Here is a 72,089-nt window from a genome sequence, read left to right as displayed (position 1 = left end):
TAAATCATAATATATTTGTTGTATGGGGTGGTGTTTCCTTGCTCACTGCTACACAGTTTCTGTTTTGAGTGTGAAATGAATGGTACGTAGCACTGAAATTAACATAATCTTTCTGTAAAATGTTCATCTCTGAAACCTCTGTCATTCTTTGAAAGTTTACTGTACTAAAACACAAGAAGGTGGATCCTAAACTAAATTTTACAGACTATATCTTTTACTTGTGAAACACCATCAAGAGATGATGCATATAAAGTGTTAGTGAACTGTACTCAGAAATAATATTGTTTCTGGCTACAGCTGCTAAATGTTAACAGTTGCAATGTTGTAAATTCCTTACGCACCATCATGTTACATCCCCCTTTCTTTCAACTTCCGAAAATTTGGTGGAGGATAGTTCAGTGTACTTCACTCTGGTCATGGTGTTGCCTCACTGTGATGTTCTGTGTCTTTGATTCATCCTCAAAGGATGCCCGAAAAAGATTCAAAATGACTGTGTTATATTCATTCTTTCAGTGCCATGTACAATCATTATTTACTGAAGTTGATCAAATTAGAGCCTTCAAGGCCCCTCATCCACTGGACCAAATTTTACATATACAGTAATTCTTATATCATAGTGACTTCAATAATGCCATGTATAATATTATAAATAGTTCTAGTAATGGTAGTAAGAGAAGAGGAAAGATGAATTGAAACATCATTTGGATATGTCTAAGGCCATTTGGAATATTAACGCTAACTAAGAACAAGTATCAGTACTACTAGTGTTAATAGTGAATAATAGCAACAGGGCAAAAAGTCTAGTTCCTGGGCGGTTTTATGCTGAATATCATTGGCTTTCCATTCAGTTTTCACACTCACACAGCTTTGGAAATGCTTTCATGTAGACTATGCCAGCCCATTTGCCTGTTTCAGACGATTGATATATTTAATGATCATTTACATATTATCCAATTTTCTGTTTGTCCACAAGATGAAGTTTAAAAATACTGGAGAGGCAATCACCAAGACCTTATGTAAAATATTCACCCTTGAAAGGTTACCGCAATTAGAGTGTTTAGTTCGAACATTTAATAATGAACCAAACTTATTATGGAAAGTTCATCAGAAATGGTTATCACTTTGTTCTTGTGTGCTTAATGAAACGTGCAGATGAACAGCTAGAGTAATACTGAAATTCTACATGGCCGGCGGCTGCTCTCATCAGTGTCTGCAAAGAACTCTAGGGTTCTTGCTTGATGTTACAGTCAGTGCGAGAATGTTCAGTAGGAATCCGGGCTGGATGGCCATCATAGTGGAGTGGTGTAGTGCATATGATGGTGTTCAGCAGAGAAAGTGACATTTGCTACTACTGCTGCCTTCACCACCACCCTGCCATCAGCATGCATATGTGGCACCCCTCCCCCACCTCCCCCCCATATCTTGCTGTATATTCCACTCCAGTAACTCTATTGCTTCAGGGAAAACCCAAGATCCCAACTACAGCGCGTTCACCATGTGCAGTCCATCTGTGTATTGAGATCCTGGTGGCTGTGAGAAGTGTCACTGTTTTATGTTCACTACTCTGCCTTCTGCAACTCTATGCAACAGACATTGCTCTTCATAGACAATGTACAAATGCTTTTTGGAACTTTGTAAGTCTTATAGACAATGTAGCCAGGTAATACGACTGGACTGTGTCTCCTGGTACTACTTCATTCAGTGACTGTACAGCTAAAATGTAATTACAGTGTACTGGTCACTATATAAATGCATTCAGTGTGTTCTATACTACAAAATATGTCTGCAAAATGAACATCTGCTACCATTGATACTTAAAGTAATCATCTGCATAACCTGTATTTTAATTGTGCAAAATTTTCATACAGATTAAAATACATATTGTGAAACCAGTTGTCAAAACAAGAGAAACAGATGATACAGACAATTTAGCACAGAGCTGTTTTCTTACTATCATCATTTTCAGAGGTGATGTAAACAAAATGGTAACAAATTTGACGAAAAATGTTTTTTTGCCAGACTCATAGATTCCAAAGGTCTTGGAAGAAAGTACAATTTATTCTTTCATGTGCTAGTCCTTGGGAGGAGGTCTTTGGTTTCTGGCCTACTGTTTTCCTCCTATAACAGTTTTATATTACTAAACTTAACAGATGATTACATATTTTTGTATTAGCTTTTGCGAATTACACTACCATTATTTAAACTTTGTTCTTTTCAATGTCTCTTTCTTCACTCATTCTTACAGCCATTTATCCTTCCTATCAAGCCTAACCTTTACCAAAAGCTCTAGGACAGGAAATTATTGTTTTTGAAAGACTAAAGTTTAGAATCAACTACCTCATGTTTCCTTTGGTCCAGTCATTTGGAATTTGTTCCATAGTTGGTTATGTTTATTTTGTTTTTTAGATACTTGGCCGCACGATTAGAGTGGATCATGTTGCAGACTACAAACCACCTAAAGATTCTGAAAAACTTGATACAGAGACAAGGAAACTTTATTCAGAAGGTTGTGCACCAAAACTTACATCGGAATCAGACAAGGAATCTGGGCAGGAAGCTAAAAATCCAAAAAAAGGTGTGTCCCATGATGTCTTAGTACCACAAGATTTTACTGTATGCAATGTGTGTACCACCAGAATACTAGCATAAGAACTTTTACTTTTGCACTTGACTTTATATAAATCAGTTTCTTCATAGTGAATGTCCCACCCCCCTTCCCAATCCCACCTACATTGTTATTTCACATGTGAAGCGCACACACCCCAACTAACTTTTCCTTGTCCTTTGACACCACTCCATTTTTCTTGTTGTCCTACCTTGTGATTCTCCTTTAATGGGATTTCACAGTTCCATTAGAACATATATTGTACACTTGACAGCACAAAAAAGGGAGGAAAATCACAGCCAGAATCAAAGTCCAGTGCAGTAATGACACTAATGATATGCAATTGGTCTTTTCTAGATTATGTTGAGAATGTGAGGAAGATAAATGATTGCTTTAAATATTAGCAAAAATGGTTCTTTCTGTATTCTAGACCTATTCCAAGAAGACACAAAAGATTTTCTACAAATAAAGAACCCTGTTGCTAGCAATGGAAAATCGAGGGCCATCTAGGGGAATCCTTCCCTACTGTCCATTGTCCTAAACCTATCACTTGGTTTAGATTTGCTGATGACATCTTTATAATCTGGACGAGGGTGAGGACACCCTGTCCACATTCCTCCAGAGCCTCAACACCTTCTCCCCCATTTATTTAACCTGATCCTCCTCAGCCCAACAAGCCACCTTCCTCGATGTCAACCTCCACCTCAGCACCTCTGTCCACATCAAACCTACTAACCACCAACACCTCTACTTCAAGAGCTGCTGCCCATTCTACACCAAGAAGTTCCTTCCATACTGCCTAGTTGCCATGGTCATTTCATCTGTAGTGATGAGCAGTCCCTCTCCAAGTATACCAGTAGTGGTTTCACTGACTTCTTCGCAGACTGAAATTTCCTTCCCAACCCTGTCCAGAAACAGATCTCCCATGCCTTCTCTCACCACTCTCACCATCCCCGTAGTCTGACAACAAAGGTGCACTGCTCTTGTGACTCAGTACCACCCAGGACTGACTCAGTACCACCCAGGACTGGAGCAACTCAGTCATTTTCTGCCAGGGTTTCAATATCTAACATCCTGCCCGTCCCACCCATCCCACATTGGTATTCCGCCACCCACCAAACCTGTTGATTATTATTGTGCTGGCCTACCGCACTTCTACTCCCAATGCCTTGCCTCATAGCTCATATCCCTGCGATAGACCCAGATCGAGGCCTGTGCGACGTGTCTTGCCCTCTACCACCTACTCCAATTCTGACACTGGCATCTCCTAACACATCAAAGTCAGGGCCAGCTGTGAAAGCTGGCATGTATTGTATGAACTTAGCTACAACCACTGTGCCACATTCAACATGGGAATGACTACTAACAAGCTGTATGTCCACATGAACAACCACCGACAGACTGTTGCCAGGAGACAGCTGGGCTGCCCAGTTGCTGAACATGCCACCCAACAGGAATTGCTTCACTTTAATGATAGCCTGTGGCTTCTGTTTTCTTCCCACAGGCAGCACTAGCATCTTCCCCCAACCTCACCTCCCACCTCTCCCATCCTCCACTCTATGCCACCTCCTTACCACCCATCACCTGCCCCAGCAGATTGCTGCTCATTTCAGAGAGAGTCACAGCCAGCCTCAGTTTTTGTTGTGTGTATGTGTCCAAGTTCTACTCCTGAGGAAAGACTTTATCTGAAAGTTTGTATATTTGTAGCATTCTTTTCTTTGTGCCTGTCTATGACTCAAAGCTTTCTGTATGTGGTGAGTAGCAAACTATCCTTTTCATATTATTATTATATGTTATGAATACACTAAATAGACCCTTAACAGGGAAATTTCTGCTGTTCATCACTGTAACTGAATGGTCAAGCTGTAGGCTTTCTATGTAAAGGGACAGAAGATTAATTCCATGTTTAGTTGCAAAAGTTTTTTTTTCCTTGCCATAAGAGACAAGTACTGCTTGAAAAGCATCCCTCTATTCAGATGATATGCAAGCAATTTTCCACACACACAGAGCTTGTGACACTTCTGATCTCACTTGTGAATGTGACTATGATAAAACTGGCAGCGACATTTGCTGTTAGCCCATGTGCACGTGATTGCCTGAAATCTGCAAAAAAATTACAATATTAATAAAAAATTAAATCCATCAAAGTCTAGCAGAAGGGTAAATCATATCAAAATCATTCAGGCCACACACCAGGAGCAGCACAAATACTGTGGTTTTATTATGATCATATAACTGAAATCTGCCAAGGAGAGCTACACCTAATGACCTATCAATTTCAGTGTGCTTTAAGAGACTGATGGGACCACTAAAAAGTAACTCTTATAGTTTATTAACCTTAGCTTTCCAAAAAACATATAATTTGTAACTCATGTTGTATATTTTTGTTCAGGCAGTCTCTTCCCGAACCTGCAAACTGCATATAGTTTTATTCTTACCTGTGTTGTTATATTCTCCCATAAATTTTGCAAAATGCTGTAGTGTTTGTTGGGCGTGATATGGATTAATTAATGAATATTTAATAGGTTGTTGTTAACGTCTTACTTGGTATGAATATTGCCTTGATTATGGTGATAAATGGTTTTCTCTTTTCCTTGTATGCTTCCTGTTAGAAGGAAATGTAACATTGCAACTACTGTTTTTCTTCAGTAGTTGATGCCTTTTGTGTATTAAACTGTTTCCAGCAGGAACAGTCTGCTATACATATCAGTTATGATGCAGAGGTGGTTGCAAAATAGAAAATGTGATGTCTCTTCTCGATTGGTCTCCTTATGTGCCATACCTCTACCCCATTGAAAACATAGGATGGAGACAGAGTTGACCATGCTATGAAATTCGATGACAACTTTCACAGTGTTGCCGTAGCGGCCTGGGAGGAAGTGAGAAATTCCTCATTTATCTTTCAGCCTCTATTTCTTGCAGGTTGCAGATGGGCATTGAGGTGGAAGGCCATTGGATGTAGTTTTAAGTGTACAGAAACCATATGCTGTGTCTTTTGAGGGGCAAAAAAACTATTATTTAGAATCATGAACTGTTTATTCTGTTAATTTTCTGTAGATTAAACAAATTGATGCACTAAAACAAAAACAAAAATTAATTGCTGAAAGTCGGTTTGGATTGGAATCTTGCCATTCTGACGTTGTGTTATCATTCTGTCGGCTACACAACTGAATGTTGAAGTCACTATACTAACTGTTGCAGTATTCAGGCATTTCTTATTGTCGCTCCTCGCGTGACTCCAATTGTCGACTTCAAGCACCTTTTCTGCATCTGAAATCCTAGGAATGGCAGGGAGCAGATTTCCTTGTGTGTTCTTAGATTGCGGGTGCCGTGAGCTGAGAGTCAGTAAGTCGTAACAACTCCCTCAGTTACACACACAAGTACATATCACCCTTTACTTTTATGAGCAGTGCTGTACCCATAACTTTTTGTGCTGTCATATGTACGTTGATTATGAATTCAAATCTATAATGAAGTAATGACAATATTACTATATATTATCAAATATGAAAGTGTTAATTTTTCATTTTAAAGAGAGGTCACATCTTACTGAAAATGCCTTTAGAGGCTGTAGAAAACTATACCTGTAGATTAACTGACAATTATTAATTACAGAGAAAAAGGAAAAGATGAAGCAGAAGAAAAAGAAGAAGAAGAAAAAACGAAAGAAGGCTAAAGTGCAGAACAGTAGTTCCAGCTCAGAGGAAGGTTCAACCTCAGCAAGTGACTCTGAAGACGAAACTCGTGCAAGCAGTAAAACAAAGAAGTCTCGGAAAAAGAAGACAGCAAAGTCAGAGAGCAGCAGTGCAAGTGATGGAGAAAATATACCTGCTAAAACCAAACGACAGCAGTTGGAGGAAAAAATTAGGGCTCTCGAACGAGCTCTAAGTACTGTGAAGCGGGCAGCAAAGATGAATGAGGAAGCGGCTGATGCTGGTACAGCTCGGCCAAAGGATGCTCATCCTGGGGAAGTTTCCACAGAACGTGTAGATCGTGGCAGTGTTTCTAAGAAGAAGGACGCTGGGGACAGTGAAGGTGGCAGAAAGAACACTGAAGAGCGAGGAGTTACAAAACACAGTGAGCAGCCTAGAGACAGAGAACGGGACAGGGACAGGGAAAGAGAGAGGGGTAGAGAAAGAGAGCGTGACTGGGAAAGGAGCAAAGAAAGAAGGTACAACAGAGAGGGTGGAACATCTGGCAGCTGGAGCAGGGACCGAGATGGCCGCAGAAACTAAAGGAAGTTCTATTAGTTAGTCTCTTTCTTGCTGCCAGAAAATTGGACACTGAATGGTACAGTTACTGTTAGAGAGGTGGTGTGAAAACTGTGAGACTGCTGTTGTGGTTTATTAGAGCAGTAAGGAAAATTTGATGTAATTGCATATATGTTGTACTTTTTGTTACTGTTCATACTTTTATGCAATATGCACTGATTATAATGTGACTCTGGAGAACAACAGGGTAGCCAACCCATTTAAATTTAATTTGTGTACTCTTTTATCAATCACTGTTACTGAAATATGTAAGTAGTTTACTGCCATCGTACATAATGGCACAACTGATATGTTCATACTAAATTGCATTAAAGATCATTAAGCACAGTACCTGTTAAGACCGCATCACATTAATAGGTGCCTTGAAGATGATAAAATGAAGGTAATTGTTTATCTGAGACAGTTAAGTCAAGATACTGCCCACAAATAGCATTGGGTGTTGTGATGTACTGTTAGTATCTGTTACCAAGTTACTACAATAATAGTGACTCATCTTTTGAAAAATGAGATTGAAGTGTTGAGTTCACAATCTTTGTTGGGTTATTCACATTCTGTACCTTCAATTGAATCCAGCTGCAGACACTGAAACAAGGCTCAGCCCATTAACTTGTCACAAATCAAAATACTCCGTAGCTTTGTGGGAAGTAATTTCCGTCACTGTGACAGTTTTAAGAAAAGTGACATAGTGTAGTGATCCCCAGTTCATTTCCTTTTGATGAAATCTAACATAAAGAGCCTGAAGCAATATTTAAGACTTTTATAATGTCTACCTCAGGTACAAAGTTGCCTGCTTTTACTGATTCATTACATTTAGGAAATTATATTTCCCAAGTGCAAGTGTCAGGGGGTTAGAAACTTTTATTTTATGTCATACTAGTCTCCAGGTGTAGAATAATTGGATAAATACCAAAGTGATTTTAACTAAACCATAAACAGTTTCATAAAAAATATTATATTTTACATATCTCAAATAGATATTTAACAAACCATGTGCCATGTTTATGAAGCCCATAAAATGTGTGTTCATATATGTATCCTGCAAGCCACTGTACAGGGTGCGGTGGAGGATAATATAAAAAGAAAGCTGTCATTAACATGAAAGTCAGTTTGAACACCAGACTGCTTTACTAGACATACTCATATTGGAGGCAGTATATGTTGCGTTTTTCCAAACTTCTGATTGGTTTACTTGGCCAGTTATAGGGGTCCTACAGTTTAACATGAACTGTGAATTGCAGTGCAACTTGACAAACAGTGCCAGGGGTGAAAGAATAAGTCGTCATTCAGCTTGTACAGTTTCCCACCACTAGTGGGTTTGCCTGCAATACAGGCCTCTCCATCATTTCCACCACTTCTGTGCCACTACTCTGGCCCAGTGTTGCTGTCTCTTTCATGTGCTTCTTCCCACTTCTTTTAGCCACCTCTTTGGTCTCCTACCCCCTACCTACATCTTGAACATACCCCTAGACAGCCTCAGCTTCTCTATTTTCTTCAAATGCCCCTAGAATTTTAATCTTTTCCACTAAATATTCCCTAGTATGGATTCCTCATGCGTTTTCTCCATGACCTTTTCATTTCTCATCTTCTGCATACACTACTGGCCATTAAAATTGCTACACCACGAAGATGACGTGCTACAGACACGAAATTTAACTGACAGGAAGAAGATGCTGTGATATGCAAATGAATAGCTTTTCAGGGCATTCACACAAGTTTGGCGCCGGTGGTGAAACCTACAACGTGCTGACATGAGGAAAGTTTTCAACTGATTTCTTATACACAAACAGCAGTTGACCGGCGTTGCCTGGTGAAACGTTGTTGTGAAGCCTGGTGTAAGGAGGTGAAATGGGTACCATCACTTTTCCAACTTTGATAAAGGTCAGATGTAGCCTATTGCGATTGCGGTTTATCGTATCGCGACATTGCTGCTCGCATTGGTTGAGATCCAATGACTGTTAGCAGAATATGGAATTGGTGGGTTCAGGCGGGTAATACGGAACACCATGCTGGATCCCAACAGCCTCGTGTCACTAGCAGTCGAGATGACAGGCATCTTATCCACATGGCTGTAACAGATCGTACAGCCACGTCTCGATCCCTGAGTCAACAGATGGGGACGTTTGCAAGACGACAACCATCTGCACGAACAATTCGACGTCGTTTGCAGCAGCATGGACTATCAGCTAGGAGACTATGGCTGCGGTTACCCTTGACGCTGCATCACAGATAGTAGCGCCTGCAATGGTTTATTCAATGACAAACCTGGGTGCACGAATGGCAAAACGTCATTTTTTCAGATGAATCCAGGATCTGTTTACAGCATCATGATGGTCACGTCCGTTTTTGGCGACATAGCGGTGAACGTACATTGGAAGCGTATATTCATCATCGCCATACTGGCGTATCACCCGGCGTGATGGTATGGGGTGCCATTGGTTACATGTCTCGGTCACCTTATGCTCGCATTGACAGCACTTTGAACAATGAATGTTACATTTTAGATGTGTTATAACCTATGGTTGTACCCTTCATTTGATCCCTGCGAAACCCTACATTTCAGCAGGATAATGCACGACCACATGTTGCAGGTCCTGTACAGGCCTTTCTGGATACAAAAAATGTTCGACTGCTGCCCTAGCCAGCACATTCTCCAGATCTGTCACCAACTGAAAACATCTGGTCAATGGTGGCCAAGCAACTGGCTTGTCACAATACACCAGTCATTACTCTTGATGAACTGTGGTATCGTGTTGAAGCTGCATCGGCAGCTGTACCTGTACACGCCATCCAAGCTCTGTTTGACTCAATGCCCAGTCGTGTCAAGGCCGTTATTACAGCCAGAGGTGGTTGTTCTTGGTCCTGATTTCTCAGGATCTATGCACCCAAATTGCGTGAAAATGTAATCACATGTCAGTTCTAGTATAATATATTTCTGGTACCGCGCGTCGCGGAATTTGAATCCGCGCCAGATGTCATGGACGTCAAAGACCCATAGAGGTCTCTGCACTATCGCGCTGTAAGCTGTGGCGGGGCGTGCCTCCTTACCCGCTTTTAGTGTGAGGGGGCCACAGTGAAACACGTGGTCCCAGTGGCGAATAGCATTGCCCCCAATAACATACTTAAGTGCCTGCCTTGCGCTCAGCCAGCAGTCTAACATCGCGTTGCGTTTCAGGACATATCGTCTCAGACAGCGGATTAACTTCGTGTTTCTATTCCAGTAGACGTGGTTGTCTTGTTTGGTTTGTTACTCTGTTGTCTGTTCTTGTTGTGTCGTAAGGTCCTCCGTTGGTCATGTCCATCCTCTCCCGTTGTGTTGTTCACAGGCCGCTCCGCAGTTCCTGCCGCGTTTCCATCACTACTACCTCGCGACCGTTCTGGTCGCCGTTGCAACAATATTTGTCCAATGAATACCCGTTTATCATCTGCATTTCTTCTTGGTGTAGCAACTTTAATGGCTAGTAGTGTATTTGTTACATGTATCTGGACTTCTCGAAATCTTCATCTGACTTGCTTACACCTTAATTTTTTGCTCTTTCCTCCATGATCTGGGGTTTCTGCATCATACAACAGAATTGGTATACAGGGTGTTTCACATTTCCCACTATGGCCTTCTAAGGGTTGTCAAGGGGACTTTATGTACTAAGTTTTGATAAGGAACCCATGTTCCAGACATGTATCGTAAGGATATAAAATAAGTATGAAGCAAACAGTGGAAACTCCAGGTTGGAATATCAACAATGCAGGAAAAGACAGATTACTACTTACCGTAAAGAAGATATGTCAAGTAGCGGACAGGCAAAATTAAAAGACACTTACACATAAACTTTTCGCCATAGCCTTTATCAGAGAAAGAAAGAGTAACACACGCCTTTCATTCACAGAAGCAGGCACATCTCAAGCACACGATTGCCAACTCTGGCAGCTCAAACCAATATGATGCATTCCAGGTCCGAGGTGCTGGAGATGGCAGTCATGTGTGCATGGTGTGTGTCTCTTTCTTTTTATGATTAAGGCTGTGGCCTAAAGCATATGTGTAAGTGTCTTTTAATTGGCCCTGTCTGCAACTCAGTGTGTCACCTTTAGGGTATGTAGCAATCTGTCCTTTCCTACGTTGTTAAGTAAGTATGAAGATCATATCATTTCCAAATCTGTCAATTCCAAGTTACAAACATAAAGGAGAAGACGGTTCTGTTGTCAGTCCCTATTATAGTTATGACATCTCATAACCTTTTCATCTGACTATAACAATGTCTGCGAGAAATTGGTCCTATCTACAACCTAATAGATGCCTTTAACTGGAAATGTGAATTATCGTTTATTCATCTTGTGATGTACATTTGCAATCCATTTTATCTGTGTACAGGAGACATGTCAAAAATTTATAACATAGTTACAATTATTTTTACATTAATAAATAATAGCACTAAAATGAATAACACAGTAATGATATTTCTTGGGATATGTAACAATGTATCCAGCTCAAATTTCCGTTTCATCCTTAGCTCTTATATAGGGATGGAGGAGTTAATATTTTAAGTTTTCTCAATAATGGAGGACATGGTTCTTTGTGATTTACAGTGCAAATATTTTGAATGACATTTTTTTCTTTATTTTTAGGATCTGCACTACATTTGTCGAGTTACTCCAAAAAACAAATACGAAGCCTAATAATGGATTCGAAGTAACTTGTATATGCTACTTTTCATCTGTCCATGTTAATTTCAGTTGATAATATTTGCATTGCAAATACCAAACTGCTCAGTTTGTTTGCTGGGTAGTCAATGTGCTAGTCATCTTCCTTTTCTGTGGGACTTCATTGTTCTATTTCAATCTTCTTATGCCCCAATAAGCTTGCATTGCTCATTCACTTGTCTCTTGGTTATTTCTTTCATTTTACTTTATTATACTCTTCAGGTACTACAAACTCTCCACTGTTTCTAGCTGCTTCCCATCCAGTGTCATGTTTACTATAGGTCTTTCCCATTTTCAGCCATTGTGACCATGATCTAACACAAGAAGTTACGTGACAGATAAAAATCCTAGGATGCCTGGGGTTCAAAACTGAGAACTTTGGATCCATATGTTGGCACTTTACTGTGGATACACACAGTAGCTTTTAACAGTATTAGTGGAGCGGTTTTCTGCCCTATTCCTTCCATGTATGGAATGATGAATGACTGTATGTCTCAGTGTGTGTCCTAATCCATTTTGTTATATTCTCCTGACTGCTATGTAAGGTGCAACAGAATTGTAGTGTGAGCTTTCATGAAAACTGATTCTCTAAATTGCTGAAAACATTGTTGACCACCCCCCGCCTGCCCCCTGCCCCCTCCCCCCATAGATTCCATCTAAGAGAGCAAATGAGATAGTACAATGGTAAGAAACTGGACTTGCATTCACGAAGATGCTTCAAATCCAAATCCAGCCACCCAGATTTAGGTTTCTCCTTGTTTCCCTATATCACTGTAGCCAGAAATGTTTCTATGAAAAGGACACAAATTCCTTTCCACAGTTCGAGATTTTGCTCTACTTTCAATAACCTCGTCATTGACAGGACACGACGACCTATAATCTTCCTTCTCTAATTTAATTTAATATTTTTTTTAAAAAAAGGCTCTGTATGGGCTGTATTGGCCTGTTATAATCCTGCAGCTCATCTCTAAGTTTGCGTGATGGCATGGCTGCTTGATGAGAATTCCAAATGCTCTATCTCGTTTGTAGGGCTGATCACACTTGCATCAGGTGTATGATTTTCTTTACAAATACACCGCACTTTCCCAGAATCCTGTCAATCTGTCTTCCATACTACAGATTTTATATTTCTCTACCATTTCATATCACTTTGTAACATGCTGTGAAATGGACTGCCTGACAAAAAAGTGAAACACCCAGAAGTCATGGTCGCATGTCCCTGTAACTTTGTAACAAACTGACCATTGGAGGGTTTGTAAATGATTGGAGTTGCAATTCTGGGGACAAGCAGAACGGCCATCAGAGTGCACTAGTGTTGTTCATTTTTAGTGTCAGATGTTGAGTGATCACTCAAGAATGCCACATACTAATGTGACACAGCGGTATCAGCACCTGACAGAATTTGAAACGGGCCTCTTCGTGGATCTTCATTTGGCCATCTGGTCAAATCGTGCCATGTCCAGATTTGCGGGGCATTCTGAGATGACAGTAGGAACGTGATGGAAAGCATACTCATCAAGGTTCAGGTTGAATACATCTGATCACCACAACAGGGGATCTCGCAACACTGCCCCAAGCACATGCTGATTGCATCTGTCCTCTCTCAACTAATTAAATTTCATTTAAAACACTGGAAAGTCCAGGATGGAATGTAAAACTATTATGAAAAGGAAAGTTGGCACTCACCATACAGTGGAGATGCTGAGTTGCAGATAGGCACAACAAGCTTCAACTGCCAGAGACTGCAGTCATGTGTGAGAGTTGCGTTTGTAGGAGTGTGGGGGGTGTGTGTGTGTGTGTGTGTGTGTGTGTGTGTCACCTATTTTCGACAAAGGCCTTGTTGGCTGAAGGCATATTTGTGACAGTATTTTGTTGTGCCTATCTGTCACTCAGCATCTCCGCTAATGATGAGTGGCACCTTTCCCTTTCATAATATTGTTAAATTTCATTTCATTTACTCCTCCCTTAGTAACCAAGTAATACACAAAACCGATCCAAGCAATACAAATATGGCTTTATTCATAAACTTCTAAACAACAATGGAAATAACACTCTCATGAATCCAAACGTAACAAGAACAATACAAGAGAAGGAAAGTTGCTACTCACCATATAGCGGAGATGCTGAGCCGCGATAGGCACAATAAAAAGATTCACACAGTCATAGCTTTAGGCCATTAGGGCCTTTGTAAGCAGTAGACACACACATGTGAGTGCGCGCGCGCGCGCGCCCACACACACACACACACACACACACACACACACACACACACACACACACACACATATACAAGGGCAACTTGCACACACATCTGCTGTCTCAGAGAGCTGAAACTACACTGCGAGCAGCAGCACCAGTGCATGATGGGAGTGGCGACTGGGTGGGGGTAAGGAGGAGGCTGGGGTGGGGAAGGTGGAGGGATAGTTGGTGGGAGTGGCGGACAGTGAAGTGTTGCAGTTTAGATGGAGGGTAGGAGAGAAGGTGCGGGTGGGGGGGTAAGCAGCGGAAAGGAGAGAAATAAAAATAAAAGAAATTAAAAGACTGAGTGTGGCAGTGAAATGATGGCTGTGTAGTGCTGGAATGGGAACAGGGAGGGGGCTGGATGGGTGAGGGCAGTGACTAACGAAGGTTGAGGCCAGGAGGGTTACGGGAACGTAGGATGTATTGCAGGGAAAGTTCACACCTGCGCTATTCAGAAAATCTGGTGTTGGTGGGAAGGATCCATATGGCACAGGCTGTGAAGCAGTCATTGAGATGAAGGGTATCATGTTTGGCAGCGTGCTCAGCTACAGGGTGGCCGTTCATGCGGACAGACAGCTTGTTGGTTGTCATGCCTACATAGAATGCAGCACAGTGGTTGCAGCTTAACTTGTAGATCACACGACTGGTTTCACAGGTAGCCCTGCCTTTGATGTTATAGGTAATGTTTGTAACCGGACTGGAGTAGGTGGTGGTAGGAGGATGTATGGGACAGGTCTTGCATCTAGCACAGGGGTATGAGCCATGAGGTAAGGGATTGGGAGCAGGGGTTGTGTAAGGACGGACGAGTATATTGTGTAGGTTCAGTGGATGGCGGAATACCATGGTACGAGGGGTGGGAAGGATAGTGGGTAGGACATTTCTCATTTCAGGGCACGAGGAGAGGTAGTCGAAACCCTGGCGGAGAATGTAATTAAGTTGCTCCAATCCCGGATGGTACTGAGTTACGATGGGAATGCTCCTCTGTGGCCGGACTGCGGGACTTTGGGAGGTGGTGGGAGACCGGAAAGATAAGGCACGGGAGATTTGTTTTTGTACAAGGATGGTAGGATTATTACGTTCAGTGAAGGCTTCAGTGAGACTCTCGGTATATTTTGAGAGGGACTGCTCGTCACTGCAGATGCGACGACCACAGGTGGCTAGGCTGTACAGGAGGGACTTCTTGGTATGAAATGGGTGGCAGCTGTCGAAGTGGAGGTATTGCTGGTGGTTAGTACGTTTGATATGGATGGAGGGACTGATGTAGCCATCTCTGAGGCGGAGGTCAACATCTAGGAAGGTGGCTTGTTGGGTTGAGTAGGACACGGTGAAGCAAATGAGGGAGAAGTTGTTGAGGTTCTGGAGGAATGTGAACAAGGTGTCCTTACCCTCAATCCAGATAGCAAAGATGTCATCAGTGAATCTGAACCAGGTGAGGGGTTTAGGATTCCAGGTTTTTAGGAAGGATTCCTCTAGATGGCCCATGAAAAGTTTAGCATAGGATGGTGCCATGCAGGTGCCCATAGCCGTACCGCAGATTTGGTGGTAGGTAATGCCTTCAAAGCAGAAGTAATTGTAGGCGAGGATATATTTGGTCATGGAGACTAGGAAGGAGGTTGTTGGTTTGGAATCCATAGGGCGTCTGGAAAGGTTGTGTTCGATAGCAGTAAGGCCATGGTCATTAGGAATGTTAGTGTACAGGGAGGTGACATCAATAGTGACGAGCAGGGCACCGTGTGGTAAAGGGAGAGGAACTGTGGAGAGTCGGTTGAGGAAATGGTTGGTATATTTTATATAGGAGGTTGAAGGTGTTGGTCTATGAGAGCAGAGATTCTCTCAGTGGGGGCACAGTAACCGGCCACAGTGAGGTGTCCTGGGTGGTTGGGTTTATGGACTTTAGGAAGCATGTAGAAGGTGGGAGTGTGGGGAGTGGTAGGGTAAGTAGAGAGAGATGGACTCCGGGGAGAGGTTCTTGGATGGGCCTAAGGATTTGAGAAGTGACTGGAGATCTTTCTGGAATGGGATCACTGTGGCATGGTTTTTAGGTGGAAGTATCTGACAGCTGACGGAGTCCTTCTGCCACGTAATCCTTGCCGTTCAAAACTACAGTGGTGGAGCCTTTGTCTGCAGGTAGGATTATAAGATCGGGATCAGTTATTAGATGGTGGACTGCGGTTCTTTCTGTGGATGTAAGGTTAGTATGCATGTTGAGGGATTTGGGGAATGATGGTGAGGCAAGGTTCGAGGATAAGAAATTCTGGAAAGTTGACAGGGTGGTTTGGAGGCAGTGGGGGTGGATTACGGTTGGATGGAGGAGTGAACTGAGTTAGGCAAGGTTCAATGTTGGTCTTTGATTGAGTCTGATTGGTCGAGTTGGTGGCGAAGAAGTTTTTCCACTGTAGGGACCAAGAGAAGGAGAGAAGGTCTTTAACTAGTCCTGCATGGTTGAATTTGGGAGTGGGGCAAAAGGTAAGGGCTTTGGAAAGGACTGATATTTCTGTGGGACTAAGACTGAGGCTTCTGGAGGAAAAGTTCATGACTGTGTTGCGGGTCTGTTTAGGTTTTGAGTTCCTTGTGGTGGTGGGAGGGAGTTTTGGAGGGTGGGGTAAATGTAGTAGGTCTGCGAGACAAGGTTTGTCAGCTATGAGGGGGCGTGGGGGAGGTTTGGAGGCTGTTGTAGAAGTGGTGGACAGTGGTACTCCGAGGCGGGAGTAAGAAGTGAGCAGGGTGGAGAGCTTTTTGAGGTGACGTGCATGTTGCTCAAATTCCTGCAGGGCAAGAGTTTCAATGTGTGTTATGGGTTCCAGGAATTTGGGATTACATAGCAGGAGAATTTTGCTCATGTAGAGAAGGTACTGCAAGCAGGATTGGGCTTGGTTGATATGGTTTTGCAGGACTATGTTGGCGAATGCTAAGGATTGGCAGAATCTGAACAGGTGGAGGTCATTGTCGAAGGAGGGGTGGCAACCAGAGATGGGTAATTTGATGGTAAGGCCATTAGGGCAGATTTCATGAGCCAAGCAACAATGCAGGAACAGTATGGGGGGCTGGTATCTGGCTAGGGATAAGGAAACCTTTCTGTATTGACACAGATGGAAGGAGCAAGGATCCATGGTGGTGCAAAAATGCGAAAAAATACGTAAGAAAGTAGAATTACGTCCAAAAAATTACGCAAAAATACACCCTAATAAGTGTGAATAGTACAAAATGGATGCACAGGGGGGAAAAAAGATATGAAATCTGAGGAAGACAACGATAGTGGAAGGCGAAAACTCACTAAAATTGGCGAAAAGTCACAAAGGTCAAACGTTTGAACTGCAACACTTCACTGTCCGCCACTCCCACCATACTATCCCTCCTCCTCCCCACCCCAGCCTCCTCCTTACCCCTACCCAGTCGCCACTCCCATCATGCACTGGTGCTGCTGCTTGCAGTGTAGTTTCAGCTCTCTGAGACTGCAGATGTGTGTGTGCAAGTTGCACTTGTGTGTGTGTGTGTGTGTGTGTGTGTGTGTGTGTGTGTGTGTGTATGTTTGTCTACTGCTTACAAAGCCCTAATGGCCGAAAGCTATGATTGTATGAATCTTTTTATTGTGCCTATCGCAGCTTAGCATCTCCGCTGTATGGTGACTAGCAACTTTCCTTCTCTCATATTGTTACATTCCATCCTGGACTTTCCAAACATAACAAGACATAGAACAACTGATGTTAGTGGTACAGCTGGAAGAACCTAGTGATGGCCAGTCAGCGCTGCTCCGCACATATGTATGAGTCGCTGCCAAATGACATGGTGGAGATCGCATTGTGCACGTCTCTCACAGGTGGCCCATGCTGATACAGTTGGCAACTGATTCAAGCGCACACATGCAGCGACACTTCACTCTGCACACTCACATACACTAGTAGCAGGATACAATGAACCTCTGTCTCATGCAGAGTGGGTACCCAGGTGATGGAGGAGATGCCAGTGGCCCAACAAGAATAGATTCATTGGATCTGGAGTGGCAGCAGCCAGTGCTGATAGAGAGGGTGGATTGTTGTGCTGGGTGGGCACTGGAGCAAAGTGCTTAAACGTGTGGAGACGTAGGCACGCCCGAGGGTGATGGGCTCATGCAGCACCCAACGACAGCACCAGAGACGAGGGTGCCATTGCCATCTTTGCGTTGTCATCAGAGGCAGGTCCCACTGCAGATGAGATGGGGCTGGACCCACTGGCAGCATATCGATGCACTAGGACCATCCCGAGGCCATAATGTGAAGTGTCAGGCGCCAAAACTATGTAGCTATTCAACAGGCTGAAAGTAGTTTGGATTTCAACATTTGAAAGCACATTGGCAATCAGGGCTCCAGCAAAAAGGTACATTCTTGTGTAACTAGGCATGCAGTGGGTGGGCCAATGTGGCCGACCCTGGCAGGAGTCTATGGTAGTAGGTTATCTTCCCTAGGAAGGTGTGAAGCTCCTTCATGGACAAGAGGTGAAGCATAGATGAAACAGTAAAGATATGTTTCGGCAGAGGGCGAACCCCATCCTGCGAGGCCTCGAAGCCCAAATAGACAATAACAGGTTGAAAAAAATGAGATTTTGTGAGATTACACTGTTAGCCAGCGGAATGTATGACAGAAAACAAAGTGCGCAAATTTTTCAAGTGATTCGCCATGAAGAAGCGCATGACATCAGTATCATCCAGATAATTAATGCACCTTGGGACAGGCATAGTAAATTGCTTTAAAAATCCTTGGAAAATAGGAGGGGCATCGGCCATGCCAAAGGAAAAGCATAAATATTGATTGAGATCAAAAAGAGTATTCAAAACGAGAACTCGCTGAGACTCTTCATCCACGGAACCTGAAGATATGCTTCAGACAATTTTAAGAAAAGCATTGGTGAACCAATATTTTCATGAACAGTTCCTCCTGGTGTGAGAGAAAATAGGTATCCATGATCGGCTGCGCATTGACAGTCGTACTGAAGTCACCATAGAGGCGAAGTTTCCCCAATGGATTCTGAATTACAACCAGTGGAGTTGACCATTCACTATCCATAACAGGTTGCACCACCCATAGAGATTGAAGTATGTCCAATTCTGTTTTCACTTGATCTTTCAGGGTGACAGCACCAAGATGCACCTGACAAAAACGAAGCCAAGCTGTCGATTTCAAAGAAATATGAGCACAAAAATTTACAGCATGCCATATACCTTCTGAAAAAAAGTTTGAAAATTCCTTGCACAGTGTTTCCAATTGAGAACACAAGGTGAACTGTGTCGGTGATAGAAAATCCAAATGCCTGAAATACGTCCATCCCAAACAGGTTCTTAAAACCACTATCAGCAACTACCAAAAATGTAACGGAGCAAGCCACTGACTTGTAAGAGGCAGATGCCATAAATTGTTCCAACAGCACAATGTTGTTTGTTATAAATAACCAGCTTCTGTGTGACCCGTGTCAACGGCAGTGAGCATAAATTTGCATAGGTTTGAGAATTCAATAACATCACTGAGAATTCAATAACATCACTGCAGCACCTGTGTTGACCTGTAGCCGGGGCACTTGGCAAAAAAACACTTAACTCGATAAACAACTTGGGAGAAGTTCCAAGCATTGGAGTCACACAGTTTACGTCCATATCCTGAGCAACCTTTGGCAAACAACACGTGGAGGTGATGTTGCCTTTCTTCTGGTATGCATTACAAGTAGCCCAGCACTAATGGCACGCCAAATGTTTGTGCTGGACAAAACAGGAAGGACAAGACGGAAACGGAGAATGCTGATGCTGGTGCTGTGGCAGTCGTGGCTCCTGGGGATGGCCTTGGTCTGCTCAGCGCTGGGCCCGCATGTTTAACACCACCAATGCCCCTTGCTCATGCAAGCTATCTGTCATCCTAGTGGGCACATGTGCCCACACTTCAGTTTGGTCACCCGCTGCCTGAAAAACTTCAAAAGATTGTGCTATTTGCAAAACTTTTGTCACCAGCTGGTTTTCACAGAGTAAAGCCTTCTTGTACACTTCCTTGTCCAGAGCTAAGTAGATAACCAGACCACACACCATACAGTTTTTTTTTTATCCGGGCATCAGTAACAAACTGATACTTATGGCTAAGGTCTTGAAGTTCACCTACTCAAGCCCTGCTTGACTGGTTTCGCATTGATAGATTTCAACTCGCGTCACTATGAAATGCATTAATTTGCGATGGTAGCTGGACAATAAACTGCACATGTGGTCAAAAGTAAGACCTGCTGGTTCCTGTGAAGGAGCAAGCTGACAAAGTAATTGATACATTTTAGGTGGAATCCATGCGAGGAAGAAAGCTTTGCACAAATTCGAATCTGTCACACCAAAAGCCAAAACATGCGTCTGAACCTTTTTTCATAAGCTTCCCAATCCTTGACTGAATCATCATACGGAGGAAAAGTGGGTGGATGGACCAGTGGAACGGTACCCTGTCTGTTAATGGAAGCCAACAAAGGGGTAACTGCCGAAGTAAGCTGTTCAATCAGGGCCAGTAGCACAGCGTCCATTATGACTGAGCTGATGAATCTGCACTTCAAGACTCCACACCAAACCACTCCAAACTTGTCGCCAATCATGTAGTAACCAAGTAATACACAAAATTGATCCAACTAAGACAAATATATCTTTATTCCCAAACCTCTGAATAATAACGGAAATAAGCCTCTCGTGAATCCATGTGTACCAAGACTCAGAACAACTTATGTGAACAGAACAAGTGGAAGAACAAAGAGAGCACTATTCTTGTTACATAATATTGGTGGGTTCTTTTTCTTTTCTATGGACAGTTTAAAGAGAGATGCCATTCATTACACTGAATGCAAATACTGTCTAAGTAATTCTCCATTGTCTTCAATCATGCAGTGATGCTATTTGTGCTCACATTGTCAACAACCTAAAAATGTTGCTCGATCCTATTTGATCAATTATTTCTTTATATTGAGATTTTAGTAGTTTTATTATGCTTTCACCTATTTCTGAAGATAGTCTGTATGATTGTATCTCGGAAATCAGTTAATGGTGTGGTACACAGTGAAATGACTTTCAGCAATGTATGAAGAATGACTATCTGTTCAGCTGCATCTACTACTTGCAAGACACTGTGTGTTAAAAAAGTGAGTTGTTTCATGTGAATGTTTTTTTCCTGAACTTCGACTATTCTTTGAGCAAAGCATATTTTCCTCCACGGACAGTATAATTTTGAAGCTTAGCATCAAATGTAATCCAGGATCCTGCGACAGACAGATGCAAGCAGTATTTGTCTATAAATCGGTGCATGCTTTCTTGTAACTTTCCTGTAAAAAACCTGGACCTTTTACCGTCATGTGGGACAATTTTCTATGCAAAAGGTTCTTGATAAATATGAGCTGGAAAGGGATTAATTGCACAGCATATTCAATGTAATATCTAATAGGAATTTCATCAGGACCTAGCGCATCACTCTATATTGCAGTAGTAATTGTTGTAAAGTTTAATGGAAAGGCTTATTGCAGTGTCTTACATCTGTGAGTGTGTGGAAATGAAAGTAGATATAGTACTATCCCCATACAGGGTGGAGCAGAGGAAACACATGTTTTTTGAACCACTAGTACGTGGTGATGAGGGTGTATTGACCTTGAATGAATGTTGGCAGACTGCCCATATAATGCAGTTTCGATGGCTATGGGGTGCAGAGCATCGTGTGTTTGTTGTCGAGCAATACCAGAAACAATGATTCCGTAGTCACGGGGCAACGTCTTTTCCGTCAAAATTTTAGAGTTGGACATCGAGGTGCAGTGCCTGATCGAAATACTGTACTCCAATGGGTTGAAGTGCTTAGAAGTACTGGATCTGTGATGAAAAAGAAACCACCTGGTCTTCCCTGTTCAGTTCATACTCCAGAAAATGCAGACCAAGTGAGAATGGCAGTTCTTGCTAGTCCGAAATGTTCGGCTAGACGACGTGCTGGGTATGTCATGTCGTTCACTCCACCGCATCTTACATGATGATCTTAAGTTTCACCCGTAGATTAGATTAGATTTACTTTCATTCCAATTGATCCGTAGTGGGGAGGTCCTCCAGGATGTGGAACATGTCAGAAAAACAACAATACATGACAAATATTTACAACTAAAACAAATAAGCTAATGTACCATTCCACAGGTCCCAAGTGGAATGATCGTCATTTTTTAATGAACACTAAGAGTCATTTTACAAATACTAATGCACTGATTTTAAAATAAAAAAGTTTTTTATTTATTTATAAGGTAATACAACTACTGTAATACTTATTTACAATGAACACATTACTGCACTGAAATGGAGCAGAAGTTAGATTATACTAACACACACACGCGCGCACACACACACACACACACACACACACACACACACACACAAATTTTCAATGAACACATTACTGCACTGAAATTGTGCAGAAGTTATGTTGTACTTATATACAAATCAGTTGGTTTTACTAAGAAATTCATCAATGGAGTAGAAGGAGTTGGCCACCAATAAATCCTTTAGGCTTCTCTTAAACTGAATTTCATTGGTTGTTAAGCTTTTTATGGCTGCTGGCAAGTTATTGAAAATATGTGTTCCTGAATAATGCATACCCTTTTGTACAAGACTAAGTGACTTTAAATCCTTGTGAAGATTATTCTTATTTCTAGTATTGATTCCACGAATTGAGCTGTTGGTTTGAAAAAGTGATATATTTTTAATGACAAATTTCATTAAGGAATAAATATATTGGGAAGCAGTAGTTAGTATCCCTAGTTCCCTAAACAGGCTTCTGCAGGATGTTCTTGAGTTCACACCACATATAACTCTCACTGCACGTTTTTGTGCCTGGCAAACTTTAGCTTGGCTTGATGAATTACCCCAAAAAATGATCCCACATGACATTATGGAATGAAAGTAAGCATAGCATGCCAGCTTTTTCATTTTTATATCCCCTATGTCTGACAAAATTCGCATTGCAAACAGAGATTTGTTAAGACGCTTCAGCAGTTCTGTGGTGTGCTCCTCCCAGTTGAATTTATTATCAAGCCGCAATCCCAAGAATTTAACACTGTCCACTTCTTCTATCTTCTCGTCATCGTATGTTAGACATATACTCTTGGGACACCCCTTACAAGTTCTGAACTGCATGTAGTGTGTTTTTTCAAAGCTTAGTGACAAAGAATTGGCTAGGAACCAGTGATTAATGTCCACAAATATTTTATTGGCTTATCTTTCTAAGACTACACTTGATTTGCTATTTATTGCAATGTTTGTATCATTGGCAAACAAAACAAACTTGGCATCTGGAAATGTTACTGATGAAAGGTCATTGATATACACAAGAAAAAGTAACGGCCCCAAAATGGAACCTTGTGGGACCCCACATGTAATTAGTTTCCAGTTGGATGATGCCTGATAGCTTGATACATGTCTCTTTCCTAATAATACCCTTTGTTTCCTGCCAGAGATATAAGATTTGAACCATTTTGCAGAATTTCCTGTTATACTATAATATTCTAGTTTACTTAAAAGGATATTGTGATTTACACAGTTAAATGCCTTTGACAGATCACAAAATATACCAGTTGCCTGCAATTTTTTGTCTAATGAATTAAGCACATTTTCACTGTAAGTGTAGATAGCCTTCTCAATATCAGAACCTTTTAGAAATCCAAACTGTGACTTTGACAGTATGTTATTTGAGATAAGATGGTTATAAAGACGACTGTACATTACTTTTTCGAAAATTTTTGAGAATGCTGGCAACAGTGAAATTGGACGGAAATTTGATGCTATTTCTTTATCTCCCTTCTTAAACAGTGGCTTAACTTCAGCATATTTCAGCCATTCAGGAAATATTCCACTAATAAACGACTGGTTACACAGATAGCTTAATATGTTACTTAGCTCAGAATCACATTCTTTAATTAACTTTGTTGATATTTCATCATACCCACTAGATGTTTTTGATTTTAAAGATTTTATGATGGACATTATTTCTGTTGGGGTAGTGAGGGTCAAATTCATATTATGGAAGTTACTTGAAATGTCTGGTCTAAGGTAATCCATAGCAGCATCTACCGAACCTGACAACCCCATCTTTTCAGAAACAGTTATAAAATGTTTGTTAAAAAGTTCTGCAACACTATACACATCTGTCACCAATGTATCATTTACTGTTAATGCTATTTTTTCCTCTTCATGTCTGGTTCTACTGGTCTCCTCCTTCACTATATCCCATATTGTCTTTATTTTGTTATCTGATATGACTATCTTTTCCTTGTAATATATTTGCTTTGACATCCGTATTACAGTCTTTAATATTTTGCAGTATTTCTTATAATGTGCTATAGCATCAACATTGGAAATGTTTCGGATTGACAGATACAGTTTTCTTTTTGTTTTACAAGATACCCCTATTCCTCGAGTAATCCATGGCTTCTTTGTAGACTTTGCTCTAACCTTGGTAAGTTTTGGGGGAAAGCAGTGTTCGAATAAGGTAAGCACTTTATTAGCAAAAATGTTATATTTTTCATTCATGCCATGAGCACTGTAAACATCAGTCCAGTGAATGTCTCTGAGGAGTGTCCTAAAATAATCAATTTTTGGCTTACTGATTACCCTCTTGAGCTCAGATTTAACAGATTTTATATCCTGTTCAGTATTAACATTTAACAGAAGGAACTGCATGTCATGGTCTGAGAGGCCATTGACTATTGGTTTTGTAATATAATTTTGTTCATTGGACTTTTCTATAAAGATATTATCAATGGCTGTTTGTGAGCAAGTGGCTGTCCTAGTGGGGAACTTTACAGTGGGAATTGAGTTGAATGATAGTGTTACTACCTGAAATAAGTTCTTATTGGGAGAGTCTTTAAGGAAATCTACATTGAAATCACCAGCAACCACTATTTCTTTGTTTTTGATTGTTAAATGGGCCAGTACAGCTTCAAGGTTGACAAACAGATTAAAGTTACCTGCAGGTGCTCGATATACACTTAATATTATGAAAGATTTTTTGTGAAATTCTAATTCTGTTGCACATGCTTCCATATGCTGTTCTAGGCAAAATTTATGAATGTCTATGTTCTTAAATTTATGACAGTTCCTGATGAATGTGGCAACTCCTCCTTTCTCCATTTCTGATCTACAAAAGTGAGATGCTAACCTAAACCCTGTTAACACAAGATAATGATCGTCCAGCTCCTAGGTGAAAGGGATTTTGTGCAGCGCAGAGAGTTTTGTCGCGTAATGGACGATATTTTTATGGAAGATGCAGATGCCATTGTCTTAATGAGTGATGAAGCACATTTTCATGTAGACGGTTACATCAGTGTTCAAAGTGGTCGGTATTGGATGCCAGAGAACCAACACAAATTACACCAAAGACCTCTCCACAGTTTAAAAGTAACAGTGTGGTGCATTTCAAAGATGGGGATTGTTGGACCTTTTTTTTTTTTTAAGAGGAAGGAACTGCATTTACTGTGACATCAGCATGCTACGTTAAAATGTTAAACAACTTTCTTCATCCAGAACTTAAAAGGCATCAATGGAACTTGAGAGAAATATGGTTTCAGCAGGACAGTGTCACAGCTCACACAGTGAGAGCATCCATGGAAGTGGTTCGACAAATGTCCCGAGGACATGTTATTTCGAGATACAGTGATGTTTACTGGCCCCCTCGCTCACCTGATTTGTCGATATGCGACTTCTTTTTGTGGGGATATTTAAAATCAAAAGTCTACATGAACAAGCCTCTCACAATCGATGACCTGAAGAACTCCATTCGTCAGGAAAATGAGCTGTGCCGAATGAAATGTTGGAGAGAGCCATTCGTAGCTTTCGGGAGAGGATCCAAATTTGTATCCAGCAAGCAGGACGTCAACTCCAAGACATTATTTTTCAAACCTAATTAAAGTATATATATTTCAAAACTGCATTAAAAAATCCATCACATAATGCTTCTTTTTATTATTTTCATCAAACCATGTCCCGATCATTTGATAGTGAAAAATATGCATTTCCTCTGCTCCACCCTGTATATGAATTTTTTTAAATGCAGAATTAATTTGTTTTACCTTTTTGTATGTTGTCTTAAGTTTCAACACCAATGAGACTGAAATAAATGGTTGTAACCTCACCATAAGTTGCATTGAGAAGTCCCTGTTTTTTATTTCTTGATGGTGACTAGTTTCAGACACCCGTGTCCATTATCAAACCATCTGTGCTGTAAATGTGACAAATACAGGCAATAGCCCATGTACAGAATCTGCCCCTGCAGTAATCAAAGCAGTATATGGCAGACTTAACAACAACACATAACATAGGAGTTCTTTAATGTCTGTTCTATGTGGTGTAATTTGCTGCTGTTAAGTCGACCATGTATCAATTTGATTGCTGCAGGTGCAGTTTCTGTACATGGGCTGTATTTGTCACACTTACAGCATGGATGGTTTGAAAATGGACATAGGTGTCCAAAACCAGGTACCATCAAGAAATAAAGAATAGATACTTCTCAATGCAACTTATGACGACAACCATTTACGGTGTTTCAATTAAAAGTTGCGGACCTATTTTTCACCTGCAGCATGCTCCAAGTTCTTACCAATGAGATTCCTGAGCAACTGGATCTAAGATTTAGACCAATTCTTTGGTTTCACATATAACAGGAACTTCCTAGGGATTTCTGATACATCTTTCACCATCATCTGCCTGCATATATTACTGTAGGCTTCCATATAGATCATCTTATGGATGCACAAGCTTCTCATTCTGTTTCCCTACATTCTTCTTTGTAGTGAAGCTGTAGCAATCTCTGTTTGCAAAAATCTGTGATTGGCACCATTAAACCATCATTCGTCTTTGCTATCTTTTATTATATGACATAATATTACTTATTTACCTAGAGTAGCATTCCTTAATCTTTTCAATGAATGGGACCTTTTTTAACGGTCACTTTTCTTGTGTTTCTATAATATGTTTGTACTCTAACATTCTGTAAGTGTTTTATTTGCAACAAAATAGTCAATTATTTCAAATAACATTTATTTGGTTTGAAAAGTAATTTCAAGCCAGAAGCTCTTAACATAACTAAGATTTAAAATAATACAATCAAACAGGACTTAAATTTTAATGAGATAGGTGCTAATGTTTGTTATTTTTGTAAATATGCTTTATGGATGAAAGACGAATTTTCTTGTGTGCTTCAGTACCAAGTCTGCTGTGGTATTGATTTATTTTTTTGAACCCTTAAGCTGAGAAACATGATTTGCAAATGGTAAAGTATCAACACCTAATTTGTGACAATTCTGGATATTCATCTTTTAAACTGCATCAGAATTCTCCTGACAACAGTAATTTAAATTTTTCTGCCAACAATGAACGTGATGTTAGTTTAATAAAAGTTTGGTATCCTCCTGAGGTGATTGAGGGTTGCGCTTTGACAATAAATTATTTTTGATCCAGAATTCATTTTGGTTTAACCTGCTGTTCATTTGGAAAATACTTATTAAAACCTTCATTCAGACTTTTCAAGTACTCAATAACTTCCTCTCCTGTGTCAACCCCTTCCTCTTTTAAAACACTATGTATTGTTGGAAAGCAATAAAACTTGTTGACATGCATACAAATTCTTTTTCTGGAAAACATTATTTCCTCTCATGAGCAGTAAGTACATTTACTTGCTTGGCTTGAAGGGTTAAATTAAATTCATTGACCTTTGTGTAAATGTTGCATACATAGGCAGTTTGAAGCAAGGAGCACAATGTTGCTCGTCGTATAGATGCTAGATGACAGAGTAATAAATACTGTTGTGGATGTTGGACAATGACTCTGATTGCACAGTGTGTAACCATTCCCTTATTGTTAAGTTTTCCGTCTGCAGGGTTCCAGTCTGGTCTCTGATAAATACAGGCTTATTCACTCTCAGTGCCGCTTTTGTGCCTCATCGACAATGTCAGTGTGGAGACAGAGATTAGTGTCACATTTGTACCAACTATCCAAATTAGTAAGCAGAAATGAGGGTTAGTTGTTAATCATTTTTTTCTAATTTTGTAGGGGTGTTAACTTGAGTGATCTTCACAGAACCCTAGTGTTCTGCATAACACAGTTTAAGGAATGCTGATGTACAGTATGAGTTAAGGTGTGCATGATTTGCAACAACTCTTCTGTTTCTTGAAACTGCACTAACGTAGGATGTTAGTGACTACAAGTATCTCCTCAATTCCACCAAACATAAATACTTTCCTAGCTTTCTTGAAGATGAGCATCATTCCTGCAATAGTGTCACGATTGCTGAATGATTGTTCGAATGAGTGGAAGGTCGATATTGTTTTGTTTTGGTTGAGCCTTTCTTTGTGTGACTTTCTTTTTCGGGTATATTGACACAACCTGTTTAAACGATCATTTGCAGACTCACAAGCTGTAGATTACAAGCATGTGAGGTGTAGGTTTGTCTATAGGCTTCAGCTGGCGAACTGCAATTCCCCTACCAATAGTGGTCATTCGCAAAGGAGCACCCCCACGACAACTACGCTTGTCCCCTCCCCCCTCCTTGCAATGTCTCTGCATCTAAGACCCAAGTTCTTTTGTTCATACTCCAGTGCTCATAAATGGAAGCACTCTTTATAAAATGTATATTGTGTATTTTAACTAATAATGACAATAAGTATTTTACAAAAACTTGTTCAGGATACTGTTTTTCCATTTTTATGTAATTTGTACAAGAGTTATAACATTTCATGCTGAGCTTCTTGAGATATGAAGTTTTTGTTTCTCTTATCTGGAAGACACACTCCTGCAACAGAAACATGTAATTAGATACATTATAGTTTGAAAACAACAGTAACATTCATAAATATAATACTGGGTGGTTATAATTAAAGTGCGGCTGCTCATGGAGGGCCATAGTATAATTATTATGGCAAAGAAACTTGGTAGATATGCCAAGGCATTAACGTGGATCCAATCTCTCCTGGAACAAAATTGGTTCCAATTTTCACCGCCAGGTGCAAATCTAGCAATGTGAATGCAATAAACTTATATAGAAATGTTTTTATATGTAGTGGATTAGGAACGTGACACAGGCAGAAGAGGTCAAACAACTCAGTAAACCATGCATGAAAACAATGGTTTCCACATAGTTGAACTTTTCCAAAGCACATGCTGTACAAGGAGGTCTTGATGACATGCAGACATCATGGTACATCTGACAGGGCCTCTGGTTGTATTCTCTTCAAAGAAGAATGGACCAATGATGATGGTGCTTGTGGAGCCACACCACACAGTCATGTATGGTGAGGGTAAAGGCTCCTTGTGCACAACATGTGGTTTAACAGTACCGCAAATTCAGCAGTTCTGTATATTCACTGTACCTTGTAGTGTCAAATGTGCCTCATCACTTCACAGAATATTGCCGGCCAGTTGTCATCAACTTCGATATGTGCCGGAAACCAATGAGCAGATTCATAACATTGCTGCATTGTTTCGAATTTTACCATCATCATCTTCAAACAATTTAACATTGGATCTCTCCTCAGACCTTTCCATCAGTGATACTCTCACAACAGAAACAAATACCATCTGGACAGACCTTGAAGGCCCAATGGTACTGACCAGCTGCTGTGTCATCCTCAGCCCTTAGGCATCACCTGATGTGGGTATGGAGGGGCATGTGGTCAGCACAGCACTCTCCCAGCCTTTGTCAGTTTTCATGGCTGGTGCTCCTACTTCTCAATCAAGTAGCTCCTCAATTGGCCTCACACAGGTCGAGTGCACCCCGCTTGCCTACAGCACTCAGCAGACACTGAAGGTGACCCATACAAGTGATAGCCAAGCCCGACAGTGCTTAAATTTGGTGATCAGATGGGAACCGGTGTTACCATTGAGGCAAGGCCACTTGTGATACTCTCTCAATGCAACACTGTAATTGCTGCCATTCTCTTCTTGGTAGCCAGACTGACATTATGGATTGTCAAATGACAGAGTGCATATCACACCATCATACAAGTAGTGTACAGTGCCAGATTTGCACCTGGTGGCTGAAACTGGAACTAATTTTTTCCAGTGCAAATCTGTTCTGCATTAACGCATTAGCATATCTACCAAGTTTCACTGCCATACGATAATTACAGCCCAAATTGTATCTCCTTAAGTAGCTGCACTTCAATTATAACCACCTGTACTAGAAGGAGCAATTATTTACACTGTTCACCATTCAGCCTTAATGTGGCACTTACCACCTACCCACTGAATTTAAAAGATAATAAAATTAACTTCCATACTAACTGAAATCATATCTGCTTGGCAACATCTTGTACTCCATACAAGGATTTGTGAATGTGAAGTATTAAAAATGATATAATAGTTGTTAACTGACATTTTCATTTGTTAATAAAGCAGAATTTAATAAACAATAATAATGGAAATTCATAGATAGAAAAATACATCAAATAAGAGAAAGGTAACCACCTACCTAAAAAGGGCTGGTGCATGGCACACAAACACATACAGTGAAACCTCTTTATAACTTTCCTCCATATAATGTTTTCCCCTATGTTACATCCGTTTTCTTCGGTCCCGACTAAAAGCCCATATAAACAATGTTAAATTTTCCTCTTTACTGCGTTTCCTCTATATTACAATTTCCTCCATGTAACGCTCATATTTTTGTAACCCTGGTCAATTATTTACCTCTTTACAACGTTTAAGTGACTGGATGTAGACGCATCGTTTTCCATTCTGTGAATCACAGTTTGCACCGGCTCGGAAAGCCCGCGCTCAGCGTGTTTCGTGTCAGCAGCAGAACCCGGTCATGTGACATGTGACGCACAATCTGCTTGTGATCTTTTTGGTGCCATTTCAGTCGATGCTTTGTATTCATAGTATATTGTATGAGCTGAGCAGCAGACAGCGTGTCTAGTAAGAGTATGTCTTCGATATAATTTTATTTAAGGTTTCATCAGTGGACATGGGTGAAAAGTGGAAGAACATTTCTCTGGAAGAGAAGGTTTCTGTTATTAAAAAAGTGGAGGCATATCCTGGTGTGAGTCGTGTGGAGCTAGCAAAGCAATTTGAACTGGCCCCCTCAGCACACAACACTATTATGAGAAACATATCGTCGATAATCGAAGGGTTTGACAATTGTGGAAATTCGAAACTTATGCGTTTGAAACCATTGACTTGATATGCAAGAGTTTCAGGAATTAATAGGCAGTGATTCTGTCACTTTTGAGGACTTTGTGGCTGTGGATGACAATGTGGCACCCACTGGAGTACAAAGTATTGAGGACTGGCTCATATTCTATAATTGGGTCAACTGAAGAACGGGATACCACCTGTCATCTTTGGACAATGATGTCATATCTTAAGAATATGTTATAACTTTTTACAGTACAAACTGGTCCATGATCCATTTACTTTCAGCCATCCACCTACCTAGCCACATGTTTTAATTACAAAAAACTAATTTGATACATTGATCATTTTCGATGAATATCGTATTACAGTGTTGTGAAAATTTAAAATGTCATCTATGGCACCATTTGTCAAAGCTGATTAGTGGTATCCCGATCTTCAGTAATGCCCTATAATTATTATTTGGAAGCCTTCCTCTTTATAGTGTTTTCCTCTATACAGTGTTCAGAATTTGTGGTCCCTTGAAAAACGTTATATAGAGGTTTCACTGTAATAGGAAACAGCTAATACTAGCTCTTGGCCTCTTGCTCTTTTTCCAGTACGAGTACACACACACACACGTGTGTGTGTGTGTGTGTGTGTGTGTGTGTACTCTTACTAGAAATGCTCAGAGACACTAGTGTTAGTGTTTCCTATTACGTGTGTCTGTGCACCACGCACTGGTCCCTCTACAAGGTGAATAAAATCTTTTGCACTGGCTGTTAAAGTACTTTTCATAAAAAAGTCACAACCAGTCTCACATCAGTAGAGACGCAGCCTCAGGCGATAGCTTTTTAAAAAATTCTGGCATAGCAAAGTGGTTGCTTAGAGCCAAATCCCAACATTTATCGTCTGGACAAAACATGCTAAAAGTGGTTGCCTATGATTAAACTGACTAGGATTGCATGGCACCATACCGTAGACAGCACACAAGTGTGCATACTGCCAGTGTAGGTAAGTGATTGCCTTTCTCTTATGTTATGAATTTAATAATAAAAGTACAAAAGCTGTTGCTACTAGCAATATTCAAACCAGAAGCGTTAGGATAATAAGACTTTCGTTCCAAGGACTCGCATAGTGCCAACTCTGTTAATAAACTTCGAATGTTTCATTCTTAACAGTGCTTGAAAATTGTCTAATCTTCAAAGGTGATTTTTTTTCAGAATTTTTGAGAATCTGGTTTTATTGCTTTAGGATACTGATGTCCACCTACTGAGCTTCAAATCCTATAAGTTTGAAGAAAATCAAAGAGGACCAGTCCATAACTGAAACTGTAATTGCACATAATAGAAATGTAACTCAACTACAGCACTTCATGAAACCGTGCTGAGCAAAATATTGCCAGTAACAGGACACCAACAATGAAGCAAACACTTACAACAGAGAACTGTATAGCAGCTATTTTATGCATAAATAGTCTTTCCCCAGAAATCACATGGGAAACAGAAGCCAAGACCTGGCATGATCATTCAAAATTAACAACAGACCACTCAAGTACCAACACTTAAGGAAACAAATAAATAAAACCTAGTGAGCATTCATCACAACTAGTTCAGGAAGAACAAAGAAAGTTTTTGCATCAGGGGATACCCAGACACCCCACATTGTTTTTATGCAAACACTAACCAATCAGGGCCCCCCCCATGATCCATGGACCTTGCCGTTGGTGGGGAGGCTTGCGTGCCTCAGCGATACAGATAGCCGTACCGTAGGTGCAACCACAACGGAGGGGTATCTGTTGAGAGGCCAGACAAACGTGTGGTTCCTGAAAAGGGGCAGCAGCCTTTTCAGTAGTTGCAAGGGCAGCAGTCTGGATGATTGACTGATCTGGCCTTGCAACAATCACCAAAACAGCCTTGCTGTGCCGGTACTGCGAACGGCTGAAAGCAAGGGGAAACTACAGCCGTAATTTTTCCCGAGGGCATGCAGCTTTACTGTATGGTTAAATGATGATGGCGTCCTCTTGGGTAAAATATTCCGGAGGTAAAATAGTCCCCCATTCGGATCTCCGGGCGGGGACTACTCAAGAGGACGTCGTTATCAGGAGAAAGAAAACTGGCGTTCTACGGATCGGAGCGTGGAATGTCAGATCCCTTAATCGGGCAGGTAGGTTAGAAAATTTAAAAAGGGAAATGGATAGGTTGAAGTTAGATATAGTGGGAATTAGTGAAGTTCGGTGGCAGGAGGAACAAGACTTCTGGTCAGGTGACTACAGGGTTATAAACACAAAATCAAATAAGGGTAATGCAGGAGTAGGTTTAATAATGAATAGGAAAATAGGAATGCGGGTAAGCTACTACAAACAGCACAGTGAACGCATTATTGTGGCCAAGATAGATACGAAGCCCACACCTACTACAGTAGTACAAGATTATATGCCAACTAGCTCTGCAGATGACGAAGAAATTGAAGAAATGTATGATGAAATAAAAGAAATTATTCAGATAGTGAAGGGAGACGAAAATTTAATAGTCATGGGTGACTGGAATTCGAGTGTAGGAAAAGGGAGAGAAGGAAACATAGTCGGTGAATATGGATTGGGGCTAAGAAATGAAAGAGGAAGCCGCCTGGTAGAATTTTGCACAGAGCACAACATAATCATAGCTAACACTTGGTTTAAGAATCATGAAAGAAGGTTGTATACATGGAAGAACCCTGGAGATACTAAAAGGTATCAGATAGATTATATAATGGTAAGACAAAGATTTAGGAACCAGGTTTTAAATTGTAAGACATTTCCAGGGGCAGATGTGGACTCGGACCACAATCTATTGGTTATGACCTGTAGATTAAAACTGAAGAAACTGCAAAAAGGTAGGAATTTAAGGAGATGGGACCTGGATAAACTGACTAAACCAGAGGTTGTACAGAGTTTCAGGGAGAGCATAAGGGAACAATTGACAGGAATGGGGGAAAGAAATACAGTAGAAGAAGAATGAGTAGCTCTGAGGGATGAAGTAGTGAAGGCAGCAGAGGATCAAGTAGGTAAAAAGATGAGGGCTAGTAGAAATCCTTGGGTAACAGAAGAGATATTGAATTTAAATAATTAATGGAAAATCTCATATAAAGATGTGAAACAAATACTAAGAAAGAGATAGAAGGGCTGGCCAGTACTTACCTCAGCTCAGTACAGCCGACAGATACACAAAAAACAGAACCTTTCCCTGTTGCTTCATAACCTGGGTTGTGAGTAACTGAACCTATTTTCCCTTCTTCCCTTTCTTTCCCGCCTCTCCTCCATGATGAAGGAACATTTAATTGATGAAAGGAGAAAATATAAAAATGCAGTAAATGAAGCAGGCAAAAAGGAATACAAACGTCTCAAAAATGAGATAGAAAGGAAGTGCAAAATGGCTAAGCAGAGATGGCTAGAGGACAAATGTAAGGATGTAGAGGCTTATCTCACTAGGGGTAAGATAGATACTGCCTACAGGAAAATTAAAGAGACCTTTGGAGAAAAGAGAACGACTTGTATGAACATCAAGAGCTCAGATGGAAACCCAGTTCTAAGCAAAGAAGGGAAAGCAGAAAGGTGGAAGGAGTATAAAGAGGGTCTATACAAGGGCGATGTGCTTGAGGACAATATTATGGAAATGGAAGAGGATGTAGATGAAGATGAAATGGGAGATACGATACTGCATGAAGAGTTTGACAGAGCACTGAAAGACCTGAGTCGAAACAAGGCCCCCGGAGTAGACAACATTCCATTGGAACTACTGACGGCCTTGGGAGAGTCATGACAAAACTCTACCATCTGGTGAGCAAGATGTATGAAACAGGCGAAATACCCTCAGACTTCAAGAAGAATATAATAATTCCAATCCCAAAGAAAGCAGGTGTTGACAGATGTGAAAATTACCGAACTATCAGTTTAATAAGTCACAGCTGCAAAATACTAACACGAATTTTTTACAGACGAATGGAAAAACTAGTAGAAGCCAACCTCGGGGAAGATCAGTTTGGATTCCGTAGAAACACTGGAACACGTGAGGCAATACTGACCTTATGACTTATCTTAGAAGAAAGATTAAGGAAAGGCAAACCTACGTTTCTAGCATTTGTAGACTTAGAGAAAGCTTTTGACAATGTTGAGTGGAATACTCTCTTTCAAATTCTAAAGGTGGCAGGGGTAAAATACAGGGAGCGAAAGGCTATTTACAATTTGTACAGAAACCAGATGGCAGTTATAAGAGTCGAGGGGTATGAAAGGGAAGTAGTGGTTGGGAAGGGAGTAAGACAGGGTTGTAGCCTCTCCCTGATGTTGTTCAATCTGTATATTGAGCAAGCAGTAAAGGAAACAAAAGAAAATTTCGGAGTAGGTATTAAAATCCATGGAGAAGAAATAAAAACTTTGAGGTTCGCTGATGACATTGTAATTCTGTCAGAGACAGCAAAGGACTTGGAAGAGCAGTTGAATGGAATGGACAGTGTCTTGAAAGGAGGAGAGGATATAAGATGAACATCAACAAAAGCAAAACGAGGGTAATGGAATGTAGTCGAATTAAGTCGGGTGATGCTGAGGGGATTAGATTAGGAAATGAGACACTTAAAGTAGTAAAGGAGTTTTGCTATTTGGGGAGCAAAATAACTGTTGATGGTCGAAGTAGAGAGGATATAAAATGTAGACTGGCAATGGCAAGGAAAGCTTTTATGAAGAAGAAAAATTTGTTAACATCGAGTATAGATTGAAGTGTCAGGAAGTCATTTCTGAAAGCATTTGTATGGAGTGTAGCCATGTATGGAAGTGAAACATGGACGATAAATAGTTTGGACAAGAAGAGAATAGAAGCATTCGAAATGTGGTGCTACAGAAGAATGCTGAAGATTAGATGGATAGATCACATACTAATGAGGAAGTATTGAATAGGATTGGGGAGAAGAGAAGTTTGTGGCATAACTTGACCAGAAGACGGGATCGGTTGGTAGGACATGTTCTGAGGCATCAAGGGATCACCAATTTAGTATTGGAGGGCAGCGTGGAGGGTAAAAATCGTAGAGGGAGACCAAGAGATGAATACACTAAGCAGATTCAGAAGGATGTAGATTGCAGTAGGTACTGGGAGATGAAGAAGCTTGCACAGGATAGAGTAGCATGGAGAGCTGCATCAAACCAGTCTCAGGACTGAAGACCACAACAACAAACAACAACCAATCAGGAAAAAAAAACTAAATACATAATGATTGTTATATCTCACTGACACAGAGACCAATAGGGGAACGGCTCAGTTGGACACAATGGTAGAAGAAAGTAACTGTGGGACAAAAGTCAACTGCAATAAGCTGTTATTATGTTCACATTATCCATATGAGTCCTACAAGGTTGAGCAATTTCTGTTGCTTTCCCAAAAAGAAAACTGTGTTGTGGTTAACTGAGAAAGAAAAAGACTTCAAGAAGTGGAGATAACTCTGGAGGATATCCATAAATGCACACCACTCATAAAGAAACTTGTAGCGCACCTTGGTTTTACAAGAAAAGCCACAACTAAAAAGCAAAATGTGAACTGTAGAGAGAAAGGTACAGCATAGTAGTAGTAGCAGCAGCTTTATTCATTCGTAGATCTCTTTTTACAAGGATATAGGACATGTCAAAGTATTTACAAGTTTAGACCAATTTAAAATAAGCCAATTCGTATACACATATATTTAAAGGCTTCCAGTTAGAGACAATCATTAGATTTATTCCTGGTATACAATACTTTTTTTACAAATAACTTATGTAATAATGTAGTGCCACACTGTTCACTCATATCTCACTATCAGTCACACACACACACACACACACACACACACACACACACACACATTAGCGATCTCTGGGCCATTTTCTGTATCACAACTTCCCATTTGCTATCCTGAAAAACTGAGTCAGCATCCCTCCATAATGAATGAGATGTTGAGCTCAGAAAGAAGAGGTGTCAGTATTGTGTTATGCATAGCTTGGGGGTAAGTATTCCTAGACAGGAAAAAAACAAAGTGAAAGTGTTATGTGGAATGTTTTATAATCATTATTATTATTATTATTATTATTATTACTTATTTATTTGTATAACATTTTTTTTTTTCGAAATGTGGTGCTACAGAAGAATGCTGAAGATTAGATGGGTAGATCACATAACTAATGGTGAAGTATTGAATAGAATTGGGGAGAAGAGGAGTATGTGGCACAAGGGACCGGTTAATAGGACATGTTCTAAGGGATCACCAATTTAGCATTGGAAGGCAGCGTGGAGGGTAAAAATCATAGAGGGAGACCAAGAGATGAATACACTAAGCAGATTCAGAAGGATGTGGGTTGCAGTAAGTACTGGGAGATGAAGAAGCTTGCACAGGATAGGGTACCATGGAGAGCTGCATCAAACCAGTCTCAGGACTGAAGACCCCAACAACAACAACATGTTCAATGTCACTTTATTGCTTATTGACCAATCATAAACTTCCTTGAGAGTTTCATTTGCTTTCTCGGCAATGAGTTCTCTTGTTTTCTCAGGGACTATAATATTGCTGTCATCAGAGAAGAGAATTTTTCACCATGAGTAACACTACTGGGAAAGTCATTGCTGTATGCCAGGAATAGTATTGGTCTCAATATGCTACCTTGAGGAACCCCTATATTAATGTATTTTGGTTCTGATAAGTGTTTTAGTAAATGTTTAGATCTATCTGAAGTATGTACCCTGTCTGCTAGGTATGATCAAAACCTGTCATTAGCTACCCCTCTTATCCCGAATGCTTCTAATTTATTTAATAGAATCTTGCGGTCAACTGTATCAAACACATTAGAAAGATCCAAAAATTTGCCTGTGACACACTCATCTTTATCAAGAGCATCAAGTACAACTTTTGTGAATTCTACTATGGCCTACTCCATTTTTGCCACTTTGGAAACCAAACTTTGATTCGCTTAAAAGATTGTATTTATTCAGGTAATTCATTAATCTGTCTTTCATAATTGCTTCTATTATTTTTGAGAATGTTGACAGCAGGGAAATGGGCTGGTAATTTTCTATGTCTTCTGCATTACCTTCCTTAAGCAAAGGTACAACTCTTGCCTGTTTTAACTGGCTCTGGAAATGTTCTTGATGTGAAGGATTCATTTATTATATTTGTTAAGGGGCCTTGTATAATCCCTATGCATTGTTTCAGTACACACATTGGTACTCCATCTAAGCCTACTAACTTCTTATTTTTTAGTTTTTGAAGAGTTTTATTGACTTCATTCTCTGTGGTTGGAAGTAACATCATTGTATTTAGTGCAACATTACTTACAGGTGTCATATTTGTTTTGGGGAATTTTTGCTGTAACTGCTCTGCAATACTTGAAAAATGCTCATTTGCATAGTTTGCTAAGTGTTGTAAGAATTCTGGATCATTGCGAATCTTTTTCATGGAACTGAGGTGTTTAAGTGTTTGGGAGGACTTCTTAATACCTGCAGTTATCCATCTGTTTTAGTGAGATGTTGATACAGACATGCATACTTTTGGAAATGCCTTTTCAAAGTTAAATTTAAACAATGTGGAGAATTTCATATTCACATTGGTTTCCTTATACACTTAATCCCAGGTTTGTTTTCTTAGTTCTTTTAAAAAATCTTTTATTTTTATTTCTGATAGATGTTGTTTGTAGGCTTGCAGTTCAGGGAATGATTCAAGGCCTGATTTTACTGTTGTTATTTGATGGAGATGATCTGATGGTCCAAGATTTCTTACAGCTACTTCACATTTTTCCCTGCCCATATTTGTGGCCACATGGTCAATTACTGATGCAGTGATTGTAGTAACCCTTTTTGCACTATTCACCAATAGGGACATGCCAAAACTTTGAAGGATGTTTATGAAGGTGCTGCTGGATTCATTTATGATATTACTGTTGATGTTAATGTCACCACATAGAATTATGTTGACCTTTGTACTTGAGACTTTAACCAGAACTTCTGTTAATTTATTGAAAAGAGTGTCCACACTACCACTGGGAGATCTACACACACACAAAATGATTAATTTCTTGGTAATATGAAGTGCTGTTAATTCAATAGCTAATATTTCAAAGTGTTTTGCTGTCACTTACTGTACTGAGGTCATGTCTTGATTTGAACTGTGTTCCTTTTCTGATATAAATGCATGATCCTCCACCCCTTGAAGTAGTTCTGCAGTAAGAATCTGCCCTTTCATACAATGATAATACTACATGTCGGATTTCTGTGTCTCTACATCAGTGCTCAGTAATACAAACTACTGTGCAGTTCAAAAATTGGAGCTCAACTTCTGATAGTTGTATTTTATTTTTTATTGATTGCATGTTTTGATGGAGGATTGTTAAGTTTGTGAAATGCCCATATTACTCTTTCCAAAGGTTTGTTTTTCTTTGCGACATCTGGTATGCGTGATATATGAAGTGTTAAAATCTGTCGTGTGAGTGATTGTTTCAGTATTTTTTTTAAACTGCTGGAGATACTCTTTAGGCAGGGGAACCTGTTGTCTGGATTTATCCTAAAAAGGACCTACTTTTCCTGCCTATGACAACAGGTATTTGACCATGTGTGGCCCGAGATCCACCCCCTATACTTTCATTAATCAGCTATACCAATCTTCCCTTCCCAGTCCTGTTTAGGTGTAGGCCATGCCAAGTGAAACCGCATCTGTTGATAGTCCTGACTGGCACCAGAGAAACATGAGCAAAGTTGGCTGTCCTCAGAGCCATCCCTAGCCCCACACTGATGAATGGGGGCTACTGGGCTAACGTTAAGACCAAGGCATCAGGAATAAAAAAGGAAAACTGCAGCAGAAATAGCGTGGTGTGAACATGGCCAGTACACGAAGAAAAGGATAAGTACCCCACAATTAGCCTCACTGAACATTTAATACATACAAACACTTAAGTGCCCATGCACAAGGCTAAAACCACAACACTTGAAACTGTTTTCAAAATTTAATATTTTTTTTTTTTTATTGATTTATTTAACCTGGCAAGATTGGGGCCATGAGGCCCTCTCTTACATCTAACCAGGCATTCTACTTATTTTACATTCATATGTTTTAGTAGGCATGTTAAACTACATTTAGTAAAAAAGTGAAATAAACAATTAGAAAGGTACACCTGGAAAAATACATACATATAGAGTTTATATTCGTAGATCATAAGTACTGTTATAATTAGACATTATTGAAGAGACAGATTTTATATAGGGGTGCTGGCAGCAGGGAGTATGAGGGAGACTCATGGTGAAGGGAGGAGAAGAATAGAGAGACATGATGAAACATAATTAAGGAAATATAAAGGAAAAGAAGATTGCGTGGCTAATAGAGATAGATGAAGAGGAAGGCATCTCAGGAGCAAGATAGGATACGCTAGCTTTGCTATTTGACAGATGAGAGGATTGGCCTTGTACATTAATTTTGTGGAGAACTTTATGAGGATGATAGTAGGAAATGCTTCAACTTCTTCTTGAAAGCAGCAGGAGATTGAATTTTGCACAAGGTAAGGGGCAATTTGTTCCAGAGGCGGACAGCGGCAACTGAGAAGGAGTTTGCAAAAGTTTTTGTTTTGTGAGTGGGCACAGTTAGGATACCAAATAAGAGTGACCTCGTGTTTCGATTATGATGGCATGACAGGTTTTTAATCTCTGAAGCAAGGTACTGGGGTGCTTTCGCGACGAGGATTCGGTGAAGTAGACATAGAGTGTGGTAGTCACGCAATTTGTCCGGCCGCAGCCACCCTAGCTCGGAGTATGAAGCACTAACATGATCATATCGGCGAATGTTGCAGGTGTAACGCACACAGGCATTCATGGTTAGCTCTAGCCGTCTTTTGTTTTCACTACTCATGCCTTGTTGAATCACGTCACAATAGTGGAGGTTCGGTAGAACGAGTGCTTGCACGAGCTGGCATTTCAAGTCCTGTGGAAACATGTTCCGAAACTTTTTGAGAGCATAGAGACAAGCAGACGTCTTTCGGCACACTGCGACTGTATTCTCCGCCCAGTTGAGATGCTCATCCAAAGTTACACCCAAGTTCTTCACTGTTTTCTGATATGGTATTGGAGTACCGTCGAGCAGAACAGGAGGTAGCCGTTCGCGGAAATCTGAACTTATTAATTTCTGATGGGCTATTAAGATTACTTGCATCTTTTTTGCATTTAGTTTAAGCCCCAGGTTTTTCACCCATGTCACTACTGAAGACAGATCATCATTCATCTGAGCGATTGCAGTGTTTACATCTTCAGGTCTGACGCTTAGGTAGAACTGGAGGTCGTCGGCATAGAAATGATATTTACAGGAGGACAGAACCGACAAAATATCGTTGACATATAAAGAAAACAAAAGTGGTCCTAAGACTGATTCTTGTGGCACTCCCGAGGAAACATGTTTCCAGGAAGATTTTTCATTTACGCAGACAACACATTGCTGTCTGTCTTTTAAGTAGCTTTCAAACCATCTCATTGCACTATCAGAGAAATTAAGCTGTTGCATTTTTCTGAGCAATATGTCACAGTTAACAGTGTCAAAAGCTTTGCTGAAGTCCAGTAGCGTCAATATTGTTGCCTTTCGATTGTCGATGGCATATTTCAGGTCATCAGTTACTTTAATTAGAGCAGTGTTTTGTGCTGTGATGTTTACGGAAACCGGATTGAAATTTGTCATATAGGCTGAATTCATGCAAGTGTTCAGTGATTTGGTCATGAACAATATATTCAAGTGCTTAGGAAACAGCAGGCAGTATGCTAATTGGTCGGTAATCACTAGGCAGTTGCGGGTTTTCGATCTTAGGGATGGGTCGAATTATGCTTCTTTTCCATGCAGTGGGGTATATTCCGTTCACGAGGGAAAAATTAAATATGTCAGTTAAGACAGGTGCTAAGATATCGGCAACATTCTTAATCATGGTTATACCGATACTGTCCTACAGAATGAGTTACTAGTATTGTAAACACCTTTGCTCTATTAGAGATTATAAATATGTTTTCATGTTTGCTGCATGTGAAGAAGACGACTGACATACTACTTGACTGTTCGGTATATACTACTACACCAAACTGATAGAGCCTTACACATGACTATCACAACTGGACAATCTTCAGTGAATTGGTACACAAGGAGGATAAACTAAGAGAACTAATAAAATTAAAACAGCACTCACAAAGGAACTAGAGGCATGTGCCGCCAACAACAGGTGCAATGTTATGACTGAAGATATTACAAGATCCTAATGGAGCAGCACTCAGCATCGAAATGGATGCAACAATAACAGTTCAAGAGACGAAAAGTAAGTTTGTAAGAAACATAAGTGCTGAAGTAGAATAGCTGATTGAAACATCTGTACTTTTGGAGTGGAGAATAGCAGTTAACTGTATTAGAGCTGTACTTTACATGTTTGGCCAAATTTTTAAGACTGAATTATCATGGCCCAGATAATGTTATTTAAAGCAGCATGCCTTGTTCAGGGTTGTGTGAAGGTCAGCATAAGGAGTAGACAAGCATTACTGAAATGAAAATACTACAGATGTTAGGGGCATTAATGAAAAGACAGTATAACCATGAAGAACAAATGAGAAAAAGGGACGAAGAAAATGAGAAAACTGCAGGAAGGACACAAAAAACCAATGAAATAGAATACAGAATTTTTCTTGTCACCATCTAGTATTGCAGGAGGAGATATAGCTGGATACTAGTATTCAGAAACTGACAATTAAGAAAGAACTTCTGAACTGCACACAGGGCTACAGAAACAAAACCAATTGGAAATAGCTGAAGATATGAATAAAGAAGTCTGCATGGGCATTAGGTCAGGATGACTGTGAAAAAAATAAACTTGTTGAAATAAAAAAGCAATATACAAGCAGTTGATTGTAATGGCCATTATAATTATCCGGGCTGTTATGCCGTGGTTGGTTGATGAATTCTATTTCCGGCCGTGAAAGTCTACATTTTAGTTGATTGTAATGTAACTGAAATACAGGAAAAAACTATACTATGGAGACTTTAGTTGTATCAAATGTATGTGTACATGAATCAAACAATTGTTACATGTACATGACATACTGGGAGCAGACTGGAAGCCATAGAACATTCTGAAAGACAAAAGGTTATGTCTAAAGAGAAGACTACAGAATATATTGAGGCATTTACAAGAATATAATGTGACATGACAGAAGCATCAATAGCTATGGGAAGCAAGCACAAATGGATCATGTACAATATAGCAGTTTGAAACAACATCTAGAAGAGGAAGAAAGCTACAGCGGAGAAAGGAAAATCACACAGAAAATTGAGGGAATGGAAAGTACCTGTAGAACAATGAAGAGTAAATTAGACATCCTACTAATAGAGTACAAGGAAGTATTTTCCAGTAAACCTGGTGTCATCAAAGCAAAAGAAAGCCACATCAGCCATACTTTACAAAACCATACCTGATACTGCAAGCAGTGGTAGGGCAACAAGGTTTTGCAAGTGAAGAAAAATGAGGCACATAAGGACACACCCCTCAACCTTCAGTGAACTTGGGATTTGTACCCAAAGTGTTAGTTAAGAGATTGGAGTTACCAGGAAAATGTAATTAAAGTTGTTTCTGACTCACTGTATTAGATGAGTGAGGAGCTAATTGGAGTTGCCAGGGAAATGTAGATAAAAATTGTTTCTGACGCACTATATTGATGAGTGGGAAGCTAACTGTAAATGCATGCCCAGACATCAGCACTGCACAAGCCCAGGGCAGCCCAGCTCATCCCCACCACTATTGGCATGCATGCTGTCACTGGGCATGACTGCGTATGTGTGGGGCTCCATCTGCAGCTGGAGCAGCAAGAGTGTTGATCAACAACAGGTAATGTCAAGCCAATAACTGTTTACCAACAGGGACCATATGCGCTAACATGCAATTGTACGAGGGGTACACCCGTCCTACCACGACAAACAGCAAATGCTGTATCAGCAATAGCTTAGTCAAATGAGAAAGAAAGAACGAAAGAAAGAAGAGAGAGAGAGAGAGAGAGAGAGAGAGAGAGAGAGAGAGAGAAGCTTAGTCAAATGAGAAAGAAAGAAAGAAGAGAGAGAGAGAGAGAGAGAGAGAGAGAGAGAGAGAGAGAGAGAGAGAGTGTGTGTGTGTGTGTGTGTGTGTGTGTAGAAAAAAGGGAGTATATTCCATGTTATGAGCTTTCTTCTGTGTTCTTTCAGTTGATGAATTCGAACTAAAGATGTTAGGTGACTGATAACATGGATGCTGCGTAACTGAACCGTCACATTTAGTTTTGTGATTTCATAGTTAATCGTATTTCGTGTGTTGTCTATAATATTACTATGATGTGGAATGTTAGAGGGGTGCGTTTCAACAACTGTATTAGTTACGTCGTTTCGATTAAACTTATTACAGTTTCTGCCTGTTTTTTGTTTTCGAAATTTGCTTCCAAATTTGAAAAAGAGGTGAATGGGGGAATGTAAGGCACCTTGCCTTACTGTGATATCTTTGCTTTCAGTAATCTCTGGGAGTAGAGTCAGTGGAAGCCACAGTGAGAGCTCTTGTTTGGATGGTTTGTTGGTTGATTTGGGGGAGGGGCCCTAAAAGTGAGGTCATTGGTCCCATGGGATTTTTGAAGTATGGGGAAGAAAGTTGGCCGTGCCCTTTCAAAGGAACCATCTCAGCATTTGCCAGAAGCAATTCAGGGGAATCAAGGAAAACCTAAATCAGGATGGCCAAATCTGTTGTTAGGGCTGTGTGCCTAGTAAAGTGGTACATTTATGAGTATTGTAAAAGTAGACTGAGTGCCAAGTAGGAAGAATGCTAAGCGTAGTAACCGATTGCATATATGTATGCTGGTGATATTGTGTTCAGAGTCACTTGGTTCATGGTTCAAGGGCCTAGTGTTTGTATAATTTACTATCGTTGTCTGATGTGTAATATGAGAATCGATGCGGTGCACGGATCAGGAAAGAGGGTATAAATGCATACTTATGCTGTGAAAAAGAGCAAGTTTCACATAATAACTAGTGCTCTGATACAATTGCTGCATGTGAAGAATTATTTCTTTCTTTCTGGGGATCGACATATTGTACGACTTTGCACCTGACCATTAGTACCCTGCACTGATGGTGCCTTACACAATGCTCACAACCTACATAGAGAACAAATGAATAAACATGAACACAGTGCCGAGTACAGGTATGGGAGACCACAGTTCTATTTTTGTAAAGTGAGGTGAAGTGTAAGTAATGCCAAAGCAGAGTAAGAAAAACTGGTTTCAAAAAAGGCAAAAAATACCAAGTTTGAATGAGATACCAGGAGTCTTTAAACCTCAACCTCCACTAATGACAAATGGAAAAGCAGTTGTTTGCAGAACACATAAATAAGAGGTAAAAACACCATCAGTAAATTATATACAATTATATCTACACCTACATCTACATGGATACTTTGCAAATCATAGTTAAGAGCCTGGCAGACGGTTCATCAAACCACCTTTACAATTATTCTCTATTATTCCACCCTCGAACAGTTCACAGAAAAAATGAACACCTGAATCTTTCCGTATGAGCTCTGATTTCCTAATATTACTATGACAATTGTTTCTCTCTATGTAGGTCGGCATCAATAAAATATTTTCGGATTCGGAGGAGTAAGTTGGTGATTGAAATTTCTTGAGAGGATTCCGCCGCAACGAAAAATGCCTTTTTTTAATGGTGTCCTTCCCAAATCCTGTTTCCTGTCTGTGACACACTCTCTCCTATTTCACGAAAATACTTGCTCTTCTTTGAACTTTCTCGATGTACTCTGTTAATCCTATCTGGTAAGGATCCCACAACAGGGACAAGCGTAGCGTATGCAGTCTCTTTAGTAGCTCCAATACATTTTCTAAGTGTTCTACCAATAAAACACAGTCTTTGGTTTGCCTTCCTCACAACACTTTCCAATTTAAATTGTTCGTAATTGTAATTTCTAGGTATTTAGCTGAATTTACAGTCCTTAGATTACACTGATTTATCATGTAACCAAAGTTTAATGTTTTTTTTATTATTTTTTTGTAGCATGTTATGTGAATGACCTCACACGTTTCATTATTTAGAGTCAATTGCTAGTTTTCGCACTATACAGATATCTTTTCTACATTTTTTTGCAGTTTGTTTTGATCTTCTGATGAGTTTAATAGACAATAAATGACAGCATCATCTGCAAAGAACCTAAGATGGCTGCTCAGATTGTCCCCTAAATCATTTAAGTAGATAAGGAACAGTAGAGGGCCCATAACACTACCTTGGGGAATGTCGGAAATCACTTCTGTTTTATTTGATGACTTTCTGTCAATTACTACGAACTGTGACATCTCTAACATGAAATCACGAATCCAGTCACATAACTGAGACAATATTCCATAAGCATGCAATTTCACTACATGCTGCTTGTGTGGTAGTGTCAACAGCCTTCTGGGAATCTAGAAATACGAATCAATTTGAAATCCCTTGTCAGCAGCACTCAACACTTGGTGTGTGTAGAGAGCTAGTTGCGTTTCACAAGAACAATGTTTTCTAAATCTGTGTTGACTGTGTGTCAATAGACCGTGCTCTTCTAGGTGATTCATAATATAAGGAAAGACTGATTTTAATCTATAAAGACCAAAATGTACAGAAATATTATGTATCCACATTTCCAAAATGTCCACAGAAGGTGCTCTGTAAATAAAGGTGAAACACTCTTTAACTGCAGTAAGCTTAAGGAAGAAAATCCAAAAACTTATTATAACAGCTGCTGTGGAAGTTGGCTATGTAAACAAACTTGTTATATTAATATTTGTACAACATTCTTAATAAATGTCAAGATCTTTAAAAGAATTTATTGTTGGTAACACACAATGTAGCCTTCTTTGGTCAGAAGTGCCCTTAACTTACATTTCTATATTGTTTAATACCTTTTAATGATTATTTCTTCTTCTTTGTCACTACTGGCTGCACAGGGGCAGGGGCAGCATATGTTGCTTGAGATATGCGATTCATATAGTACAGCGCCACAAGGGAGAATAACAGACTGGAAAGAAAACTGAACATTATTTTCAGTTCACAAATATCACTCCTGATATATCAATAAATACAGTATAAATTACAATGTAAAATTATCAAGAGAGAACACCTCAGCAAAAATACATACCAGTAAAAAGGGCTACTGCATTTAAAGCATAGCAGCATGCAGTTAACCACCTCTCTTTCTGTATTAGGGCATCCACTCTATATTTGACATTAAATTACATGTGGCCACTTTGACACCGTCACACAATCACGGATCATGTTACATTAACTGAATGTAACAACAATAATAAATTAAAAGACCTGATGTTGCCAGTGACAATCACATAAAAAATCTGAATTATTTGTTCTACACTTTACAATGGAAATTCTTGGATGGAGAAATGTATAAAATTAAGGATACGCTACCACTCAAGTAGACACCTGCTGCCGCGGCAAAACTGACAGTCACTAACTGAAGAATCAATCTTGCCGCAGACGCGGGTGTGTGCATTTAGGTCTATGTGTGGTTGTGTGTGACTGTTTGTACTTTTACAAGAGCAAGACTTCAACAACTAATGTAAATACTGTTTTCTGTTCCATGTTTCTATGCACCAAGCATCAGTCATCTACAGGTGACTGGTTGCTTTCCTTTATTTTAAGCATTATTATACACTTTAATGCAAGGAATTACTAACCCTGCTATTCATTTTAAAAGACAGTCTGCAGCTTGTGATCTAGTGGTTATGGTTACTGCCTCTGGACTGCGGGATCCCAGGTTTGATTGCCAGCATGATCGAAGATTTTCTTCGCTCATGGACTTGATGTTTCTGTTGTCCTAATCACTGCCTCTCAACTTTACTGATGTGCAAGTTGCCAAAGTGGTAAAAAAATAGAGGCATTAGCACCAGGCAGCAGAACAACTTTGGCCAATAATGCCATATTATCATTTAAATTTTTCATCTTAAAAGATAGATTGAAAAAAGGCTAATTTATATTTATAGAATTTGTAGATTTAGAGAAAGCTTCGACTAGAATACACTCTTTGAAATTCTGAAGGTAGCAGTGATAAAATATAGAAAGCAAACAGACATTATGATTTGTACAGAAACAACACTGCTGTTATTTAAGTTGAAGTAACTGAAAGGGAAGCAGTGGTGCAGAAGAAATGTTAAACAATCTGTACATGGAGCAAACAGTAATGGAGACCAAGAAGAAATCTGGAAAGGGAATAAAACTTTAGTAGGAATAAATAAAAACTTTTGAGGTTTACTAATGACAATGTAATTCTGCCTCTGGAAGGTACCAACAGGGATGTGGAGCTATGCTGACTCCAATGCCATTGCTTGCTGTGCTGGGTTCCACTGTTGAGGATATGTGGTGCACACAGCCTGATCAAAGTGGTCCCACAGATCCCTGATTGGGTTTATATAAAGGAAGTTCAGTGGCCAGGGGAGTAGGGCAAACTCATCCTGGTGCTCTTTGAACCATGCACATACACTGCAAGCCGTGTGAAGTGAGCTGCTGGTAGACGTCACCATGCTGAGGGAAACAAACTGCATGTAGGGGTGGACATGATCCCCAAGCATACGTGCGTACATGACACTCCCACCTCCAGCCTGGACCCTTTCGACAATTGTTGCAGGGTATTTGCTTTCTGTCTGATGGAGCATAAAAGGTGATTACTCTGAAAAGGCCACCTGTCACCAGTTAACAGACAGCCAGTTTCAGTATTGGCATGCAAATTACACTGCCTCTGTAGCCGATGAATAATTGTCAGCATGTGTGCATGAACCAGGTGCCTGCTGCTGAGGCCTTTATGCAGCAATGTTTGCTAAATGGTCACTGAGAACATACTGATGGTAACACCTTGTTTCATTTGGACAATCAGTTGTTCAAGTTGCACATCTATTCACTCGTACACATCTTCTCAACTGTTGTTCACAGCCACTATCTATGGCCCATGGTGCGGCATAGTTGCCTTGGCACTGGTTTTGGATAGTGCCATTTTGCTATGCATGCTATACTGTAACCACAGCAGCATGTGGACATTTTACAAACTTAGCCATTTCAAAAATGCTTCCACCTTTGGCTCAAAAGCCAATGATCATGCCCTTTAGGACATCTGTTTCCACATTACAACAATGCCTGCACTGTTTTCTACATCCCCTGACACAGTTTATATACCCTCCACTGCTAGTACAGCCACCCACTGTCTGTGAAAAGTTATTGCATGTTCACATTGAACACAAATGGTGGTTACATTAATGCGACTGGACTGTGTAAAGCAAGAAGCAGAAAGAACAGCTGTTCTGAAACAGAACTTTTTTAACATCTGATACAAATTTAAGTGTTAAGACATCTTTCTGGAAGTACAGAGTGACTCAAAAGCCTGTTAACATCTGAAAATTCAATTATTTCATGGAATAATGTACGTTGAGACGTAAAAACTGACACACATGCTTGAGATGTCATGGGGTTTTAATGAAGGGGGGAAAAAAGACCAACAGATCACACTTCATACAATAAAAAAGCAGTATTAGCATAACAATTCATCTTTAGCAAAGACAATGTTCTTTATAACAAATGCTCAACATGTCAGCCATCATTCGTCAACAATACTAAGTCGACTGACAGCGAATAGCACTGTACAGCTTATCGATATGGATGGTTAGAAATAGCTATCAGATGTTGTCTTGTAGCATCTCTAATGAGGCTGGATAATTGCAGTAGACTTGTGGCTTCAGGTAATCCAAAACCAACAATCACACGGGTTGAGGTCTGGGGACCTGGGAAACCAAGCATGACGGAAATGACAGATCAGAATGCATTTCTCAGCAAACAATGTGTGCAAGTGGACTTTCATATATGTAGCAAATATGGGCTGGAACGCCTTCCAGCAGGTATTTATCAGCCACACGAGGGATGATGTTAAATGATGATGGCGTCCTCTTGGGTAAAATATTCCGGAGGTAAAATAGCCCCCCATTCGGATCTCCGGGCGGGGACTACTCAAGAGAACGTCGTTATCAGGAGAAAGAAAACTGGCATTCTATGGATCGGATCATGGAATGTCACATCCCTCAATCGGGCAGGTAAGTTAGAAAAGTTAAAAAGGGAAATGGATAGGTTAAAGTTAGATGTAGTGGGAATTAGTGAAGTTCGGTGGCAAGAGGAACAAGACTTTTGGTCAGGTGAATACAGGGTTATAAATACAAAATCAAATAGGGGTAATGCAGGAGTAGGCTTAATAATGGATAAAAAGAAATAGGAGTGAGGGTAAGCTACTACAAACAGTATAGTGAACGCATTATTGCGGCTAAGATAGACACGAAGCCCACGCCTACTACAGTAGTACAAGTTTATATGCCAACTGGCTCTGCAGATGACGAAGATATTGATGAAATGTATGATGAGATAAAAGAAATTATTCAGATAATGAAGGAAGACAAAAATTTAATAGTCATGGGTGACTGGAATTCGATAGTAGGAAAAGGGAAGAGAACGTAGTAGGTGACTATGGATTGGGGTTAAGATATGAAAGAGGAAGCTGCCTGGTAGAATTTTGCACAGAGCATAACTTAATCATAGCTAACACTTGGTTCAAGAATTATGAAAGAAGATTGTATACATGGAAGAAGCCTGGAGATACTAGAAGGTATCAGATAGATTATATAATGGTAAGACAGAGATTTAGGAACCAGGTTTTAAATTGTAAGACATTTCCAGGGGCAGATGTGGACTCTGACCACAATCTATTGGTTAAGAACTGTAGATTGAAACTGAAGAAACTGCAAAAAGGTGACTTTTAAGGAGATGGGACCTGAGTAAACTGACCAAACCTGAGGTTGTACAGAGTTTCAGGGAGAGCATAAGGGAACAATTGACAGGAATGGGGGAAAGAAATACAGTAGAAGAAGAATGGGTAGCTCTGAGGGAAGAAGTAGTGAAGGCAGCAGAGCATCAAGTAGGTAAAAAGACGAGCTCTTGTAGAAATCGTGGGTAAGAGAAGAAATATTGAATTTAATTGATGAAAGGAGAAAATATAAAAATACAGTTAATGAAGCAGGCAAAAAGGAATACAAACATCTCAAAAATGAGATCAGCAGGAAGTGCAAAATGGCTAAGCAGGGATGGCTAGAGGACAAATGTAAGGACGTAGAGGCTTGTCTCACTAGGGGTAAGATAGATACTGCCTACAGGAAAATTAAAGAGACCTTTGGAGAAAAGAGAACCACTTGTATGAATATCAAGAGCTCAGATGGCAACCCAGTTCTAAGCAAAGAAGGGAAGGCAGAAAGGTGGAAGGAGTATATAGAGGGTTTATACAAGGGCGATGTACTTGAGGACAATATTATGGAAATGGAAGAGGATGTAGATGAAGATGAAATGGGAGATAAGATACTGCGTGAAGAGTTTGACAGAGCACTGAAAGACCTGAGTCGAAACAAGGCCCCGGGAGTAGACAACATTCCATTAGAACTACTGATGGCCTTGGGAGAGCCAGTCATAACAAAACTCTACCATCTGGTGAGAAAGATGTATGAGACAGGCGAAATACCCACAGACTTCAAGAAGAATATAGAAGAATATAATAATTCCAATCCCAAAGAAAGCAGGTGTTGACAGATGTGAAAATTACCGAACTATCAGTTTAATAAGTCACAGCTGCAAAATACTAACGCGAATTCTTTACAGACGAATGGAAAAACTGGTAGAAGCGGACCTCGGGGAAGATCAGTTTGGATTCCGTAGAAATGTTGGAACACGTGAGGCAATACTAACCTTACGACTTATCTTAGAAGAAAGATTAAGAAAAGGCAAACCTACGTTTCTAGCATTTGTAGACTTAGAGAAAGCTTTTGACAATGTAAACTGGAATACTCTCTTTCAAATTCTGAAGGTGGCAGGGGTAAAATACAAGGAGCGAAAGGCTATTTACAATTTGTACAGAAACCAGATGGCAGTTATAAGAGTCGAGGGGCATGAAAGGGAAGCAGTGGTTGGGAAAGGAGTGAGACAGGGTTGTAGCCTCTCCACGATGTTATTCAATCTGTATATCGAGCAAGCAGTAAAGGAAACAAAAGAAAAATTTGGAGTAGTTATTAAAATTCATGGAGAAGAAGTAAAAACTTTGAGGTTCGCCGATGACATTGTAATTCTGTCAGACAGCAAAGGACTTGGAAGAGCAGTTGAACGGAATGGACAGTGTCTTGAAAGGAGGATATAAGATGAACATCAACAAAAGCAAAACGAGGATAATGGAATGTAGTCAAATTAAATCGGGTGATGCTGAGGGGATTAGATTAGGAAATGAGACACTTAAAGCAGTAAAGGAGTTTTGCTATTTAGGGAGTAAAATAACTGATGATGGTCGAAGTAGAGAGGATATAAAATGTAGACTGGCAATGGCAAGGAAATCGTTTCTGAAGAAGAGAAATTTGTTAACATCGAGTATAGATTGAAGTGTCAGGAAGTCGTTTCTGAAAGTATTTGTATGGAGTGTAGCCATGTATGGAAGTGAAACATGGACGATAACCAGTTTGGACAAGAAGAGAATAGAAGCTTTCGAAATGTGGTGCTACAGAAGAATGCTGAAGATAAGGTGGGTAGATCACGTAACTAATGAGGAGGTATTGAATAGGATTGGGGAGAAGAGAAGTTTGTGGCACAACTTGACTAGAAGAAGGGATCGGTTGGTAGGACATGTTTTGAGGCATCAAGGGATCACAAATTTAGCATTGGAGGGCAGCGAGGAGGGTAAAAATCGTAGAGGGAGACCAAGAGATCAATACACTAAGCAGATTCAGAAGGATGTAGGTAGCAGTAGGTACTGGGAGATGAAGAAGCTTGCACAGGATAGAGTAGCATGGAGAGCTGCATCAAACCAGTCTCAGGACTGAAGACCACAACAACAACAACTAGGGATGATGAGATTCTTTAACATATGCTGACAACTGTTTGAAATGCTGCATCCCACATTTCCTTGAAGAAAAGGGTCCCATCATGAATGAAGTGGTAAATCCACACCACACCAAGACTTCTCCTCATGGGCTAGAGTTTACACAACAGTTTTAGGATTTTCGGTAGCCAATATTCTGAGGGTGTGTGGAATAGGCTTTGCCACAATACGTCAGACAACCAATCAACACCTTCCCTCATTTCCTTAAGTGTGTGCACTGCAAATGCTCTCCGCATCACAAAATTGGTAGCTAACAGTTCATTACAGTGCTTGATTTTGGCCAAACAGAACTGTAGGGTATGTCTTAGTGCTCTCCAAAAAGTCGTGCGTGAAATGCCAATGTGACGTACCACTTCACAAGTGCTGACCTCACCATGTGGAGATGAACTGTCCGAAAAGCGATAGCACTTTCTTCTGTTTGCAGACTATGGCACTTTGAACTTTGTGCTCATTTTCCACACAGTGATGCTTGTCACAGGATCCTTATTCATTCGAATACCCTTCTTATGGTGATTGGATCCTAAAGCGGCAATAGCCAGTTCTCTATTCACTAACAGTGCCCTTTCAGGTAAAGTTATGCCATGATTACTGGCCCATCTGACTCCCTCTCTCACCAAAACTCATTTTATACATGATTCTCATGTGGCATCAGCAACATGTTGCTGTCCAGCTCCATCTGTTGGCCAGTTTTTGCACTAGTTTTTGGTTTCAAAAAATCCCATACTGTTTCAGGCACGTGTCAATTTTTACCCCTCCATCTATATTATTCCGTGACTGAAAGCATTTTTAAATGTTAAAGGACTTTTGGGTCACCTGCATTTGTCAGGTGAGTGGCCTTATACAGAATTGAAATATGTACGATAAACAGTACAGGCAAAATGAGAATAGAATCTTTCGAAATATGATGCTACAGGAGAACATTAGGTGGGTAGACTGCATAAAAATGAAGAGCACCTGAGTCAAAGTGAAGAGAAATGAATTTTCGGTACAACTTAACTAAAGATGGGATTGGTTTATGAGACACTTTCTGAAGCATCAAGGAACTTCTTAATGAAGAGAAGTGGGGCGTTGGGAAAGGGATAAACATTGTACAGGGAGACAGGGCTTCAACACCATAAGCAGATTCAAAGGGATGTAAGGTTCAGTGGTTAAGAAGATATGAAACGACATACACAAGACACGGTAGTGCAGAGAGGTGCATCAAACCAGTCTTCAGGCTGGAGACCACAACCACAACAGAGGGAAACATGTGACTTATTAAAGCTCTGGGTCAGTACACAAGGCATGTGCCAATAGCAAAATTGATAGCACATTGCCTGTGAAAGTTAAGGACGCATATTCCAATTGACCAAATGGTATAATTATCAGTTTCTGTAAAACAATCACTTACCATGTTGTTGTGCAGACTCTGTGTATCATACCAGCAGAAACCATGGCAATAGCAAGACAAAGTACAACTGAAACAAAATTAAACACATGCTCAATATCTTCAATTCATTAATACCGGAAGAAATTAAGGAATCAAAACTACAAGTGTCATTTACATTACCTTCAGGAAAAAGGGTTGTTTGGAACCCTTTACCGAACAGAGCAGACTCCAAATTTCCAACTGCCTGACAATATAATAGGAAAACAAATTCATATGTGAAGATGCAGAAAATTACTTCATGAAAAATGCCATTCTCTGACAAGGAAGAAACAATCATTTTTAACATCCAATTCTAAGCAAGTCATTAGAGATGGGGTATTAAGCCAAGTGAGCATAACAGGGAGGATATGGCTTGGCTGTAATGGAAGGTAGAGTATTCATGCAATATATATCTCAGGGAAACAATTGAAACACTACATCAAAATGTCTGTAAGGGAATTTGGACCTGCTGTCTCTGAAAGGAAAGCAGTGTCTCACAACCATGCCATCTCATGACACACCCAGATAATACTATAACAATTTAATGTGTATTGCATTAAACAAGATCACAATGGTGACCACTGAAATTATCAGCATGTCTAAATTAAATAGCTAGACACATTCTGATCTAAATAAATTAGTTAACTTGTAGGTAATATTTCCGGTAGAGACTGTTTTGAATTTATAACAAATCTGTGGTAGCACTGTAGTTGTGCTGAAGGTATGAAATCAAATAACAAACAATTCCAGTGAAAGCCAATGAATTTCAGTAGTTAACTGCCAAAGCACTCCTACTAAAGACCTAAAATTTAGCTTCCTCTACTAAAACAATGGTATTCATATAACTAAGTACCAAGAGTTGGATGGAACCCAAGGTTTTTGATAAGTGATGGTGGGCTGTAGTTCCCAGACAGTCGCAGTTGCAGAGTCATTCAAAGATATCTTGATAACACAGAAGTACCCCTGCCATATAATGTATGTAAAAATTTATTTGAAATTACCAAAGACTGAAGATATGCTTTTACAAATAATCTTCGTTGATGCAGCAATATTGTGTTTTGCTGCAATAAATAAAAATCTCATATAAAAAATTTTCCCATTCCATCATGGCAGGCTGTTACAGCAACTGATTTAAAAGCGTTTCAGAACAAAAACTGTCCAAGTTGCGAAATGATTAAAGTCAGCATTTCATCTTTTCGCATCATCAAATTGTCTACAAAAATAAGAAACCAATCAATTAGAGACAAATGGAGGAAAAGGGCATGGTCCTATCTTACATGGTTATGCAGACAATGTGAATTAAAAGTAATAAAAACTTATGTAAAAGTAGCTGGACACATGACCCATCAGTTATAGAACCACATATAATGTAAAATATACACCAAGGTAACTGGATATATAATCTATCCATCATGAAACATCTAAACCACACAGTAGACCTGGTGGAAAGAGAGAAACAGCCAGAAAAACACTGAGAAAGTAGAGATATGTGGCGGAAAAATTTTACACTTTTATCGTATGTTACCTTGAGTACACCAGCCATCTCACTGTTTTCGAGGTACAAATTTGTGAAGATCCCATTCATGGGAAACTTCTATTATGATTTAGCTAAACACTTTAAAAACAAGATTTGCATGTTGTTTACACTACTGGTAATAAGCTTCAGTATAATTATATTCACAATGAATTCCCCCAGAAAGATAGATATGCAGGGTCAGGCGTATATAAATAGGTGTGTAGCAATTGCAAAAAGTCATAAAAAGGTGGCCAGACTGGCGGCAGATTAAAGACCTGGTTCAAGGAACACCTGTTAACTAAGAAAGGTCAGATTAAGCAAAATTCTGCATTTGCTGAGTGTCTTAAGTCCAATGGGCACCACCCCCACACTAGAAAACCTGAGGGTAAAGCACATTGCTCAGAAGGAGAAGAAGTTGAGTCTACTAGAGGAGCTTGAAATTGTTAAATAACTTGACGGTAACAAAGGCAAGTTGATGAATGATCAATTGATTAACAGTAATCAAGTGTATTATGATACAATGTTACCAGTGTTCCAAATGTTGCTGCATTGATTATTATGTGTCGACAGCATCACACTCAATTTGTCGATTTTTGTGTGGGAAGTTGGGGAACCATATTTTAAAGGGAGCTTTTTAATGACTTTTGTATTGTAGATGTTTTTTTTTATTGTAAATGACTTTACCTCTTTACATTTTATAACTTACATTTCTTTATTTTAATAACTAAGAATATTTTTGTCTCTTTTTGCAAAGCTTAAGACTGCCCCCAGTCATGGTATATTGAAGCTTTATCGATTCAGAATGCATATGCTATGAATATACTCCTACTGTTAGCTGTTTTACTCTATGTGACGGAGTTTTATAGACATATTTTGATTCGTTGTTTTTTATGTAATCATTTGACCTATTCTTTGCGCTTTATATTGGGGGGGGGGGGGGGGGGGGGTACTTTTATTTTATTTTTGGGTTTTATGTGTCTGCATTGGTTTGTTTATATGCATTTTATTTACTAGGTTTACACATATTCGTTTTTTAAAAATGTTCCTTAAGCCGGACATGCGTGCCACCTGGGTACTTCTTACTGCACTATACACAACACATTTCTCAAATTTTCATTGTAATGTGTGTGTGTGTGTGTTTGACATTATGCCATGTGTGGCTCATACTGCAGTTCTGTAAGCGTGACCCTATTTTGTACAGCCATGGGAGATTCATCTGGTGTGTTCAAGTTAACATATGATAACCATGGAAAATTTTTCCACCACATATTTCTACTTTCTTGGTGTTATTCTGGCTGTTTCTCTCCTTCCACTAGGTTCACCGCATGGTTTAGATGTTTCATGACAGATGGATTATATATCCAGTTATCTTGGTGTCTATTTTACACCATATGCGGTTTTATGACTGATGGGTCACATATCCAGTTACTTTAAAGTTTTTATTACTTTTAGTTCACTCACCCTTTCCCTCCATTTGTTTCCAACTGATTGGTTTCTTGTTCTTCTAGACAATCTGATAATGCCCAAAAGGGTGAAACGTATGATTGACATTAAATAATTTCCTAACTGAGACTGATTTTGTTCTGGAAAAATCTAATGTCAGGTGAGGTTGAAATAAAAGCAGATTATGAACTTACATCAATGAACCAAAACATCATGACCACTGCCCATCATGAGATTGGGTGCTGTCTGGGGCTGTTGTGTGCTTGTGACATGAAGAAGTGATGAATATGGAATTAATGTAGTGGTGATATGGGGAAATCCATTGACTTGACTTTGACAAAGGGCAGATTGTTATAGTCCAACGCCCAGCAACTAGCATCTCTGAAACAGTGAAGCATGTTGGCTGTTAGTGTGCTACTAGCATGAGCATTTATGAAAAGAGGTTGAAGGATGGTAAAACCATCAGGAGACAAGGTGGTGGACACCCAAGGCTCATCTCGGAATGTCAAGGGCAGAATTTGCTCATTATGTAATGCAGGATAGGCAGCAATCTGTGTTAGATGAGATGACAGAGTACCATGATGGTGCATGCACATATATTCGGTGCAAATAATTTAACATGGAGCTCTGCATTTGACAACCCCTACACGCTTTAATGCTGACCAAAACAACATTGTCAGTTACGACTGCTATGAGCATGAGATCACTGATACTGCACTGTGGACCAATGAAAATAGGTCAAATGGTTGGATAAATCACGTTTCATGCTTCACCCAGGTGAATGGCTAGTTGAAACATGCACTACACCATAGATACACGCTTCTGGGAGCTGTATTTTGCTATGGGGACATTCACCTTAGGTTCCATGGCACCATAACAGCTGTGGACTACATGGGCATTACTGCGGACCACCTGCATGTTTCATATCTTCCCATAAGATGATGGCATCTTCTATCAGAATAACTGTCTATGAAACAAAGCGAGAATCATGTTTCAGTGGTTCAAGGAGCAAGATGGTGAAGTCACATTTATGTCTTGGTCACCAAATTTAGATAATCTGAACCCAATAGAACATATACGGGAAACTACTGGGCACCATATCTGTGATCACAAACCACCAGCTTGTGTTGTATTGGAATTGCTAGACCTGTGCATATACACCTGGTGCCACATACCTCCAGAAACCTACCAAGGATTTGTAAAATCCATACCATGCAGAACTGCTGCTGGTATTGCATTCCAAAGGATGACCAACACACTATTAAGCAGTTGTTCATAACAGTTGGGTTATCAGTGTATTTTTTTCTACAATAGTCACCCACAGCAGATTCTGGTTAGTCTCAAGGTTCAGCTCTGCATCAGTTGCAGAAACATTCAAAGATACCTCACTAGCACAGAAATACCCAGCCACATATGTAAAACCTTATCTGAATTACGAAAAACGTACAACATGGTGTGCAAATTCCACAATATTTCCACAAAGCAACTGTCCGACATCTTCAGGTGGTTAAATCGTGCTGGTGGCTAGGTACGACGATACCCGCATGTTAATGCCCCGTTTCTAGAACAAGTGCAGCTAGAACATGCTGGTGCAGAAATCACACACGCACAATTATTAGCAGATAGGTTGAGATTCATTGGGAGAGTGCTTAGAAAATGTAGTCCATCAACAAAGGAGGTGGCTTACAAAACACTCGTTCGACCTATACTTGAGTATTGCTCATCAGTGTGGGATCCGTACCAGGTCGGGTTGACGGAAGAGATAGAGAAGATCCAAAGAAGAGCGGCGCGTTTCGTTACCGGGTTATTTGGTAACCGTGATAGCGTTACGGAGATGTTTAATAAACTCAAGTGGCAGACTCTGCAAGAGAGGCGCTCTGCATCGCGGTGTAACTTGCTCGCCAGGTTTCGAGAGGGTGCGTTTCTGGATGAGGTATCGAATATATTGCTTCCCCCTACTTATACCTCCCGAGGAGATCACGAATGTAAAATTAGAGAGATTAGAGCGCGCACGGCGGCTTTCAGACAGTCGTTCTTCCCGCGAACCATACGCGACTGGAACAGGAAAGGGAGGTAATGACAGTGGCACGTAAAGTGCCCTCCGCCACACACCGTTGGGTGGCTTGCGGAGTATCAATGTAGATGTAGATGTAGATTCCATACTCGAGACGCTCTCTGTCAAAAATCGCAGAGCGGCTCTCCTTCCCACGCGCTGTGTTTACTATCAGTGTGGCCAGACGTTACTCACTAAATACCATACTAGACCAATGTTATGACAGGTCTGTGATCAAAAATCTTGATTTTCGTGTTGTGATTTACTAACAGGCAATGCAGGGTTCCAGGCTGTGCTCAGTTGAAACCTCGCATCCCTGTTGATGAGATTATCAACTGTACATATGTGTATTGCTTCCTCAATGATGCCGGCGATAAAACTTCAGTCTTTTCATAAATCATGTGATGTCCTGTATTCAGACAGTGTTGCGTAATTGCCGACTTTTCCGGTTGGCGAAGGCTTTTATGATGCTGATGTTCATCACAGCGTTCTTGTACTGTGCGACATGTCTGGCCTATATATGCTGCCCCACACTGACAAGGAATCTTGTACACACCACATTTCCTCAGGCCAAGATCATCCTTAACCAAACCCAACAGGTTTCTCAGTTTTGCAGACGGTTGAAAACACACTTCATGCCATATCTTCCAAGGACTCTTCCGATTCTTGATGACGTGGCACCAAAATACGGCAAAAGTCCAAAGTGGTGGGTGTCTTCGAATCTTCATTCAGCTCCACAGACTGAATTTACTTGAGCTGAATGCATTACGTATCTGTCTCTCAGAATAACAGTTTTGTTGGAACACTGTCTTCAAATGTTGTATTTCACTAAAAAAGGGAAGCTTGAAGAGACACAACTTAAGACATGCTCTCAGAACTAATCTTCCTTCAAAAATCTATAGGGTGTTTATAAAAATTGAGTCATATTCTTATGGGATGGAGTACTGGTCAAAAACAAGGTAAAAATAGTGTCTACTAAAATATGAGTTTGCGCATCCTTAAAGGCCAGTGTGGGTCATTTGACCACATTGTCTAACAGTAGTGTCATCACAGCATGTTGGGCACTGCATCGTTCTGTATTAAATATGATGAATTCATAAATACCCTGTAGAATGACATGTATTTCCAACCATATGTCGATTGTACATATGACATTTTTTATTCCTTGTCCTATCAGGATCATTTCCTGTAGTTTTTCCTCATTTAACAAAACTGCCCAGTATACTTGGGAGGTCATTAGAGGTCCTAACACACTTCAATGCAGCACTCTTGATATTATCTTCATGTATGTATTGGGCTTAGAACACACTTATTTCACATAATTTTAGGTTATTGGGAGTTATCCCATCTTGTCAATGTTTGATATCTGCATTAAATAATTCATGTTTCAACACAAGCCTTTTACATAGTCTTATTACTTCACATACCATTTGTGTTATATAGCACAAGATAAGAAAACTCATTCGTAAAATCATTAATGTTGAAGTTGACAATATTTGCTAATCATTATTTATAAAATTACACAAGAGTCGTCATGAAGGAAGGAAGGAGGTTGTCGGTTTGGAATCAGTCGGGTGTTGGGAAGGGTAGTGTTCAATAGCGGTAAGGCCATGGACATTAGGGATGTTAGTGTAAAGGAAGAGGGCATAAATAGTGACAAGCAGGACACTGTGAGGCAAAAGGACAGGAACTGTGGAGAGTTGGTGGAGGAAATGGTTGGTATCTTTTATACAGGAGGGTAGGTTCTGAGTGATAGGTTGAAGGTGTTGGTCTACGAGAGCAGAGATTCTCTCAGTGGGCACACATTACTTGCCACAATCGGGTGTCCTGGATGGTTGGGTTTATGAACTTCAGGAAGGATGTAGAAGGCAGAAGTGTGGGGAATGGTAGGGGTGAGCAGAGAGATGGACTCCGGGGAGAGGTTCTAGAATGGGCCTACGGATTTGAGGAGTGACTGGATAGCCTGCTGGATGTCTGGAATGGGGTCACTGTTGCAAGGTTTGTAGGTGGATGTATCTGATAGCTGGTGGAGTCCTTCTGCCAGGTAATCATTGCAATTCAAAACAACAGTGGTGGAGCCTTTATCCGCAGGTAGGATAATAAGGTCGGGATCAGTTTTTAGATGCGGATGTGAGATTAGTTTGCATGTTGCAGGTTTTCATACAGATGGCTGAGATATTCCAAGTTCTCCGCTGGCTCTATGGTTAGATTTACTGGAACTGCACACAAGGCTTTCTTGAATCTGTCGGACATCATCTTCTGACACAAGTGGTCTGCCTGTGCTTTTTTTCTTTGCACACACTCCCAGTCTGTTTAAATTGCTTAAGCCAATGGCTAATGCTTTTGCGAGTTGGTAGTTGAATACCGAATTTGGTATAAAATGCTCACTGCACTGCAATCTGCTACTTACTTTTCGCGAACTCAAGAAACCTTGTACTCCACAGTTGCCATCTTACTCACAACTGACAGTGAAATTGAATGACAGCCCTACTGCTGCGTGAACTCTACCAGCCGCTTCTGAAACCCACCTGCTAAAAACTTTGAAACTTCCTCTTTTCATTGGCATAAAGCTTGCTCATTTTGGATTTGTACTTGAAGACATATGAATTTTTAAAAATGGGTCCATCATTCAGAATAACCTTGTAAATTACACTCTTTTAAAAAATTGCTGAATCAGTAAAATGAAAGGAAATAAATTTTCACACTTTACGTTAACTTGCCCACCTAGAATGAGTTGTACTTAAATATGCTAATTTGATACCTTTGCATATGAGGCAGTGAATGGATGAACTTACTTAAAATAACCATCTTCCAGCACAGCATAATATACTTTGATTTCAGATGCGCGTGTCAATTAGCAGAAGACACATTAAAAAATTTTTTTTAATAAAAAGCTTACAATCCAGGGATTATTTAAGACCAAAAAAATGTTCCCAGCAGGTTGGAGACACGTGATATAAGCATTTTTCCACATCCTCGCAATTTATCTGAAATCGAAAATTGACATTCATTAACTTTAAAAAAAAAATTTCTTTGTAATTTTACTGCTTCAATAACTGGATATCAGTTAATTATATGCCTTACTTAGCTTCTAAAAAAATGCAAATCAAAAGCTTCATAAACACCTGAGTTATGGGTATTTATGTAGATAAGTGTCCGCAGCTCGTGGTCTCGCATTAGCGTTCTCCGCTTCCCGAGCATAGGATCCCGAGTTCGATTCCCAGAGAAGTCAGGGATTTTCACCTGCCCCAAAATGACTGGGTGTTGTTGTGTCGTCATCATCATCATCATCATCCATCATCATCATCCCCATCCCCATTACAGCCAGAGGAAGGCAACAGCAAACCATCTCCATTAGGACATTGCCTAGTACGGCGGTGCGGGTTTCCCACATCGTTCCCCTATACACTGTCAAGAAGCATGGGACTTCATTTCCATTTTCCATGTAGATAAGTACCATTCTGCATTGACATTCTTGCAGAGCCCAGTTATCAGAATATCACTACATTTAAAATTAGATATAAAATAAAGTTGTTGTCCGAGACTAAAAAGATTTTGCAGAAGTTCCTATGTTATCAGTATACGCAAATGTGTAAGGTTTTGTAAAAATCCTTGAATTATTGCGTATTTTGGCATGGGATGACCACCTATTTATCTGGAGTGTATGCTTGTGTGGATATGAGACAGGGACAATTAGCTGCTCACACAAGACAAATTATTTTGAAATGTGGTAACTAATGAGTAGGTACTGAATCAGACTGGGGGTAAGCAACTTCTGGTGTAACTTGTGAGATTGGTAATAGAGGGAGATGTTATGTGTAAAAACAGTAAAGGGAGACCATGGAAGGAATACAGTAAGCAGATCAAACAGATGTATGCTGGAGCAGTTGCTTAGCGATGAAGATGCTTGCACAAGATTGAGCACTGTGGAGGAATGTGTCAAACCAGTCTACAAACTGACAACCACAACAATAACATAAATGAGAAACTGTTCTATACGGATGCCAGTATTCAGTAAATATCACTTACTGATCTGAAAGAAAGATATTAAAATAAGGGAACTGATAAATGAACCACTCATCACAGCAATGCAAACAACACAGTATGGTACTCATGAAAGCTACAAACTGTAGAAAGAGCATGCATTACACTATGGGTGATTGGCTTATAACAACGACAACCTGACTTAAGGCTCATTGTAATCAAGATGCGGTTAATCCAGTCCTTGCTGGTAACCGGTGTAACACTGGTAGTGAAAAAACAAATGCGTTTCATACACTGGAAGCACAATGGATTGTGACCAATAGTGTAAGGTGCAATCCTGAATGTATTGTTCGTATTTCTAGAAAATCGTTAAACTCTGGATAATGGGGGAGGACGTAGATCGAAAAAGATTAGGGTGGCTACCACTAACTAAACTCAACAGCAGTAAAAGCTTCGGTGAAGTCACCATCCGTTGTGTTTGCATAGATAAGAATATATTACGAAAATACACATCATCACAAGAAATTAACACTACACAATTTCTCATAGTGTATTTTTAAAATTTACTGCTATTTTCGGGTTCGATATATAGTTTCCTATGAAATAGCGATGTGGTATGTCCAAAGGATACAATCAGCAGCAGCTCGAACAGCATTGATGCAAACCAGCCTCCTACGAGTGTAAGAACCTGCGAAGAAGCTAGCCATTGACGATTCATCTGCATGCCGGAGAAGAGCAATACTGTCAACAACGAAGCAATGGCAAAAGACATCCCAGAAGATACAGCTGCAACAAAGCAATTTACCATTTTTATAACAACAATATTTACAACTCTCTTCGACAAAAACATCACTTGAGCGATATTTTTACAAATGACAAACGTTGGACTGTTACCCATTTTTATTTCTCGAAAAATAATTCACGCTGTGTTTGTTTACAACTTCCTACCGGTGTCACGACGTGGACATACGTGGGAGCAAAGTTCATAGGATCTAAGACCACCATCGGTCGTTCCACTAACAACGACTTCCATCAACACTAAATATTGGCGACAATTACAATGCTACAAGGAAAAATACGTTTTTTGGTAGACTAGAGTAGAGAAATGTATAAACAGTGTGGCATTAACTTTTCAGGTTATGAAACATTATGTGTACAGCGCATGCAGCGATTGGGGATAAGAAATAAATGAACAGATTTTTACATCATAAAGAACTTCCTTGCAAGAATATATAAACGAGACGGTGTTGCACACAATGAATAAACTGCGTGAGGTTGAGTTTCTTAAGCAGACTGGTACTGTGTTCGGACGAATGGAAGCTCTTTCTAATTGAATTCAATTTATTGCCAACCACGTACTACGATATCTCATTATATATAGGATTTATCAAAGTAATAATTCATTAACAATTTTAGAATAATATTTTAGGTAACAAAATATTCTTATGTATAGTATGACGCCATACATAACAAAAGTCTTAATATAAATTAATTAATAAAAAAAGTTTTATTATATTTGTCCAAATACAATGCAATTTAATAAGTCTATGGTATATTGTCACCTATAACACTGCTTGGAGGCGTAAAAGGGCCTGCACATGTTCAGTATTTATTTACAACACTAGTTTGTCAGACCTTCAGTATAGTGAACCGACCTCACAGTATCAAGAACATTGTCAAAAATTGTCAGTTGACAACACGATTTTACAATGTTTAGATGTCGAACACCCAAAAGAAATCGTGCACTGCAATTATAGTAGCTATACTTGGGGAACAACAGAAAACAACGAAAAGAGGAAAAGGGTCCGAGATTGGTTGAAAGGAGAAGAGACTGTCCACATGTTAATTTACTGATTGAAGCTAGGATCATGGGTTGAAAGATTTTGTAAATTATTTTTCGATGACTCCTGCATTGTACAAATTATTAGTGTTGATTGAGATAAAAATAGAGAAGAAAAATACCTTAACGAGAGAGGCAATTGCAGTGAACAGGATATTACGAGAAACTTCGAGATGTCTGGAGACAGACAAGTCATTCTAATGCTCGAAGTTTAGTTTTGTAATATCAGCAAGCACAGTTATTGTAATTCTATGGAAATCTGTGAAGCAGTTGTATTTGCCTGGCAAGACCTGTTCAAGCAGTTAACTTATAACATTTTTTACACTTTTTGAAAATTTGGTGAATTCGACATGTAATCTAAACTACATTTCCATATTAATGAAGTAAGCAATGTCACAGAGAACCCTCCAGTAACCATCCTAAAGTGGCATATACGAAAATTACCCTTGCATAGGCCTATTAAAATTCTTTTGTGTTAAAAAGCTTGTAAAAAATGGTATCTAAGATATGATATGCACAACGAAAAGTCGAAAAAATTAACGGTGCGCACTAACGCCATGTGGCTGGTTCATGGGTCTCTGTCAATGCCTCAATGGAGAAAATTGTCAAACTGTCAATATTTGACCTCACACGTTCGGTATGTATTGAGAATACAGAAAATTTTTTGAGGTCCATCAGTACTGCTCGTCAGTATTTCTAATATTGACAAGACATCAACATGTGCCCTCAGATGGTCAATATATTGACAGTTTGACAATATTATAGAACATGTGAGGGCTCCTTAAGTATCATTAGGCAGAGAGAGTGGGGTGCCGAGCAGAATTATTTGTGCAATAAACAAAGACTTCAGTGTGCTTTGAGCAGTGATCTCTATATTATATTAGTATGGAGATCACTGGCTTTGAGGTATCCGACCACGCAGTCACGGTTTTGTATCGTTCGATATTAATGAACTATTGTTCATTCACAACCGTCTCGGCTTCGATATTGGAACTTTCCTCATACCTGGTAGGGAAGTCTTCGATATTGGTGACCCCGTATCAACTGAGTAGCACTATGAATAAGTGTTTGAGTGTGACATCCATGACAAGTAGTAAACTATGAGTCCAAAATGGCTACAAACAGAACTAATTTCGAGCTCTGATGTGTTTCACGTGACACCTGAGTCAACTATGCCATGAACTAAAATTGAGCAGAGAACTCCTTCACACATGGTTCCACAATCAGCCGCTCACTATCATAATATGGCTACTAGATTCACAACGATGCTGCAGGTACCGAAGGTCATCTTGCCTCTGATGCTGTTTCACTAAGCCACAATTATTCCATTAAGGCAGGTTCACATATGCAACTAATGTGATGCCACAGCTTGTGGCTCTCTGTATTGGCAATGTGAGCTATCACTCATACCTGGATGTCACAAATTCTAAGTAGTTGCAAAGCTTTCAACACGGCGTCAGTTGAAATCGTATGGGAGTTTATGAATTTTATAGTGCAGGTTATGGCGTTAGAGCTGTGAGTACAGTTAAATGCAAGGAAGACGAATCCTAAATGTTGGATCCAAAAATAGATTTCTCAGATAAATCAGTGACCTCACTTTTATAAGAGAAGAGAAGTAAATATCATCTGAAGACATGCCACTCTTTCGAGATATTAGAATCTTATTGTACTCGCTAAAATAAATGTCGTGTGACTAGGGCCTCCCAATGGGTAGACCATTCGCCAGGTGCAAGTCTTTCTATTTGACGCCACTTCAGCGACTTGCGCGTCGATGGGGATGACATGATGATGATTAGGACAACAGAACACCCAGTCCCTGAGCGGAGATAACCTCCGACCCAGCCGGGAATCGAACCCGGGCCCTTAGGATTGACATTCTGTTTCACTGACCACTCAGCTATCAGGGGTGGACATTGTACTCGCTGATATGGGCATGTTACATTTATTTATCCAAAAATCTTCTAAGATTGTGGGATACATCATTGGTTTGTAAATATTGTGCACATGGACACACACTCACTCACACACACACACACACACACACACACACACACACACACACACACTGATACAAAAAATCAAACATAAGATGTTGTTCTTGTAGTTCCAGAAACTGCAAAAGAGCACCTGCCGAAAACAGTTTCACTTTTTTCAGTAATAACATCAAAACACACTGAAATCAAATGGGATACAGCAGTAATTACTCCATGATAACTGAAATATATTACTCGTGTTTGAAATGCAACCACTAGGGAGCAGTGGTGGAAGTACAACCGAATAGAACGTTTTGTGTCATGACAAAAGTGGTGTCCCTCAAGATATGCCACTAAAACGTGGGAGTTTACACATGCATCTGCATTGCAACTGCAGTATACCATTAGCTGTGGAAACATTTTTGTTGCATGTGTGAACCTGGCTTTACCACATACCCATGATGCCACACACTGACTACCCTCTCGCCATAAACTGTTGCCATTTCAACAAGGTAATCTGCCATCTGGTTCGTCGATATGGAATGTGTATTTAATAGCACAGGCATTCTGGATGATGACACCCGATTTGTCATATGGCAGAACTTGCTGTCCTCATGAGCCATGTCATACTCACACCACCCACTCAAAAGAAGACCAATAAGGCAGAACTGTCCATTCTGCAGCGCCTGTCAAGGTCACCAGAGCAACAGTTAAAACAAGCGATGTACGAGGAGCAGCTCAGCAACAAGACATCATTTCAGAGTTGACATCAGCTGTGGACAACACTTGAGATTCATGCTGGATGCAGGTCTGTGAACACCATGGATGATGAAACTTCCACTGCAATTAAAAATTGCAATGATCGCCATCTAGGCAGAGTCACTTTAAAAAAAGTTGGTTCTGGCCAATTACGCAACACCATCAACAAATAAAGGCCACAACACATTCCACGCCACACAAAGCATGGTCACAGCCGAAGGCTGAGCTCATTGACTAGCCATGACCTCCTACTACAAAATATGAGGACGACATCACCACAACCCTCAGAAGGTAAGTCCGACAAACACTCACGCCACAGCAATGCTAGCTGGCAGCGATGGGTGGAGCGCCGCCACCACCTGCGGTATCATTGTTAGTTTGGCAAAGCCACAAGGAACCGCCATAAGCCTTGATAGTTCCCAAACTCCACGTGTAGAGTGCACTAGGCACACCAACAACCAACACACGTGCATCAAACAGATGCCTCAATGCCCTCACCTCTGTGGGGTAGACTGTATGTGTACGATCACAACACATGCAACTATTTCCTGGTGGACACAGTTTTGGACATCATAATGGTACCAAAGGAAACTACTTCAACATTCACCACTACAACAGGGCTCCAAATCTGCGCTACTAACGATTCATGGGTCACAGTGCAAGGAACTTTCGACCCAACCCTGCACCTCTCCCACAGCACCACTTTATATGAACTTTCTGTGTTACCAACGTCAAGGAACCAGTAGTCGGGATCGATTTCTTACTACATTTCCATCTCTCGCCAGATCTATGGAACATGTCGCTCCTGCACCGTGAAACTGAGTACTGCATCCTGGGACTTTTTGCAATGACGATAGCCATATCTTGCAGAACTACACTGTGCTCAAATGTGCATGAGGCCGACGCAATAATGTACTAAATTATGAACAAGGAGTGTATCACGACAGCAAAAATCCTGTTGAGAATGCATCAACAGTACCTCGACTGCTACTCAACTTCGGATGCACATCAATAAACATGTCCACAACTCTTGCACTGGTGCGTGAGCACTACAAGAACCTTGTATGCACCCATCACACAGATGAGGACTGGGCAGCAAGTGCAGCCATGCCCCATCCTGCTGTCATCGCACCTGGCGCCTGCATGGTCAATGCTCTGGACACACAGCACGTAACACATATGGCGCACTCCGCCTCGACAAACAGTGCATGGAATCTAGGTACCCCTTCCATAGCAAATTCCCCACAATCCAAGATGCAGCTATGCGCGATCCGAAACAGCTTGGGGCACTGCATTTTAATGACTGCCAGCCCACCAGTTCGACACAAAGCACACCATCTAATCCCAGCTAATCTATGCACCACAAAGGTGGCAGACAAAAAACTGTAGAATGCAGGAATAGTGTGCCCCTCAGGCAGCTTGTGGGCATCACTGATAAAACTCATGCAGAAGAAAGACAGGGCTGCGGGAATTACAAAGCTCTCAACTCCTGAACAGTGTACAATAGCTTCCCAGTAGAGAATGTCTAGAACTTCACACACTCACTCGCAGGTGCCACTATCTTCAGTGTGATCGACTGCAAAATGGTGTACTTCCAAATTCCCATGCACCCAGATGCGAAAATGGTAGTAAACCCCAGTTGACCTTTTTGAATAACTCCTCATGCAAGAAGAACGCAGCCTAAACATGGCAGTCATTTATAGATAGGATACTTTTTGACTTCGTCCTCTGCTACAGCTATTTAGGCAATATCCTCATTTTTTCAGTCACACCCCAACAACACACAGGATGGTGGCACGCTCACCAATGGAAAGAGAAGGTTGAAGTGAAACTTCCTGGAAGATTAAAACTGTGTGCCGGATCGAGACTCGAACTCAGGACCTTTGCCCTTCGCAGAAGAGCTTCTGTGATGTTTGGAAGGTAGGGGACGAGGTACTGGCAGAATTGAAGCTGTGAGGACAGATCGTGAGTCGTGCTTGGGTAGCTCAGTTGGTAGAGCACTTGCAAAGGTCCCGAGTTCGAGTCTCGGTCTGGCACACAGTTTTAATATTTCAGGAAGTTTCATATTAACGCACACTCCGCTGCAGAGTGAAACTCTCATTCTGAAAGGTTGATTTGACCCTCCTAGGGCAAACAGTGAACGCCACAATATGCAGCTGATATAATTGATCTTATCAAACAACTCACTCTCGCTCTGAATTACCATGAGCATCGACGCTTCTTAGAGATCTTGAAATTCGATTGGCATCGCCTATCACAGCCAGCAGCAAAACAAGCACCCCTAACACTTGCCCTCTCTGGGTTGAACAAGCAGCGAAAAAGACAAGTAGTTCAGACCAATAAATTGAATTACACATTTGAACTTGCTAAGGATTGTCTTGCACAAGAATTACATTGACCCACCCCAGATGCTCAGTTCACTATTAGCATGGACACCATGATCTGGGCTGTACTGCAAAAAATCGTGGGAAGTGAGACTCACCTGTTAAGTTTCCTTTCGAAAAAGTTCATGACTTCACAGTCAAATAGGTCTGCCTTTGACCATGAGCTGCTGGCTGTCTATGAGGAATTTCAGGGAGGACATTGAGGGGAGACACATCATAATGCTTACAGACCACAAACTGCTCGCTGGCACAAGTTGCCACCCATCAAAGGATTTCAGCCCCCCACCACTGCTGACACCTTGACCTCTCTATACAATACCCTACACGTATTTTCCACCTACACCGGACTGACAACATAATTGCACATTATCTATCATGTACAAATGTCATTTTCTCCACATCGACTATACTGAGTCAACAGCTGAATACAGATTCTACAGGACTGAGCATTGAGCAGCAAATGTCACTGAGTTTGAAATTTTGATATGTCTCTGTGACATATCCTCCAATAGAATCTGACCCCTGATGCCAAAGACAATGTATCATATAATCTTCTAACAACTTCACAGCTAATCTCAACTGAACATCAGGTCGACAGTTGGACCTCATTACAGAGCGATTTTTGTGGCCAGACATGAAACAAGAATGCCACAGCTGGTCACAAGCATGCATGGCATGCCAGCGCAGTGAAGTCATCAGGCACACACAACCACATTTAGGAATATCTGAGATACCACAGGCACATTTCCACCATGTACACCTCGATTTCATTGGCCCCCTCCCAGAATCAAAGGGATATAAATATTTACTGTCAGTAATCGACACAGTGTCCTGATGGATCAAAGCGATACCACTGAAGTACATCAATGTAGACTCAACAGCTTGTGCATTCGTAGATAATGGAATAGCTTGATTCGTCTCACCCGAGGCAGTAACAACCCATCAGGGTCGACAGCTTGAATCGGCGCTATTTGAAGCTCTATGCAACCTATGCAGCATTAAGCACAACCACACGACAGCATACCATGTGCAGAGCAACAGTGGAAGACGCATACATTGCCGGCGATGGGCGAGGCATGACAGAATCTCTGACCAGAGAGTAGTTTATCGTTAGCTGTTGCTAGTCTGCGCTTGACCGCGCGAGTCGACAGTTGTAGTAGCGAGTCAGTCTTCAGTAGTCGTCAGTCCATGCTAGTTCGTGCTAGTCGGCGGGAGTCGGCATGCGTCAGCTGTGTGCTCTGCTCGCGACTCTGGTCAGGACTCTGCAAGATGAGTATTGTTGTAGAAGATAAAGAAGCAGCCTTGCACATATTTAATAATGTATGTTAATTGTAATTTAATTTGTTCAAAGAAATGCCCCAATAATAATTTTGTAATATAAAGCAACTCTTTTAAAGAAAAGCATTCATTTCAATTTAAAGAATATTTCAAATGCATGATCATTGCATCCAAGAATCAAAATATATATATATATATATATATATATATATATACACCAGCATTGCACGAAGCTGTGTCGAAAAATGACTAATTTAAGAGCAGATATAATTGCAGTTTTAATGAGGTAAGAATTTTTGCTTTTTTTATTCAGAATACAGGGCTGAAGGTCAGCGCTGCTGTCCTCATAAAATTTATCAGGTTACAGAACTTTTTTTTATTATTTTGGTGTTTAGGAACTTTTCTATTTCGAACTTGACATTAAATGAGAAAAGAATTTTGTGGGAATATTAAGTGTGAATGCATTCTTTGCACAGAGACTATAAATGGAAGCCAATTTTGTTTAGAGGTTACATAAAAAACCAATTTTGTT

General features: G+C 40.3%; 2 protein-coding genes across 3 annotated transcripts in view; one reads left to right on the top strand and one right to left on the bottom strand.

Moving 5' to 3' along the window:
- The window catches only part of LOC124551683 (RNA-binding motif protein, X-linked 2-like), a 35,430-nt gene extending 28,227 nt beyond the window's left edge, over window positions 1-7,203 (top strand). For both annotated transcript variants that reach the window (XM_047126459.1, XM_047126460.1), the window contains 2 exons: window positions 2,407-2,575; window positions 6,221-7,203. In XM_047126459.1, coding sequence (XP_046982415.1) covers window positions 2,407-2,575; window positions 6,221-6,840 — 789 coding nt within the window. In that variant the 3' untranslated portion in view covers window positions 6,841-7,203. The remainder of the gene's footprint in view (window positions 1-2,406; window positions 2,576-6,220) is intronic.
- Window positions 7,204-28,425: 21,222 nt separating this feature from the next.
- On the bottom strand, window positions 28,426-64,375 carry LOC124619505 (protein KRTCAP2 homolog). The gene is made up of 6 exons (XM_047145953.1): window positions 64,218-64,375; window positions 63,955-64,109; window positions 54,469-54,532; window positions 54,310-54,376; window positions 46,867-46,982; window positions 28,426-28,598 (listed from the first exon to the last, which is right to left on the bottom strand). Exons 1-5 carry the CDS (start codon window positions 64,219-64,221, stop codon window positions 46,877-46,879), a joined length of 396 nt encoding a protein of 131 aa, XP_047001909.1. The 5' UTR covers window positions 64,222-64,375; the 3' UTR covers window positions 28,426-28,598; window positions 46,867-46,876.
- Between the last annotated feature and the right edge of the window lie 7,714 nt (window positions 64,376-72,089).

The sequence above is a fragment of the Schistocerca americana genome, chromosome 1 (assembly GCF_021461395.2).
Source record: "Schistocerca americana isolate TAMUIC-IGC-003095 chromosome 1, iqSchAmer2.1, whole genome shotgun sequence".
NCBI lineage: Eukaryota > Metazoa > Arthropoda > Insecta > Orthoptera > Acrididae > Schistocerca > Schistocerca americana.
This window is presented reverse-complemented; position numbering and strand designations above follow the sequence as displayed.

Bases quoted from the DNA above. Each gene is read 5' to 3' on its own strand.
- LOC124619505 (XM_047145953.1), bottom strand. The intron at 54,533-63,954 runs GTATCCTTTGGA...TTATATTGTCAG, and splicing joins TGTTCGAGCTGCTGCTGATT to GCAGTTGGAAATTTGGAGTC. The intron at 54,377-54,468 runs GTAATGTAAATG...ATTTTGTTTCAG, and splicing joins AACAACCCTTTTTCCTGAAG to TTGTACTTTGTCTTGCTATT.